General features: G+C 34.0%; 1 protein-coding gene across 1 annotated transcript; it reads right to left on the bottom strand.

Moving 5' to 3' along the window:
* Positions 1–22367: 22367 nt before the first annotated feature.
* Positions 22368–71021, bottom strand: LOC138311118 (heterogeneous nuclear ribonucleoprotein L-like). The gene is made up of 19 exons (XM_069252562.1): positions 70890–71021; positions 59796–59905; positions 59466–59514; positions 58546–58584; positions 58089–58162; positions 56162–56237; positions 52785–52870; positions 52408–52504; positions 51783–51849; positions 46987–47079; positions 44657–44731; positions 37739–37914; positions 37045–37239; positions 35095–35216; positions 34528–34658; positions 33805–33878; positions 33623–33680; positions 27239–27334; positions 22368–23345 (listed from the first exon to the last, which is right to left on the bottom strand). The coding sequence occupies exons 1-19, from the start codon at positions 70959–70961 to the stop codon at positions 23284–23286; spliced, it is 1752 nt and encodes a 583-aa protein (XP_069108663.1). The 5' UTR covers positions 70962–71021; the 3' UTR covers positions 22368–23283.
* Positions 71022–72089: the final 1068 nt, after the last annotated feature.

The following is a 72089-nucleotide window of genomic DNA, read 5'->3' as shown; positions in this document are numbered from 1 at the left end:
CTATGTAAGTAATCAATCAATAAACTATGTAAGTAATCAATCAATAAACCTATGTAAGTAATCAATCAATAAACCTATGTAAGTAATCAATCAATAAACCTTATGTAAGTAATCAATCAATAAACCTATGTAAGTAATCAATCAATAAACCTATGTAAGTAATCAATCAATAAACCTTATGTAAGTAATCAATCAATAAACCTATGTAAGTAATCAATCAATAAACCTTATGTAAGTAATCAATCAATAAACCTATGTAAGTAATCAATCAATAAACCTATGTAAGTAATCAATCAATAAACCTATGTAAGTAATCAATCAATAAACCTATGTACAAGTAATCAATCAATAAACTTATGTACAAGTAATCAATCAATAAATCTATGTACAAGTAATCAATCAATAAACTTATGTAAGTAATCAATCAATAAACCTATGTAAGTAATCAATCAATAAACCTATGTACAAGTAATCAATCAATAAACTTATGTAAAGTAATCAATCAATAAACCTATGTAAGTAATCAATCAATAAACCTATGTAAGTAATCAATCAATAAACTATGTAAGTAATCAATCAATAAACCTATGTAAGTAATCAATCAATAAACCTATGTAAGTAATCAATCAATAAACCTATGTAAGTAATCAATCAATAAACCTATGTAAGTTATCAACCAATAAACCTATGTAAGTAATCAATCAATAAACCTATGTAAGTAATTAATCAATAAACCTATGTAAGTAATCAATCAATAAACCTATGTAAGTAATCAATCAATAAACCTATGTAAGTAATCAATCAATAAACCTATGTAAGTAATCAATCAATAAACTTATGTACAAGTAATCAATCAATAAACCTATGTAAGTAATCAATCAATAAACCTATGTAAGTAATCAATCAATAAACCTATGTAAGTAATCAATCAATAAACCTATGTAAGTAATCAATCAATAAACCTATGTAAGTAATCAATCAATAAACCTATGTAAGTAATCAATCAATAAACTTATGTAAGTAATCAATCAATAAACCTATGTAAGTAATCAATCAATAAACCTATGTAAGTAATCAATCAATAAACCTATGTAAGTAATCAATCAATAAACCTATGTAAGTAATCAATCAATAAACCTTATGTAAGTAATCAATCAATAAACCTATGTAAGTAATCAATCAATAAATGTAAGTAATCAATCAATAAACCTATGTAAGTAATCAATCAATAAACCTATGTAAGTAATCAATCAATAAACCTATGTAAGTAATCAATCAATAAACCTTATGTAAGTAATCAATCAATAAACCTATGTAAGTAATCAATCAATAAACCTATGTAAGTAATCAATCAATAAACTTATGTAAGTAATCAATCAATAAACCTATGTAAGTAATCAATCAATAAACCTATGTAAGTAATCAATCAATAAACCTATGTAAGTAATCAATCAATAAACCTATGTAAGTAATCAATCAATAAACTATGTAAGTAATCAATCAATAAACCTATGTAAGTAATCAATCAATAAACCTATGTAAGTAATCAATCAATAAACCTATGTAAGTAATCAATCAATAAACCTATGTAAGTAATCAATCAATAAACCTATGTAAGTAATCAATCAATAAACCTATGTAAGTAATCAATCAATAAACCTATGTAAGTAATCAATCAATAAACCTATGTAAGTAATCAATCAATAAACCTATGTAAGTAATCAATCAATAAACCTATGTAAGTAATCAATCAATAAACCTATGTAAGTAATCAATCAATAAACCTATGTAAGTAATCAATCAATAAACCTATGTAAGTAATCAATCAATAAACCTATGTAAGTAATCAATCAATAAACCTATGTAAGTAATCAATCAATAAACCTATGTAAGTAATCAATCAATAAACCTATGTAAGTAATCAATCAATAAACCTATGTAAGTAATCAATCAATAAAATAACACATAAACTGTAAGTAATCAATCAATAAACCTATGTAAGTAATCAATCAATAAACCTATGTAAGTAATCAATCAATAAACCTATGTAAGTAATCAATCAATAAACCTATGTAAGTAATCAATCAATAAACTATGTAAGTAATCAATCAATAAACCTATGTAAGTAATCAATCAATAAACCTATGTAAGTAATCAATCAATAAACCTATGTAAGTAATCAATCAATAAACCTATGTAAGTAATCAATCAATAAACTTATGTAAGTAATCAATCAATAAACTTATGTAAGTAATCAATCAATAAACCTATGTAAGTAATCAATCAATAAACCTATGTAAGTAATCAATCAATAAACCTATGTAAGTAATCAATCAATAAACCTATGTAAGTAATCAATCAATAAACCTATGTAAGTAATCAATCAATCAATAAACTAATGTAAGTAATCAATCAATAAACCTATGTAAGTAATCAATCAATAAACCTATGTAAGTAATCAATCAATAAACTATGTAAGTAATCAATCAATAACTATGTAAGTAATCAATCAATAAACTTGTAAGTAATCAATCAAAACCTATGTAAGTAATCAATCAATAAACTTATGTAAGTAATCAATCAATAAACCTATGTAAGTAATCAATCAATAAACCTATGTAAGTAATCAATCAATAAACTATGTAAGTAATCAATCAATAAACTATGTAAGTAATCAATCAATAAACCTATGTAAGTAATCAATCAATAAACCTATGTAAGTAATCAATCAATAAACCTATGTAAGTAATCAATCAATAAACCTATGTAAGTAATCAATCAATAAACCTATGTAAGTAATCAATCAATAAACCTATGTAAGTAATCAATCAATAAACCTATGTAAGTAATCAATCAATAAACCTATGTAAGTAATCAATCAATAAACCTATGTAAGTAATCAATCAATAAACCTATGTAAGTAATCAATCAATAAACCTATGTAAGTAATCAACCAATAAACCTATGTAAGTAATCAATCAATAAACCTATGTAAGTAATCAATCAATAAACCTATGTAAGTAATCAATCAATAAACCTATGTAAGTAATCAATCAATAAACCTATGTAAGTAATCAATCAATCACTCAATAAACCTATGTAAGTAATCAATCAATAAACCTTATGTAAGTAATCAATCAATAAACCTATGTAAGTAATCAATCAATAAACCTATGTAAGTAATCAATCAATAAACCTATGTAAGTAATCAATCAATAAACCTATGTAAGTAATCAATCAATAAACCTATGTAAGTAATCAATCAATAAACTATGTAAGTAATCAATCAATAAACCTATGTAAGTAATCAATCAATAAACCTATGTAAGTAATCAATCAATAAACCTATGTAAGTAATCAATCAATAAACCTATGTAAGTAATCAATCAATAAACTATGTAAGTAATCAATCAATAAACCTATGTAAGTAATCAATCAATAAACCTATGTAAGTAATCAATCAATAAACCTATGTAAGTAATCAATCAATAAACCTATGTAAGTAATCAATCAATAAACTATGTAAGTAATCAATCAATAAACCTATGTAAGTAATCAATCAATAAACCTATGTAAGTAATCAATCAATAAACTTATGTAAGTAATCAATCAATAAACCTATGTAAGTAATCAATCAATAAACCTATGTAAGTAATCAATCAATAAACCTATGTAAGTAATCAATCAATAAACCTATGTAAGTAATCAATCAATAAACATGTAAGTAATCAATCAATAAACCTATGTAAGTAATCAATCAATAAACCTATGTAAGTAATCAATCAATAAACTATGTAAGTAATCAATCAATAAACCTATGTAAGTAATCAATCAATAAACCTATGTAAGTAATCAATCAATAAACCTATGTAAGTAATCAATCAATAAACAATAATCAATCAATAAACTATGTAAGTAATCAATCAATAAACCTATGTAAGTAATCAATCAATAAACCTATGTAAGTAATCAATCAATAAACCTTGTAAGTATCAATCAAAAACCTATGTAAGTAATCAATCAATAAACCTATGTAAGTAATCAATCAATAAACCTATGTAAGTAATCAATCAATAAACCTATGTAAGTAATCAATCAATAAACTTATGTAAGTAATCAATCAATAAACCTTATGTAAGTAATCAATCAATAAACCTATGTAAGTAATCAATCAATAAACCTATGTAAGTAATCAATAAACAATAAACCAATGTAAGTAATCAATCAATAAACCTATGTAAGTAATCAATCAATAAACCTATGTAAGTAATCAATCAATAAACCTATGTAAGTAATCAATCAATAAACTTATGTAAGTAATCAATCAATAAACCTATGTAAGTAATCAATCAATAAACCTATGTAAGTAATCAATCAATAAACTTATGTAAGTAATCAATCAATAAACCTATGTAAGTAATCAATCATCAATAAACCTATGTAAGTAATCAATCAATAAACCTATGTAAGTAATCAATCAATAAACCTATGTAAGTAATCAATCAATAAACCTATGTAAGTAATCAATCAATAAACCTATGTAAGTAATCAATCAATAAACCTATGTAAGTAATCAATCAATAAACCTATGTAAGTAATCAATCAATAAACCTATGTAAGTAATCAATCAATAAACCTTATGTAAGTAATCAATCAATAAACCTATGTAAGTAATCAATCAATAAACCTATGTAAGTAATCAATCAATAAACCTATGTAAGTAATCAATCAATAAACCTATGTAAGTAATCAATCAATAAACCTATGTAAGTAATCAATCAATAAACCTATGTAAGTAATCAATCAATAAACCTATGTAAGTAATCAATCAATAAACTTATGTAAGTAATCAATCAATAAACCTATGTAAGTAATCAATCAATAAACTTATGTACAAGTAATCAATCAATAAACTTATGTAAGTAATCAATCAATAAACTTATGTAAGTAATCAATCAATAAATCTATGTACAAGTAATCAATCAATAAACTTATGTAAGTAATCAATCAATAAACCTATGTAAGTAATCAATCAATAAACCTATGTACAAGTAATCAATCAATAAACCTATGTAAGTAATCAATCAATAAACCTATGTAAGTAATCAATCAATAAACCTATGTAAGTAATCAATCAATAAACTTATGTAAGTAATCAATCAATAAACTATGTAAGTAATCAATCAATAAACCTATGTAAGTAATCAATCAATAAACCTATGTAAGTAATCAATCAATAAACCTATGTAAGTAATCAATCAATAAACCTATGTAAGTAATCAATCAATAAACCTATGTAAGTAATCAATCAATAAACCTATGTAAGTAATCAATCAATAAACCTATGTAAGTAATCAATCAATAAACTTATGTAAGTAATCAATCAATAAACTATGTAAGTAATCAATCAATAAACCTATGTAAGTAATCAATCAATAAACTATGTAAGTAATCAATCAATAAACTATGTAAGTAATCAATCAATAAACCTATGTAAGTAATCAATCAATAAACCTATGTAAGTAATCAATCAATAAACCTGTGTCAAGTAATCAATCAATAAACTTATGTAAGTAATCAATCAATAAACCTATGTAAGTAATCAATCAATAAACCTATGTAAGTAATCAATCAATAAACTTATGTAAGTAATCAATCAATAAACCTATGTAAGTAATCAATCAATAAACTATGTAAGTAATCAATCAATAAACCTATGTAAGTAATCAATCAATAAACCTATGTAAGTAATCAATCAATAAACTTATGTAAGTAATCAATCAATAAACTATGTAAGTAATCAATCAATAAACCTATGTAAGTAATCAATCAATAAACCTATGTAAGTAATCAATCAATAAACCTATGTAAGTAATCAATCAATAAACCTATGTAAGTAATCAATCAATAAACCTATGTAAGTAATCAATCAATAAACCTATGTAAGTAATCAATCAATAAACCTATGTAAGTAATCAATCAATAAACCTATGTAAGTAATCAATCAATAAACCTATGTAAAGTAATCAATCAATAAACCTATGTAAGTAATCAATCAATAAACCTATGTAAGTAATCAATCAATAAACCTATGTAAGTAATCAATCAATAAACCTTTAAGTAAGTAATCAATCAATAAACCTATGTAAGTAATCAATCAATAAACCTATGTAAGTAATCAATCAATAAACCTATGTAAGTAATCAATCAATAAACCTATGTAAGTAATCAATCAATAAACCTATGTAAGTAATCAATCAATAAACCTATGTAAGTAATCAATCAATAAACCTATGTAAGTAATCAATCAATAAACCTTATGTAAGTAATCAATCAATAAACCTATGTAAGTAATCAATCAATAAACCTATGTAAGTAATCAATCAATAAACCTATGTAAGTAATCAATCAATAAACCTATGTAAGTAATCAATCAATAAACCTATGTAAGTAATCAATCAATAAACCTATGTAAGTAATCAATCAATAAACCTATGTAAGTAATCAATCAATAAACCTATGTAAGTAATCAATCAATAAACCTATGTAAGTAATCAATCAATAAACCTATGTAAGTAATCAATCAATAAACCTATGTAAGTAATCAATCAATAAACCTATGTAAGTAATCAATCAATAAACCTATGTAAGTAATCAATCAATAAACCTATGTAAGTAATCAATCAATAAACCTATGTAAGTAATCAATCAATAAACCTATGTAAGTAATCAATCATCAATAAACCTATGTAAGTAATCAATCAATAAACCTATGTAAGTAATCAATCAATAAACCTATGTAAGTAATCAATCAATAAACCTATGTAAGTAATCAATCAATAAACCTATGTAAGTAATCAATCAATAAACTTATGTAAGTAATCAATCAATAAACCTATGTAAGTAATCAATCAATAAACCTATGTAAGTAATCAATCAATAAATAAAAACTATGTAAGTAATCAATCAATAAACCTATGTAAGTAATCAATCAATAAACCTATGTAAGTAATCAATCAATAAACCTATGTAAGTAATCAATCAATAAACCTATGTAAGTAATCAATCAATAAACCTATGTAAGTAATCAATCAATAAACCTATGTAAGTAATCAATCAATAAACCTATGTAAGTAATCAATCAATAAACCTATGTAAGTAATCAATCAATAAACCTATGTAAGTAATCACAATCAATAAACCTATGTAAGTAATCAATCAATAAACTTATGTAAGTAATCAATCAATAAACCTATGTAAGTAATCAATCAATAAACCTATGTAAGTAATCAATCAATAAACCTATGTAAGTAATCAATCAATAAACCTATGTAAGTAATCAATCAATAAACCTATGTAAGTAATCAATCAATAAACCTATGTAAGTAATCAATCAATAAACCTATGTAAGTAATCAATCAATAAACCTATGTAAGTAATCAATCAATAAACCTATGTAAGTAATCAATCAATAAACCTATGTAAGTAATCAATCAATAAACCTATGTAAGTAATCAATCAATAAACCTATGTAAGTAATCAATCAATAAACCTATGTAAGTAATCAATCAATAAACCTATGTAAGTAATCAATCAATAAACCTATGTAAGTAATCAATCAATAAACCTATGTAAGTAATCAATCAATAAACCTATGTAAGTAATCAATCAATAAACTATGTAAGTAATCAATCAATAAACCTATGTAAGTAATCAATCAATAAACCTATGTAAGTAATCAATCAATAAACCTATGTAAGTAATCAATCAATAAACCTATGTAAGTAATCAATCAATAAACCTATGTAAGTAATCAATCAATAAACCTATGTAAGTAATCAATCAATAAACCTATGTAAGTAATCAATCAATAAACTTATGTAAGTAATCAATCAATAAACCTATGTAAGTAATCAATCAATAAACTTATGTAAGTAATCAATCAATAAACCTATGTAAGTAATCAATCAATAAACCTATGTAAGTAATCAATCAATAAACCTATGTAAGTAATCAATCAATAAACCTATGTAAGTAATCAATCAATAAACCTATGTAAGTAATCAATCAATAAACTTATGTAAGTAATCAATCAATAAACCTATGTAAGTAATCAATCAATAAACCTATGTAAGTAATCAATCAATAAACCTATGTAAGTAATCAATCAATAAACCTATGTAAGTAATCAATCAATAAACTTATGTAAGTAATCAATCAATAAACCTATGTAAGTAATCAATCAATAAACCTATGTAAGTAATCAATCAATAAACCTATGTAAGTAATCAATCAATAAACCTATGTAAGTAATCAATCAATAAACCTATGTAAGTAATCAATCAATAAACCTATGTAAGTAATCAATCAATAAACCTATGTAAGTAATCAATCAATAAACCTATGTAAGTAATCAATCAATAAACCTATGTAAGTAATCAATCAATAAACCTATGTAAGTAATCAATCAATAAACCTATGTAAGTAATCAATCAATAAACCTATGTAAGTAATCAATCAATAAACCTATGTAAGTAATCAATCAATAAACCTATGTAAGTAATCAATCAATAAACCTTATGTAAGTAATCAATCAATAAACTTATGTAAGTAATCAATCAATAAACCTATGTAAGTAATCAATCAATCAATAAACCTATGTAAGTAATCAATCAATAAACCTATGTAAGTAATCAATCAATAAACCTATGTAAGTAATCAATCAATAAACCTATGTAAGTAATCAATCAATAAACCTATGTAAGTAATCAATCAATAAACTTATGTAAGTAATCAATCAATAAACCTATGTAAGTAATCAATCAATAAACCTATGTAAGTAATCAATCAATAAACTTATTGTAAGTAATCAATCAATAAACTTATGTAAGTAATCAATCAATAAACCTATGTAAGTAATCAATCAATAAACCTATGTAAGTAATCAATCAATAAACCTATGTAAGTAATCAATCAATAAACCTATGTAAGTAATCAATCAATAAACCTATGTAAGTAATCAATCAATAAACCTATGTAAGTAATCAATCAATAAACCTATGTAAGTAATCAATCAATAAACTTATGTAAGTAATCAATCAATAAACCTATGTAAGTAATCAATCAATAAACCTATGTAAGTAATCAATCAATAAACCTATGTAAGTAATCAATCAATAAACCTATGTAAGTAATCAATCAATAAACTTATGTAAGTAATCAATCAATAAATCTATGTAAGTAATCAATCAATAAACTTATGTAAGTAATCAATCAATAAACCTATGTAAGTAATCAATCAATAAACTATGTAAGTAATCAATCAACCTATGTAAGTAATCAATCAATAAACCTATGTAAGTAATCAATCAATAAACCTATGTAAGTAATCAATCAATAAACCTATGTAAGTAATCAATCAATAAACTTATGTAAGTAATCAATCAATAAATCTATGTAAGTAATCAATCAATAAACCTATGTAAGTAATCAATCAATAAACCTATGTAAGTAATCAATCAATAAACCTATGTAAGTAATCAATCAATAAACCTATGTAAGTAATCAATCAATAAACCTATGTAAGTAATCAATCAATAAACCTATGTAAGTAATCAATCAATAAACCTATGTAAGTAATCAATCAATAAACCTATGTAAGTAATCAATCAATAAACCTATGTAAGTAATCAATCAATAAACCTATGTAAGTAATCAATCAATAAACCTATGTAAGTAATCAATCAATAAACTATGTAAGTAATCAATCAATAAACCTATGTAAGTAATCAATCAATAAACCTATGTAAGTAATCAATCAATAAACCTATGTAAGTAATCAATCAATAAACTTATGTAAGTAATCAATCAATAAACTATGTAAGTAATCAATCAATAAACCTATGTAAGGTAATCAATCAATAAACCTATGTAAGTAATCAATCAATAAACCTATGTAAGTAATCAATCAATAAACCTATGTAAGTAATCAATCAATAAACCTATGTAAGTAATCAATCAATAAACCTATGTAAGTAATCAATCAATAAACTTATGTAAGTAATCAATCAATAAACCTATGTAAGTAATCAATCAATAAACCTATGTAAGTAATCAATCAATAAATCTATGTAAGTAATCAATCAATAAACCTATGTAAGTAATCAATAAACCTTTGTAAGTAATCAATCAATAAACCTATGTAAGTAATCAATTAATAAACCTATGTAAGTAATCAATCAATAAATCTATGTTTGAGGTAAGTGAAATCGAGGCCTTAAATAGGGGATTGACATTTATGGTGTCGGATACGGTATGTTGGTGCTGGTATAAATGGAGATAGAAAAAGTCAAACCTCTATGGTGTTCGTCAAGGTCATACGTCCATCAGGCTTTGGACATTTTTATTCTCATGCAAGCTTCTGTCTCAGCTGTGGTTGAATGGTTGATGTATGTTAAAAACTCACGCAAAGCAATTGCCACATACTAACTGCAGATTGATAGTTTTTCCCTTGGTACTCTGATTTTAAACTCATTCTATGGTGTGTTATAATGGTAGTTGGTAGCTCAGTAAAACATGGCATATAGAAGAGTATGGATTTGAGATTTATTTGGTTAGAATCCTACATGTGTAATGGTAAAAGTCATTTTACTGATTAAACAAACTATTGGTAAACACGCTCCATAGAATCAAATGAACTGATAAAATCTTAAAACATCGGCTCCATTTGATGTCAAAATATACATTTGTATTATTCAAAAAGAAATGTGTTTCTTCTCACATTTGAGATAACAAGAGCGCGGGGGTAATCGTGGTACATCGGTTTTTCAATTCCGTCAGAGTGGTACAATGGTATTTCAATTCCGTCAGAGCAAAATGTTGGCTACAAATTCCGTCATAGGGAAATGTGAGAGATAAGCGACTTTAATTCTATATAGAAAGATGACTATTGTGTAATATGCTTCGATTCTTGAGGTATGTCACAACATCACTATTTCGAACATTTTATTATTTGATTTTTGGCGAGTGGGAATATATAACTCTAGATAAATGCATATTTGTATAGGAAATATGTCAATTAATTTAAATTAAGTTTTGGATACATAAAAGTGTTCAGAAAAATATTTTGTTGACAAAACAATATAAAGATATTATCATTGATCATAATAACAGATCAAAGTCGGCGAAAAAGACAATTTTATGGCAGTTTGCTTTGATCGAAATAAAGTATTTGGAACAATGATACATTTTCCGTTCACTACTGATACAATTTCCGTTATACCTACTGATTGAGACATGGTACAATATCCGTTATACCTATTGATTGAGACATGATACAATATCCGTTATACCTACTGATTGAGACATGATACAATATCCGTTATACCTACTGATTGAGACATGATACAATATCCGTTATACCTACTGATTGAGACATGATACAATATCCGTTATACCTACTGATTGAGACATGATACAATATCCGTTATACCTACTGATTGAGACACGATACAATATCCGTTATACCTACTGATTGAGACATGATACAATATCCGTTATACCTACTGATTGAGACACGATACAATATCCGTTATACCTACTGATTGAGACATGATACAATATCCGTTATACCTACTGATTGAGACATGATACAATATCCGTTATACCTACTGATTGAGACATGATACAATATCCGTTATACCTACTGATTGAGACATGATACAATATCCGTTATACCTACTGATTGAGACATGATACAATATCCGTTATACCTACTGATTGAGACATGATACAATATCCGTTATACCTACTGATTGAGACATGATACAATATCCGTTATACCTACTGATTGAGACATGATACAATATCCGTTATACCTACTGATTGAGACATGATACAATATCCGTTATACCTACTGATTGAGACATGATACAATATCCGTTATACCTACTGATTGAGACATGATACAATATCCGTTATTACCTACTGATTGAGACATGATACAATATCCGTTATACCTACTGATTGAGACATGATACAATATCCGTTATACCTACTGATTGAGACATGATACAATATCCGTTATACCTACTGATTGAGACATGATACAATATCCGTTATACCGATTGAGACATGATACAATACCCGTATACCTGATTGAGACATGATACAATATCCGTTATACCTACTGATTGAGACATGATACAATATCCGTTATACCTACTGATTGAGACATGATACAATATCCGTTATACCTACTGATTGAGACATGATACAATATCCGTTATACCTACTGATTGAGACATGATACAATATCCGTTATACCTACTGATTGAGACATGATACAATATCCGTTATACCTACTGATTGAGACATGATACAATATCCGTTATACCTACTGATTGAGACATGATACAATATCCGTTATACCTACTGATTGAGACATGATACAATATCCGTTATACCTACTGATTGAGACATGATACAATATCCGTTATACCTACTGATTGAGACATGATACAATATCCGTTATACCTACTGATTGAGACATGATACAATATCCGTTATACCTACTGATTGAGACATGATACAATATCCGTTATACCTACTGATTGAGACATGATACAATATCCGTTATACCTACTGATTGAGACATGATACAATATCCGTTATACCTACTGATTGAGACATGATACAATATCCGTTATACCTACTGATTGAGACATGATACAATATCCGTTATACCTACTGATTGAGACACGATACAATATCCGTTATACCTACTGATTGAGACATGATACAATATCCGTTATACCTACTGATTGAGACATGATACAATATCCGTTATACCTACTGATTGAGACATGATACAATATCCGATATACCTACTGATTGAGACATGATACAATATCCGTTATACCTACTGATTGAGACATGATACAATATCCGTTATACCTACTGATTGAGACATGATACAATATCCGTTATACCTACTGATTGAGACATGATACAATATCCGTTATACCTACTGATTGAGACATGATACAATACTACTTGATTGAGACCGTTATACCTACTGATTGAGACATGATACTATCCGTTATACCTACTGATTGAGACTGATACAATATCCGTTATACCTACTGATTGAGACATGATACAATATCCGTTATACCTACTGATTGAGACATGATACAATATCCGTTATACCTACTGATTGAGACATGATACAATATCCGTTATACCTACTGATTGAGACATGATACAATATACCGTTATACCTACTGATTGAGACATGATACAATATCCGTTATACCTACTGATTAGACATATACAATATCCGTTATACCTACTGATTGAGACATGATACAATATCCGTTATACCTACTGATTGAGACATGATACAATATCCGTTATACCTACTGATTGAGACATGATACAATATCCGTTATACCTACTGATTGAGACATGATACAATATCCGTTATACCTACTGATTGAGACATGATACAATATCCGTTATACCTACTGATTGAGACATGATACAATATCCGTTATACCTACTGATTGAGACATGATACAATATCCGTTATACCTACTGATTGAGACATGATACAATATCCGTTATACCTACTGATGATACTACTGATTGAGACATGAACAATATCCGTTATACCTACTGATTGAGACATGATACAATATCCGTTATACCTACTGATTGAGACAATGATACAATATCCGTTATACCTACTGATTGAGACATGATACAATATCCGTTATACCTACTGATTGAGACATGATACAATATCCGTTATACCTACTGATTGAGACATACTATCCGTTATTGATTGAGACATGATACAATATCCGTTATACCTACTGATTGAGACATGATACAATATCCGTTATACCTACTGATTGAGACATGATACAATATCCGTTATACCTACTGATTGAGACATGATACAATATCCGTTATACCTACTGATTGAGACATGATACAATATCCGTTATACCTACTGATTGAGACATGATACAATATCCGTTATACCTACTGATTGAGACATGATACAATATCCGTTATACCTACTGATTGAGACATGATACAATATCCGTTATACCTACTGATTGAGACATGATACAATATCCGTTATACCTACTGATTGAGACATGATACAATATCCGAGACATTACAATATCCGTTATACCTACTGATTGAGACATGATACAATATCCGTTATACCTACTGATTGAGACATGATACAATATCCGTTATACCTACTGATTGAGACATGATACAATATCCGTTATACCTACTGATTGAGACATGATACAATATCCGTTATACCTACTGATTGAGACATGATACAATATCCGTTATACCTACTGATTGAGACATGATACAATATCCGTTATACCTACTGATTGAGACATGATACAATATCCGTTATACCTACTGATTGAGACATGATACAATATCCGTTATACCTACTGATTGAGACATGAGACCTACTGATTGACAATACAATCCGTTATACCTACTGATTGAGACATGATACAATATCCGTTATACCTACTGATTGAGACATGATACAATATTCCGTTATACCTACTGATTGAGACATGATACAATATCCGTTATACCTACTGATTGAGACATGATACAATTTCCGTTATACCTACTGATTGAGACATGATACAATATCCGTTATACCTACTGATTGAGACATGATACAATATCCGTTATACCTACTGATTGAGACATGATACAATATCCGTTATACCTACTGATTGAGACATGATACAATATCCGTTATACCTACTGATTGAGACATGATACAATATCCGTTATACCTACTGATTGAGACATGATACAATATCCGTTATACCTACTGATTGAGACATGATACAATTTCCGTTATACCTACTGATTGAGACATGATACAATATTCCGTTATACCTACTGATTGAGACATGATACAATATCCGTTATACCTACTGATTGAGACATGATACAATTTCCGTTATACCTACTGATTGAGACATGATACAATATCCGTTATACCTACTGATTGAGACATGATACAATATCCGTTATACCTACTGATTGAGACACGATACAATATCCGTTATACCTACTGATTGAGACATGATACAAATTTCCGTTATACCTACTGATTGAGACATGATACAATATCCGTTATACCTACTGATTGAGACATGATACAATATCCGTTATACCTACTGATTGAGACATGATACAATATCCGTTATACCTACTGATTGAGACACGATACAATATCCGTTATACCTACTGATTGAGACATGATACAATATCCGTTATACCTACTGATTGAGACATGGTACAATATCCGTTATACCTACTGATTGAGACATGATACAATATCCGTTATACCTACTGATTGAGACATGATACAATATCCGTTATACCTACTGATTGAGACATGATACAATATCCGTTATACCTACTGATTGAGACATGATACAATATCCGTTATACCTACTGATTGAGATACACTGATTGAGACAATACAATATCCGTTATACCTACTGATTGAGACATGATACAATATCCGTTATACCTACTGATTGAGACATGATACAATATCCGTTATACCTACTGATTGAGACATGATACAATATCCGTTATACCTACTGATTGAGACATGATACAATATCCGTTATACCTACTGATTGAGACATGATACAATATCCGTTATACCTACTGATTGAGACATGATACAATATCCGTTATACCTACTGATTGAGACATGATACAATATCCGTTATACCTACTGATTGAGACATGATACAATATCCGTTATACCTACTGATTGAGACATGATACAATATCCGTTATACCTACTGATTGAGACATGATACAATATCCGTTATACCTACTGATTGAGACATGATACAATATCCGTTATACCTACTGATTGAGACATATACATATCCGTTATACCTACTGATTGAGACATGATACAATATCCGTTATACCTACTGATTGAGACATGATACAATATCCGTTATACCTACTGATTGAGACATGATACAATATCCGTTATACCTACTGATTGAGACATGATACAATATCCGTTATACCTACTGATTGAGACATGATACAATATCCGTTATACCTACTGATTGAGACATGATACAATATCCGTTATACCTACTGATTGAGACATGATACAATATCCGTTATACCTACTGATTGAGACATGATACAATATCCGTTATACCTACTGATTGAGACATGATACAATATCCGTTATACCTACTGATTGAGACATGATACAATATCCGTTATACCTACTGATTGAGACATGATACAATATCCGTTATACCTACTGATTGAGACATGATACAATATCCGTTATACCTACTGATTGAGACATGATACAATATCCGTTATACCTACTGATTGAGACATGATACAATATCCGTTATACCTACTGATTGAGACATGATACAATATCCGTTATACCTACTGATTGAGACATGATACAATATCCGTTATACCTACTGATTGAGACATGATACAATATCCGTTATACCTACTGATTGAGACATGATACAATATCCTACTGATTGAGACGATACAATATCCGTTATACCTACTGATTGAGACATGATACAATATCCGTTATACCTACTGATTGAGACATGATACAATATCCGTTATACCTACTGATTGAGACATGATACAATATCCGTTATACCTACTGATTGAGACATGATACAATATCCGTTATACCTACTGATTGAGACATGATACAATATCCGTTATACCTACTGATTGAGACATGATACAATATCCGTTATACCTACTGATTGAGACATGATACAATATCCGTTATACCTACTGATTGAGACATGATACAATATCCGTTATACCTACTGATTGAGACATGATACAATATCCGTTATACCTACTGATTGAGACATGATACAATATCCGTTATACCTACTGATTGAGACATGATACAATATCCGTTATACCTACTGATTGAGACATGATACAATATCCGTTATACCTACTGATTGAGACATGATACAATATCCGTTATACCTACTGATTGAGACATGATACAATATCCGTTATACCTACTGATTGAGACATGATACAATATCCGTTATACCTACTGATTGAGACATGATACAATATCCGTTATACCTACTGATTGAGACATGATACAATATCCGTTTACTTACTGATTGAGACAGTTTAAAGTTCAAGAAAAGCGTTTTATTACTGTTGTAATCGGAAAAAAATGTATATAAACTACGATTGCGAAGCACAACAAGTGAAAAACAAACATCTAAGTTTCCACCTCACTAGATGAAATATTACTGGAATTCATCAAGAAACAATGAATATTCTATTTATTGCATTTTTTTCTCGCTCTCATCTACAGAAGACCATCACTAATAGTTCCGTCAAAGGTTATTCCGTCATTGTATTTTAAAAATTATTTGACTTTTCGATTATTAAAGTTATATGTGCTGTATTTTTCATACTCACGAATCAAGATTAGCCTTTAATATTTTATTAATCATCAAAAGTTGCTAACATTTTGAAAATTACAGTTCTTTGAATGCAATGGTTTTAATTTTACTAATACAAATCATAGCAGAAAATGATTTCTAGCAGTACTGCCAAAAATCATTATATGTACATCTATAGTGAAGTGAAATGAGTACCCGCGGTCAAGCAATGAAGCCAAAATGTGGTCTACAATTTCATTTCACATTTTTCCAGTGTTGTTAGTAATGGTAAGTGAATTCTACAGGAAAGTTTCCATCTGAACATGCATAAGGCATAGAAAACAACGTTACAGTACATAATTTCTGTGTTGTAACTAACGTTTATAAGGCATCTGAAGCCATGTAAATGATTTTCACGGCTTAATTCATCAAACCTTATGGTTTTCAATACATTAATGAAGAGAAATGAACGTGCCAAAATTTTCGTTCAGTTACGGCACAAACTATAAACTATTGACGTAGCAATCAAAATGACATTTTCACTGTCAATGCTGCATTCTTATTGGTCAAAGTCGAGTGAAAACATAAAAATTGATATTTTCACTGGAGTGAAGTATATCGTTTTTATGTTCACCTTATATTTTACTACGAAAAATGCACTAAAATCGTCTAATACCTTTTCAATTAAAAGTTACTGAAAAGTATAAATATATGCTGACCAATGAGTATAATGGACATCGCTGTGCAGGAAGGAGGAGTACCAGATAGGTCAAGAAAAGAGGATCTGACTGTTTGGTTCATGCTGTAGAAGTACCATGTGCCGGGGAAGATAAGTCATGTACGAAAGGATTACTTTGACAGACTTCAGATGAAGTTTACAGTGCAGGATTACACAACCACCTGGCAGCGTCTAGAAGTTGGAATAGTTACCGGATGTACTGTATCAGTGATCTTATTCTCTGCGACTATGAATCTGCTGGTTAAATATGTGGAAAAAATGGTAGAGGGCCATGGATGAAAACAGGTATTCGACAGCCTTCAGTCAGAGCTTTCATGGACGAGTTGACATTAAATGCAAAGACGGTAGTCGAAGCTAGGTGGAATCTAAGGGAGATTGAGAACATAATCAGCTGTTCTCGAATGAAGATCAAACCCACGAAGTCCAGGAGCTCGGTATCGAAGAAAGGGAAGGTTACCAACATACATTTGAGATTAGGATAAGACAAGATTCCAACCTTGTCCAAGAAACCAGTGAAATGCCTTGGTAAATAAATACTAAAACGACTCATTGAGTGACACCAGAACGTGAGTGAAATGCACCAACGACTGGAGAAGTTGATGGACATCCATAGACAGAAGCGGTCTACCTGGGAAATACAAGGCATAGGTTTATCAACACGGTGTGCTACCTCGAATCATTTGGCTTCTACTAGTGTATGAATGCCAATGGCGAAAGTCGATGGCTGAGAAAATGGCTGACAGTTCAGAGGAAAAGTTACAACTTCCCCTGATATCACTAACAGAGGAGTACAAGGTCACCCAAAGTTAGTGACCATAGCTGTTAATAGGACGTTGATAAATCAAACAAACAAACAAACCCAAAGTTAGACAGCTACTGATGTTAAGGGACAGCAAATATGCTAAGTTGAGAGGAGCGAAGGTGGACATCACAACTGGATGAAAATAGTTTGCAAAGAGGACAGTGAATGAAGTAGGGTCATGTTTGAGGCATGGTGACATCGCGTGAAGTATGGCAGTGGACAGGCAAGGACTCGGTGTAACAACTAGAGCAAGGTGAGGAACAGCAACGGATGAGAAGAGACAGTTTGTGCATAAGGAAGTCTGCCAGATGGAGGAACATACAAGAGCGGTTCGGGCAACAAGCATGAAGAAGCAGGGCAGTTGGTTAAATTGGGAAAGTACTCGTCCAAAGAAGTTGACATGGAGCGTTATCTGGTCTATGGACGCACAGAAACTGCATTTCCAGCTGAAGTCAGTATACTAACTATCACTAGCACTAGTATCACTAACAAACTTCGTAACATGGGATATCAGAGGAACCCAATTGCAAGCCCTGTGGCAAACCAGCAAATGTAGAGCACATCATGTCTTCATGCTCAGTTGCGTTGGCGGATCTACATGGCATCACAATAAGGTACCTGTCCTTGCAGTTGAATTAGAGAAGAACAGGAAAAAGCCAAGTAAGGACAAAAGGGTATGAAATTTGTCACATTTGTCCGAACAGGGGAGCAGATTACGAAAGGTGGTATGCAAAAAAGTTGGCTACTTGGTACGGTTGCGGATTGGCAGTTGCGAGCAAATCTGGAATGCCGAATGCAGTTTCCACCAGAGATAACAACTACAAATCCAAGACAAAGTATTGTTATATGGTCCTTGTCTACCAAACAGGTAGTGGAGTTGACCGTACCGTGGGAAAACCGCGTATGAAAGGAAGCGGGCAAAAATAGCAGGATCTAGTAGCAGACTGTCAGCAGGGACAATGGAAGGTATGATGCCTTCCAGTGGAGGTGGGATACCGGGATTTTGAAGGACAGTCTACAAAGGCCCTGCGAATTATTGGTGCCACCTGAACAGAAATGAAAAAGTTGACAGGATGTGTGTGCGAGGAGATGGAAATGGCTTCATTGTGGCTGTGGAGGAAACGAGAGGAGCTGTGGAAAATGCTACACATTTAAGACATTTTTGTAAGATCATTCATCGGGAACATGCCGACTGATTGCAACCATTCTAGATTGGCGGATAGCTGAGTGTTCCCGGGCTGAGACTTGATCATCCCAGTCGCCGTACCTCTGAAGATTGTAGTGGACAGTGCTGAAACAATCGCGGAAGGAGGATCCACCTGATGACAGGATTATGTACTTAGGTAATATTGTTAATGTATTTTATTATGGGAAAAATAAGGAATATTCCAATAAAGTATGAACCATATTTGTATTCTAGTTTTAATTACAGCACAATGTTACCGGTCATTGTGAATTTCATACATTCTAATATACAGGGTTATTCCGTGTCTCTTGGTGAATGATAGTATGATTCATCCTGTAAGGTGGAATTGGAAAAAACGTATTTTATTCAATTTACTATCAATAACATTTTGCTTGCTTCCTTTCACCAGTTCCGTTAATAAAAACTCTCAATCTACCGGAGTTACTTACGATCCCTAAATGAGTTATCATTCCAGGCGGGTAGGTAGCGGTTAGTACGTCTTATGTTTGTGATATTTCGAGACAGAAAAATAACTGATAGTGATTGGGAAGTAACATAACTTTCGCACACAAACAATCAATGCCTGTCTTCTATGGTATAATTCATCGATATACAAATTCTGAATATTTTCACAGTAAATACTGCATTCTGATAAGTCAAAGGCTATTTACAATATCAACGCTATGTCGCGGTGTTTTAGAGGAGTATACGTGTATTAATGAAAAAGACTAATTACAATCAAGACAACCACAACACTACTGTAATGCAATGGTTAATTATCGTGGTTGTTTTGAATTTCGTCTTTATTCCCTTCCAAATAAGAAACCTGAACCTGAAATGGTCGTCTAATGAACTATACAAATGTATTAAGTTTTGTTACAACAAAATAAAACGATTAGAATAAGAAATACGGATATATACGCTACAAATGTCTTCATTGATGTAAATGGGATATCTAAAGACCTGAACGGAATTTGTATCATACTTCAACGGAATTTGTATCATCCTACATTGAATTTTATGTGTACAAATGTCTTAAAAATATACAAACCATGATTTTGCTTACCAAGAAGTCACTTATTACACAAATATAATAATTATCTTGATAATTACTCCAGTTATGATCTATTGAAAATACCAATTACATTTAAAGACACATAGAAAGCAATTTTTACCATCTTTCAAGGAAATCGTGATATAATTCAATATAAACTATTAATAGATATGTATTACCTTAGCTAGACGTTAAATATGTATATATATCCATATTACGCAAGTAAAAAGATGCTTTCAATCACATATACTTTCTTTTTTCTGCTTCAAAGTGTCAATGTGTAACTTTTTTTCCTATGACGGAATTTGTAGCCAACATTTTGCTCTGACGGAATTGAAATCAAAGTGTCAATGTGTAACTTTTTTTCCTATGACGGAATTTGTAGCCAACATTTTGCTCTGACGGAATTGAAATACCGTTGTACAACTCTGACGGAATTGAAAAACCGATGTATTACGATTATCCCCGTGCAGAGGCCCATGGGCTGTAACGGTCATCTGAAAATCATCTCAAACTATAAGGGGGAGGGAGGGGGTGGGGTTGTCAGAGCCATCATTTATACAACATCTGTTCACATCCCTCCCGCAAGATGTTTCTGAACAAATTTTCGTCTACTTCCCCTCTAGGGCCCTGCCCCTGGAGGGTCAGAGTTACCATTTATACAAAATCTGTTCCCCTTCACCTAAGGATATTTCTTGCCAAATTCCAATAAGAACTTAATGACTAGTATCGTTTTGAAGGAATTTTCCTCTATTTCCCTTTTTGGGTCCGCCACTCAGGCCCCAGGGGGGGGGGGGGGGGGGGGGGGGGGGGGGGGGGGGGGGGGGGGTGGGGGTCAGTCACTATTTACACAAAATCTGTTTCCCTTCCCCTAAGGATGTTTCTGGCCAAATTTGGTTAAAATCAATTAAGAACTTTTTGACTAGTAGCGATTTAAAGGAAAAGTTTACACACGGCGGACGACGCACAGCGGATGGGGCACGACGACGGACTGTGCACGATGACAATAGGTCATCTTGACCCAAGATGACCCTTCGGGTCAGATGACCTAAAAATATGAAAACAATAAGACACAATAAATGTTGATAAATTTTATTTCTAATTGTGAATAAAAGTTTTGTTGTCACATTTTAAAATCCCGATTAGTTTATCTGTAATGTCTGCCTGCTTGGTGTGAAAGTTGTGCTGTGCGAGTTGTACACATAAAAACAAAACATAGTTATACAAATACATTGGACTCTGTTTTATAAGCTGCTCAAATACATATTAAATTTTGTCAATGAACAAATTTATCATAAATTTTCAGATTAACTGAATTTCCAATAGACATATATTGTACCTAAACTGAACTATGAACAATCTTATTTGACAATAAATCAACACATTAAACTCATGTAGCACGTATCTACTGGTCAAACGATATTTTGATTATAGCTTTTTTATTTACAAACTAATTTCAACGTGTTTTAGATGCAAAAATTACTACAAACTTGATTCACTAAACATTTATATGTAAATATTGCTGATTTTACTGCATGCTAAAACTTATTCTTCTATTCAATTATAAGAAGTAACAAAAACAGTATTATTTCATGATTCTCAAATACATATTAAATTTCATAAAAAAATCTTCATAAAAACATTGTAAACAGTACAACATTTTTCCAAACTGAAATGAACAATTAACACACAATGTATATCCAATACATGTCACTGACTTCCCAGCTTTTAGATAGGTGATTATGCATTTTACCCTCCTAAACATTGTCCACCGTGTCGGTCCAATAGTCATATAACAACATGATTAAAACAAGTTCACACATTTAATGAAGACGAAAGTTTTTGATCCATATGACACTTTTCTATCTACAACAAGCGTTACAAATTACAACATGTAACATCTGTCTGAACCTGGCTGAATGTTTGTAACATCTGTCCAACACTGGCTGACCAATGTTGTTGACAGTGTCCTGTCCAGTGTTTCCTTTACAGCTACGAGAACTGGATAGGCGTAGCTGAGAAGCACAACTTGAAAATGTATGGATTCTTGCCAGCTGTAAAATAAAACAAATATAATTCAAATTACCAATTTGATAACCAGAAGCTGATCTTATATCAATATTATTAGGAATATTCAGTAAACGTCACCTCCTTGTAGTTATATCACATGATTTTGTAATGTCTATATTATATACCAGTTGTCACACACCATGATTTTGTCACACCTTGTAATGTCTATATTATATACCAGTTGTCACATCATGATTTTGTAATGTCTATATTATATACCAGTTGTCACACCTTGTTATGTCTATTATACCAGTTTGTCCATTTGTCACACCATATGTCTATATTATATACCAGTTGTCACATCATGATTTTGTAATGTCCATATTATATACCAGTTGTCACACACTTGTAATGTCTATATTATATACCAGTTGTCACATCCATGATTTGTGTAATGTCTATATTATATACCAGTTGTCACACCTTGTAATGTCTATATTATATACCAGTTGTCACACCATGATTTTGTAATGTCTATATTATATACCAGTTGTCACATCATGATTTTGTAATGTCTATATTATATACCAGTTGTCACATCATGATTTTGTAATGTCTATATTATATACCAGTTGTCACACCTTGTAATGATTTTGTAATGTCTATATTATATACCAGTTGTCACATCATGATTTTGTAATGTCTATATTATATTACCAGTTGTCACACCTTGTACACACTGTAATGTCTATATTATATACCAGTTGTCACACCTTGTAATGTCTATATTATAATACCAGTTGTCACACCTTGTAATGTCTATATTATATACCAGTTGTCACACCTTGTAATGTCTATATTATATACCAGTTGTCACACCATGATTTTGTAATGTCTATATTATATACCAGTTGTCACATCATGATTTTGTAATGTCTATATTATATACCAGTTGTCACATCATGATTTTTGTAATGTCTATATTATATACCAGTTGTCACACCATGATTTTGTAATGTCTATATTATATACCAGTTGTCACACCTTGTAATGTCTATATTATATACCAGTTGTCACACCTTGTAATGTCTATATCATATACCAGTTGTCACACCTTGTAATGTCTATATTATATACCAGTTGTCACACCTTGTAATGTCTATATTATATACCAGTTGTCACACCTGATTTTGTAATGTCTATATTATATACCAGTTGTCACACCTTGTAATGTCTATATTATATACCAGTTGTCACACCTTGTAATGTCTATATTATATACCAGTTGTCACACCTTGTAATGTCTATATTATATACCAGTTGTCACACCATGATTTTGTAATGTCTATATCATATACCAGTTGTCACACCATGATTTTGTAATGTCTATATTATATACCAGTTGTCACACCATGATTTTGTAATGTCTATATTATATACCAGTTGTCACACCTTTTAATGTCTATATTATATACCAGTTGTCACATGATTTTGTAATGTCTATATCATATACCAGTTGTCACACCATGATTTTGTAATGTCTATATTATATACCAGTTGTCACACCTTGTAATGTCTATATTATATACCAGTTGTCACACCTGATTTTGTAATGTCTATATTATATACCAGTTGTCACACCTTGTAATGTCTATATTATATACCAGTTGTCACACCATGATTTTGTAATGTCTATATTATATACCAGTTGTCACACCATGATTTTGTAATGTCTATATCATATACCAGTTGTCACACCATGATTTTGTAATGTCTATATTATATACCAGTTGTCACACCTTGTAATGTCTATATTATATACCAGTTGTCACATGATTTTGTAATGTCTATATCATATACCAGTTGTCACACCATGATTTTGTAATGTCTATATTATATACCAGTTGTCACACCTTGTAATGTCTATATCATATACCAGTTGTCACACCTTGTTATGTCTATATTATATACCAGTTGTCACACCTTGTAATGTCTATATCATATACCAGTTGTCACACCATGATTTTGTAATGTCTATATTATATACCAGTTGTCACACCATGATTTTGTAATGTCTATATTATATACCAGTTGTCACATCATGATTTTGTAATGTCTATATTATATACCAGTTGTCACACCATTTTTTTGTAATGTCCTATATTATATACCAGTTGTCACACCATGATTTTGTAATGTCTATATTATATACCAGTTGTCACATCATGATTTTGTAATGTCTATATATAATATACCAGTTGTCACATCATGATTTTGTAATGTCTATATTATATACCAGTTGTCACACCATGATTTTGTAATGTCTATATTATATACCAGTTGTCACACCTTGTAATGTCTATATTATATAACAGTTGTCACACCTTGTTATGTCTATAGTATATACCAGTGGTCACATGATTTTGTAATGTCTATATTATATACCAGTTGTCACACTTCATGATTTTGTAATGTCTACCTTAGTATTCATATACCAGTTGTCACATCATGATTTTGTAATGTCTATATTATATACCAGTTGTCACACCATGATTTTGTAATGTCTATATCATATACCAGTTGTCACACCATGATTTTGTAATGTCTATATTATATACCAGTTGTCACACCTGATTTTGTAATGTCTATATTATATACCAGTTGTCACACCATGATTTTGTAATGTCTATATCATATACCAGTTGTCACACCATGATTTTGTAATGTCTATATTATATACCAGTTGTCACACCTTGTAATGTCTATATTATATACCAGTTGTCACACCATGATTTTGTATGTCTATATTATATACCCAGTTGTCACACACTTGATGATTTTTATATACCAGTAATGTTGCTAATGTCTATATTATATACTCAGTTGTCACACCTGATTTGTAATGTCTATATTATATACCAGTTTTGTCAACATCATGATGATTTTGTAATGTCTATATTATATACCAGTTGTCACACCTTGTATATGTCTATTACCAGTTTCACATTTTGTAATGTCTATACCAGTTGTCACACCATGTATTTTTGTAATGTCTATATTATATACCAGTTGTCACATCATGATTTTGTAATGTCATATATTATATACCAGTTGTCACACCTTGTAAATGTCTATATTATATACCAGTTGTCCCACACCATTAATGTAATGTCTATATTTTATATACCAGTTGTCACACCTTGTAATGTCTATATTATCTATACCAGTTGTCACACCATGATTTTGTAATTGTCTATTTTATATACCAGTTGTGGGTGTCACATTCATGATTTTGTAATGTATGTCTATTTTGTAATATATATCATAGTTACCCAGTTGTCACATCATGATTTTGTAATGTCTATATTATATACCAGTTGTCACATGATTTTGTAATGTCTATATCATATACCAGTTGTCACACCATGATTTTGTAATGTCTATATTATATACCAGTTGTCACACCATGATTTTGTAATGTCTATATTATATACCAGTTGTCACATGATTTTGTAATGTCTGTATCATATACCAGTTGTCACACCAAAGAGTATTTGTATTACTCCTAACATCACACTGTAAAACAACAATTATTTCTGACAATATTTTTACTTATTTCTTTCATTATTATCTCTAAAATTTTATCTACACCCAAATCTATTAGCAAATAATCTATGAGCAAATGGCATTTCTCAATAATTTGCACAATTACAGTTTTTGAACTGATGCATTTATATATAACCTTTGACTTTATCACTAACTGTGATAGCTCTAACGTGGTATCCCCCCCCCCCAAACGTTGCAGGATGTATATGTACATGGGTTGGGTACACTTGTATGCCCCCATCCCCCGCCCCCCAAAGGTTGCAGGATACGTACATGGGTTGGGTACACTTGTATGCCCCCCCCCCCCTAAGGTTTCAGGATATATACGTACATGGGTTGGGTACACTTGTATGATTGGTCAGTACCAAAGCCTCTGTCGCCTCCGCCTTGGACTCAAACTCCACTAAACCAGTCGAACTTCTTTCAGCTACAATCAACACATGACCAAATGTTAGGTAAACAAGACATTCATCCACAAAGGATATCAAACATCACTGTTATCAGATGTATACAATGAACATCAATGACTATTTTATTAGTTAGAAAGAGTTTTGACTGTTGACTGAAAAAGCATGAAACAACTGTTTTGTTACCTGAACTGCAATCTTAAACTTATCACTGAGCTTCTGGTGAGAGAGACTTTCGCCGAAAGAATACTGGTATTTGGGTCGATCCGGTGTTGACGTCAACAATTAATTGTGACGTCAACAATAAACGCATACAAACGTTCCATCCCAGTCAATAGGCAAAATTACTTCATTTACATTGATATAGAGAGTCAGGTAACAACAGTGACTATTTTATTTCATTAAGCCCTCCATGGCTCAGCTTTTCAAACATTGCTTAACGAAAGACTGTAAAGACAATAGACTCTAAATTAAGGATATTTTCTAACTTCTGTAACGTAAGGATATTTCCTAACTTCTGTAACGTGTTTCCATGAAGAATCGTAAGACAAGGAATTCCCCTAAGTAGGTTAATGTTGATACATCTGACATAAGGTACTTACACTATGTAGATCTGACATAAGGTACTTACACTTGGTAGATCTGACATAAGTTACTTACACTTGGTAGATCTGACATAAGGTACTTACGACTAGGTACATCTGACAAATAAGGTACTTACACTTATGGTAGATCTGGTAAATCAGGTACATACACTTGCTTAGAACTTGGTAGATCTGGAATGAAGGAACTTACACTAGTAGATCTGACACATAAGTTACTTACACTTGGTACATCTGACATAGGGTACTTACAACTTGGGACGGTGGACTCTGACGGATAAGTACTTTACACTTTGTACATCTGACATAAGTTACTTACACTTACACGACTACATAAGGTACTTACACTGGGTACAGAGAGGGTACTTACAATTGGAGAACTGACATAAGTTACTTACATCTTGGTACACTTGACATAAGGTCACTTACCACCGTAGGTACATCTTGGTACATAAGGTACTTACACTTGGTACATCTGACAGAAGGGTACTTACACTTGGTTAGATCTGACATAAGTTACTTACACTTGGTACATCTTACATAAGTTACTCACACTTGGGAATCTGACATAAGTACTTTACACTTGGTAGAATCTGACATAAGGTACTTACACTTGGTAGATCTGACATAAGGTACTTACACTTGGTAGATCTGACATAAATGCGGTTACTTACACATGGTAGATCTGACATAATGGTACTTACACTTGGTAAGTATCTGAACATAAGGTACTTACACTTGGTAGATCTGAACATAAGTTACTTACACTGGTACATCTGAAGGTACTTACACTTGGTAAGAGATCTGACATAAGGTACTTACACTTGGTAGATCTGACATAAGTTTACTTACACTTGGTAGATCTGACATAAGGTACTTAACACTCGTAAGACATAAGTCTGACACTAATTATCTGACATTACTTACACTTGGTAGATCTGACATAAGGTACTTACACTTGGTACATCTGACATAAAGTACTTACACTAGGTAGATCTGACATAAGTTACTTACACTTGGTAGATCTGACATAAAGGAAAGTTACTTACTGACATTACTTACACTTGGTAGATCTGACATAAGGTACTTACACTTGGTAGATCTGACATAAGGTACTTACACTTGGTACATCTGACATAAGGTACTTACACTTGGTCTGACATAAGTACTTACACTGGTACATTCTGACATAAGGTACTTACAACTTGGTAGATCTGACATAAGGTACATTAAGTTACACTTGGTAGAATCTGACATAAAGGTACTTACACTTGGTAGATCTGTACATAAGGTACACTTGGTAGATCTAAGGTACTTACACTTGTAGATACATAAGGTACTGTACACTTGGTAGATCTGACATAAGTTACTTACACTTGGTAGGACATAAAGTTACTGGTAGATCTAGGTACATAAACATGGTACTTACACTTGGTAGATCTGACACATAAGTTACTTACACTTGGTAGATCTGACATAAGGTTACTTACACTTACACTAGGTACATCTGACATAAGGTACTTACACTTGGTAGATCTGACATAAGGTACTTACACTTGGTAGATCTGACATAAGGTACTTACACTTGGTACATCTGACATAAGGTACTTACACTTGGTAGATCTGACATAAGGTACTTACACTTGGTAGATCTGACATAAGGTACTTACACTTGGTAGATCTGACATCTGACATACGTTACTTACACTTGGTAGATCTGACATAAGGTACTTACACACTTGGTAGTATCTGCTTACATAAGGCTACTTACACTTGGTACATCTGACATAAGGTACTTACACTTGGTAGATCTGACATAAGTACTTACACTTGGTACATCTGACATAAGGTACTACACTTGGTACACTTGGTAGATCTGACATAAGTTACTTACACTTGGTAGATCTGACATAAAGGTTACTTACACTTGGTAGATGTGACATAAGTTACTTACACTAGGTACGATCTGACATGGTACTGACATAAGGTACTTACACTTGGTAGATCTGACATAAGTTACTTACACGCAGTACATCTGACATAAGGTACTTACACTTGGTACATCTGACATAAGGTACTTACACTTGGTAGATCTGACATAAGTTACTTACACTTGGTAGATCTGACATAAGGTACTTACACTTGGTAGATCTGACATAAGGTACTTACACTTGGTAGATCTGACATAAGGTACTTACACTTGGTAGATCTGACATAAGGTACTTACACTTGGTAGATCTGACATAAGTTACTTACACTTGGTAGATCTGACATAAGTTACTTACACTTGGTAGATCTGACATAAGTTACTTACTTACACTTGGTAGATCTGACATAAGGTACTTACACTTGGTAGATCTGACATAAGGTACTTACACTTGGTAGATCTGACATAAGGTACTTACACTTGGTAGATCTGACATAAGTTACTTACACTTGGTAGATCTGACATAAGTTACTTACACTTGGTAGATCTGACATAAGGTACTTACACTTGGTAGATCTGACATAAGTTACTTACACTTGGTAGATCTGACATAAGGTACTTACACTTGGTAGATCTGACATAAGTTACTTACACTTGGTAGATCTGACATAAGTTACTTACACTTGGTAGATCTGACATAAGTTACTTACACTTGGTAGATCTGACATAAGTTACTTACACTTGGTAGATCTGACATAAGGTACTTACACTTGGTAGATCTGACATAAGGTACTTACACTTGGTAGATCTGACATAAGTTACTTACACTTGGTAGATCTGACATAAGTTACTTACACTTAGGTAGAATCTGACATAAGGGTACTTAACACTTGGTAGATGTGACATAAGGTACTTACACTTGGTAGATCTGACATAAGTTACTTACACTTGGTAGATCTATGACATAACTTACACTTGGTAGATCTGACATAAGGGTACTTACACTTGGTAGATCTGTGACATAAGGTACTTACACTTGGTAGATCTGACATAAGGTACTTACACTTGGTAGATCTGACATAAGGTACTTACACTTGGTAGATCTGACATAAGGTACTTACACTTGGTAGATCTGACATAAGGTACTTACACTTGGTAGATCTGACATAAGGTACTTACACTTGGTAGATCTGACATAAGGTACTTACACTTGGTAGATCTGACATAAGTTACTTACACTTGGTAGATCTGACATAAGGTTACTTACACTTGGTAGATCTGACAATAAGGTACTTAACACTTGGTATTACTTATGACATATAGGGTACTTACAACTAGGGTAATATCTGACATAAGGTACTTACACTTGGTAGATCTGACATAAGGTACTTACACTTGGTAGATCTGACATAAGGTACTTACACTTGGTAGATCTGACATAAGTTACTTACACTTGGTACATCTGACATAAGGTACTTACACTAGGTACATCTGACATAAGTTACTTACACTAGGTACATCTGACATAAGTTACTTACACTAGGTACATCTGACATAAGTTACTTACACTAGGTACATCTGACATAAGGTATTACTTACACTAGGTACATCTGACATAAGTTACTTACACTAGGTACATCTGACATAAGTTACTTACACTTGGTAGATCTGACATAAGGTACTTACACTAGGTACATTCTGACATAAAGTTACTTACACTAGGTACATTGACATAAAGGACACACTTGGTACATCTCAGTTACTTACACTTGGTACATCTGACATAAGGTACTTACACTTGGTAGATCTGACATAAGTTACTTACACTTGGTAGATCTGACATAAGGTACTTACACTTGGTAGATCTGACATAAGGTACTTACACTTGGTAGATCTGACATAAGGTACTTACACTTGGTACATCTGACATAAGTTACTTACACTAGGTACATCTGACATAAGGTACTTACACTTGGTACATCTGACATAAGTTACTTACACTTGGTACATCTGACATAAGGTACTTACACTTGGTACATCTGACATAAGTTACTTACACTAGGTACATCTGACATAAGGTACTTACACTAGGTACATCTGACATAAGTTACTTACACTTGGTAGATCTGACATAAGTTACTTACACTTGGTAGATCTGACATAAGGTACTTACACTTGGTAGATCTGACATAAGGTACTTACACTTGGTAGATCTCAGTTACTTACACTTGGTACATCTGACATAAGTTACTTACACTTGGTAGATCTGACATAAGGTACTTACACTTGGTAGATCTGACATAAGGTACTTACACTTGGTAGATCTGACATAAGGGTACTTACACTTGGTAGATCTGACATAAGTTACATACACTTGGTACATTCTGACATAAGGAACTTACACTTGGTAGATCTGACATAAAGTACTTACACTTGGTAGATCTGACATAAGTTTACTTAACTTGGTAGATCTGACATAAGTGACTTACACTTGGTAGATCTGACATAAGTTACTTACTTACACTTGGTATTACACTTGGTATCATCTGACATAAGTTACTTACATAGGTACATCTGACATAGGTACATCTGACATAAGTTACTTACACTTGGTAGATCTGGACATAAGTTACTTACTGACTAGGTACTTATCTGACATAAGTTACTTACACCTTGGTAGAATCTGACATAAGTACTTACACTTGGTAGGTATCTGACATAAGTTACTTACACTAGGTAGATCTGACATAAGTTACTTACTACTAGGTAGATTTGACATAAGTTACTTACACTTGGTAGATCTGACATAAGGTACTTACACTTGGTAGATCTGACATAAGGTACTTACACTTGGTACATCTGACATAAGTTACTTACACTTGGTAGATCTGACATAAGTTACTTACACTTGGTAGATCTGACATAAGTTACTTACACTTGGTAGATCTGACATAAGTTACTTACACTTGGTACATCTGACATAAGTTACTTACACTTGGTAGATCTGACATAAGTTACTTACACTTGGTACATCTGACATAAGGTACTTACACTTGGTAGATCTGACATAAGGTACTTTCACTTGGTAGATCTGACATAAGGTACTTACACTTGGTACACAATAAGTTACTGACTGACATAAGTTACTTACACTTGGTAGATCTGACATAAGTTACTTACACTAGGTAAATCTGACATAAGGTACTTACACTTGGTACATCTGACATAAGGGTACTTACACTTGGTAGATCTGACATAAGTTACTTACACTCTTGGTAGATCTGACATAAGGTACTTACACTAGGTACATCATGACATAAGTTACTTACACTTGGTAGATCTGACATAAGTTACTTTCACACACTAGGTACATCTGACATAAGGTACTTACACTTGGTAGATCTGGACATAAGGTACTTACACTTGGTACATCTGACATAAGTTACTTACACTTGGTACATCTGACATAAGGTACTTACACTAGGTACATCTGACATAAGTTACTTACACTAGGTACATCTGACATAAGGTACTTACACTTGGTACATCTGACATAAGGTACTTACACTTGGTACATCTGACATAAGGTACTTACACTTGGTACATCTGACATTTAAGTTAATTTACAATAGGTACATCTGACATAAGGTACTTACCATTTGGTAGATCTGCATAATGTTACTTACCATTCCATTGGTAGATCATGACATAAGTTACTTACACTAGGTACATCTGACATAAGGTACTTACACTTTGTACATCTGACATAAGGTACTTACACTTGGTAGGGAACTGTTTGATCTTTGGAGGTTTGGGGGCACCAACATTTTCAAATATCTGTAAGTACAAATGGCCTATAGTAACACGAGTTTAAACTGAATACATGAGCCTCAATGAATGACCGTAAGCCTCAATGGAGTGAAGGAATCAAAAAAGGAGAAAAGTAAAATAATAAATGTACCTGTTCAATGTCCTCATTTGTGATGTTTGGAGGAGCGTTGAAATAATGAAGAATCTTAGACGCTGTCTGAATACGTGTAGTATTAAGGAACAAATCAATTATATGGCACAAACAGTTACTTAGCTCTTCATACAGTAAATGTGCAATTATCAATACAAGACCTCCACAAAAAAGGAGGTGTCTCCTAAACAGCAGTTAAAAACGTCACAAAGAAGTATGGTTTAAAGTTATGACAATGGCAACGCAATTTCATTTTTCAGTTAAAGGAAGTTAATTTGAATAGGAAACTTTCTATTTTTAGTATCAGTGACCTTGACCTTAGATCTGTGGACTTTTGAGCAGAGTTATCGCGTGGAAACCTAGTTACAGATGAAGCCCACATAACGTGATGTAGGCCATACAAACATAGCCAACACATTAACAAAGTCTCTCTGATCACTACAGTACAGACCGATCTGTTGCTCTACAACCATAATTATACTGAACCTATGTTGTGCTATAGTTCAGAGTTCTAACATCTATCAATGGTAAGTAAAGGCTCTGTGTTTGATATACACGAGAGTGAAGAGTGTTTTGGTGACTGAAGTGTAAGGTATACTGGTCTCCTTGTGCTAGCATAAAAGTATTGCTGACTTTATAGTGCCATGTTACTGAAAACTACCACAAACAATGCTGACACCAGCAACATCACACATAACTAGTATATCACTTATACAAGGATATGATTTTTGCTGGCAGACTCTGGGTTTGTAAATCTGTTGTTCCTGTTGCCCATGTAATCTTTGAAGGAGCAGGTCCCGTCCACAAGGTCGTGAGGGTTAGGTACATCCTGGAGAAAGGCTTGTTTGGACGGTCTGTAGTGGAAAATACAGCTTAAGTACACAATACATACAGCTTCAATGGGTTTGTCTCGGTGTGGTGGATTATTTTTGAGGGAGAAATAAGTTTTTAACGAAAAGGATGGAATGTTCTCTAAAACATTTGGAGAATTTCTAATCATATTTTTAGTAAACAAAGGTTAGAACTCCATAAATCCTGCCTAAAAGTTCTTTGTAGACAGCATTTCTAACTTACTTGTAGACAGCATTTCTAACTTACTTGTAGACAGCATTTCTAACTTACTTGTAGACAGCATTTCTAACTTACTTGTAGACAGCATTTCTAACTTACTTGTAGACAGCATTTCTAACTTACTTGTAGACAGCATTTCTAACTTACTTGTAGACAGCATTTCTAACTTACTTGTAGACAGCATTTCTAACTTACTTGTAGACAGCATTTCTAACTTACCCGAGCTGCATCTTGTTACCGAAGAAGAAAGTGTTGTTGAGATTCTGAAGAGCGCGGTCGACAGCCATGCCGTCACCTAGCTGTATCATGGCAGCCCCCTCTTTACTCTTCAGGAACTTGATCTGTTATAAGGACAATGTCACATACAGTTTAATAGGATCGTGAGGCTAATATATTATAACATTAACAAATACAGATTCATTTTTTTATCAGAAAAGTTTTCAATGACTGATTTACATTATTTTGGATGACTGATTTACATATTTCTGGATGACTGATTTACATAATTCTAGATAACTTATTTACATATTTCTGGATGACTGATTTACATAATTCTGGATGACTGATTTACATAATTTTGTATGACTGATTTAACATATTTATGGGATGACTGATATACATAATTTATGTATGGTACTGATTTACATAATCTGGATAACTGATTTACATATTTCTGGATGACTGATTCACATATTCCTGGATGACCGATATCTAACTGGTAGGTCATAAGAGAATGCAGTGTATAAATACACTTACCCTAAAAATGTTTCAATAGAGACAGATGAGAACTTACCCTGACCACATTGCCATAGAGACAAAAAGGGACCCCACCTTGACCACGTTGCCATAGACAGATGAGAACTTACCCTGACCACGTTGCCATAGAGACAAAAAAGGGACCCCACCTTGACCACCACGGTTGCCATAGACAGATGAGAACTTATCCTGACCACGTTGCCATGGAGACAAAAAGGGACCCCACCTTGACCACATGTTGCCATAGACAGATTGAGAGAATCTTAACCTGACCTACGTTGCCATAGAGACAAAAAGGGACCCCACCTTGGGACCATGTTGCCATAGACAGATGATAACATACCCTGACCACGTTGCCATAGAGACAGAAGGGATCCTACCCTGACCGCACTAGAGACAGATGATAACATACCCTGACCACGTTGTCATAGAGACAGAAGGGATCCTACCCTGACCGCACTAGAGACAGATGATAACATACCCTGACCACGTTGCCATAGAGACAGAAGGGATCCTACCCTGACCGCACTAGAGACAGATGATAACATACCCTGACCACGTTGCCATAGAGACAAAAGGGATCCCATCTGACCAGCACTAGAGACAGATGATAACTTACCCTGGCACCACGTTGCCATAGAGACAAAAAGGGATCCTACCCTTGACCGCCCTAGAGACAGATGAGATAACATACCCTGACCACGTTTTCATAGAGACAGAAAGGACCCTACTTGACTTAGAACCCATAGATCTGATGAGAACTTACCTGACACGTTTGGTCATAGAGAAAAAAAAGGGACCCCACCTTGACTACGTTGCCATAGACAGATGAAGAACTTACCCTGACCACGTTGCCATAGAGACAAAAAGGGACCCCACCTTGACCCGTTGCCATTAGACAGATGCAGGAAATTACCAAGCCGACCACGTTGCCATAGAGACAAAAAGGGACCTATCCTGAGACCACGTGCCTTAGAACAGATGAGAAACTTGACCTGACCACGTTGCACATAGAGACAAAAGGGACCCCACCTTGACCCCACAGATGAGAACTGTGACATCGTCATTGAGACAGATAGGGATCCTACCCCTGACCGCCACTTGAGACAGATGATAACTATACCCTGACCACGTTGTCCATAGGAGACAGAAGGGATCCTAATCCCTGACCGCACTAGAGACAGATGATAACTTTCCCTGACCACGTTGCCATAGAGACAGAAGGGATCCTATCACTGAACCCGCTCTACTAGAGGACAGAATGATAACTTACCCTGGATCCACGTTGCCATAGAGACAGAAGGGATCCTATCCTGACCGCACTAGAGACAGATGATAACTTACCCTGACCACGTTGCCATAGAGACAGAAGGGATCCTATCCTGACCGCACTAGAGACAGATGATAACTTACCCTGACCACGTTGCCATAGAGACAGAAGAGGTTGAAGAGTTTGTCACAGTTGACCTTCTCCATGTTGAGTCCATACACCATGAGGACAGCGCCTTGGCTAGTCCCTCCTTGTCCGGGGCCGGCATTCATCATACCTTGGTCCTGGTAGCCACCCTGTGGGGGGCCCCGCCCATACCCTCGGGGCTCCTGTGGGGGCTATCAAACAATACAGAATGAATAAGTTAGAGTAAATTACATGTATGTGTTATACAAGTAAATTTGACTTGAGTTTTTTTTTAAGACATGCTTAATATCATATTAAATGTATGGCAAATATTACTGGAGTGTGTGCCTTTTAACATTGAGGCGTATTCGTATCGTGTCTGATTTTAAAAGTGCAACTCTTCCATGTTATAATGAAGCATACTGACAGAGACCTTGAACAGCACACCTCACCCAGTTACATTAAAACGGGAGAAACCAGCTTTCTCACAGGGGCTAACTCTTAGCGAGTAAATAAGAAGTTTATTACACACAAAACTTTGACAAATTCTGTTGATGTTTTAATTTGTGACGGCAAATTTTTAATGGGTTTAACTGATTTTTATCAGATATTGACTGTAAGTTGCTCATTTTACTCCAAGAACTTTGAATTCATTTACTGTCAAAACCTAGCTTGACAATAACTTTTTACTAAGCAAGTCTTTTTACTCACTGGTTTTGGTGCGAATCTATCCTGCTGCATGTCGTGCCCGTAGTGCTGCCGTGACGGTCCTCCGTGACCTCCATGACCCCCGTATCCACCGTAATTTTCTCCATGATCGTACATTCCGTACCCACTACTGGATCCCATTGCCTGGTGTCCGCCATGTCCATGACCGTGTCCATGGTCTGGAAAGACAACCCGACATACAGATATCGTGTTTACACATCAGAAATATATCTCTGGGAAATATCTACTTGGTGTAAACTAACTCTCTATCGTGTTTACACAATAGGAAGTGAAAGTTTAGTAGAAGTTTAGTAGGGGTGGAAGTTCTGGAGTGGAGTAGTAAGTTCTGGGATGGGGTAGAAGTTCTGGGGTGGGGTAGAAGTTCTGGGGTGGGGTAGAAGTTCTGGGATGGGGGAAAAGTAGAAGTTCTGGGATGGGTGGAGAAGAAGTTCTGGGATGGGGTGGGGTAGATGTTCTGGGGTGGAGTAGATGTTCTGGGATGGGAGAATTTCTGTAGAAGTTCTGGGATGGGGTAGAAGTTCTGGGGAGTTGGGTGTTATGGGTAGATGTTCTGGGGTGGAGTAGAAGTTCTGGGATGTAAGGTCTCTGGGGTGGGTTAGAAGTTCTGGGGTGGGGTAGAAGTTCTGGGGTGGGGTAGAAGTTCTGGGGTGGGGTAGAAGGTTCGTGGGGGTGGTAGAAAGTTCTGGGGTGGGGAAGAAGTTCTGGGATGGGGTAGAAGTTCTGGGGTGGAGTAGAAGTTCTGGGTTGGAGTAGATGTTCTGGGGTGGGGTAGATGTTCTGGGTTGGAGTAGATGTTCTGGGGTGGAGTAGATGTTCTGGGGTGGAGTAGATGTTCTGGGGTGGAGTAGATGTTCTGGGGTGGGGTAGATGTTCTGGGGTGAGGTAGCTGTTCTGGGGTGGAGTAGATGTTCTGGGGTGAGGTAGAAGTTCTGGGATGGGGTAGATGTTCTGGGATGGAGTAGATGTTCTGGGGTGAGGTAGATGTTCTGGGGTGAGGTAGAAGTTCTGGGGTGGAGTAGAAGTTCTGGGGTGGGGTAGAAGTTCTGGGGTAGGGTAGAAGTTCTGGGGTGGAAAAGATGTTCTGGGGTGGATGGGGTAGAAGTTCTGGGATGGGGTAGATGTTCTGGGGGAGTGAGGTAGATGTTCTGGGGTGAGGTAGATGTTCTGGGATGGGGGTAGAAGTTCTGGGATGGAGTAGAAGTTCTGGGGTGGGGTAGATGTTCTGGGGTGGAGTAGAAAGCTCTGGGGTAGGGTAGAAGTTCTGGGGTGGAAAAGATGTTCTGGGGTGTGGTAGAAGTTCTGGGGTGGGGTTGATGTTCTGGGGTGGAGTAGAAGTTCTGGGATGGGGTAGAAGTTCTGGGGTAGAGTAGAAGTTCTGGGTTGGGGTAGAAGTTTTGGGGTGGGGTAGATGTTCTGGGGTGGAGTAGAAGTTCTGCGGGTGGGGTAGAAGTTCTGGGGTGGAGTAGATGTACAGGGATGTGGTAGAAGTTCTGATAGATGTGGGGTAGATGTTTTGGGATGGAGTAGAAGTTCTGGGGTGGGTTAGAAGTTTCTGGAGTGGAGTAGAAGTTCTGGGGTGGAGTAGAAGTTCTGGGGTGGGGTAGAAGTTCTGGGGTGGGGTAGATGTTCTGGGGTGGAGTAGATGTTCTGGGGTGGGGTAGATGTTCTGGGGTGGAGTAGATGTTCTGGGGTGGAGTAGATGTTCTGGGGTGGAGTAGATGTTCTGGGGTGGGGTAGATGTTCTGGGGTGGAGTAGATGTTCTGGGGTGGAGTAGAAGTTCTGGGGTGGAGTAGAAGTTCTGGGGTGGGGTAGATGTTCTGGGGTGGAGTAGATGTTCTGGGGTGGAGTAGAATGTTCTGGGGTGGAGTAGATGTTCTGGGGTGGAGTAGATGTTCTGGGGTGGAGTAGAAGTTCTGGGGTGGAGTAGATGTTCTGGGGTGGAGTAGATGTTCTGGGGTGGAGAAGTTCTGGGGTGGAGTAGATGTTCTGGGGTGGGAAGTTTAGTAGATGTTCTGGGGTGGAGTAGAAAGTTCTGGGATGGGGTAGAAGTTCATTGGAGAATTCTGGGGTGGGGTAGATGTTCTGGGGTGGAGTAGAAGTTCTGGGGTGGGTAGAAGTTCTGGGGTGGTAGAAGTTCTGGGGTGGGGTAGATTCTGGGTGGGTGGAGTAGATGTTCTGGGGTGGGTAGAAGTTCTGGGTGGGGTAGTTCTGGGGTGGAGTAGAAGTGGGTAGGGTAGATGTTCTGGGGTGGGGTAGAAGTTCTGGGATGGGTAGAAGTTCTGGGGTGGGTAGATGTGGGTGTAGAAGTTCTGGGGTGGGGTAGAAGTTCTGGGGTGTGGTAGAAGTTCTGGGGTGGAGTAGAAGTTCTGGGATGGTGGTAGAAGTTCTGGGGTGGGGTAGAAGTTAGAAGTTTTGGGTGGGGTAGAAGTTCTGGGGTGGGGTAGAAGTTCTGAGGTGGGGTTGATGTTCTGGGGTGGGGTAGAAGTTCTGGGGTGGGGTAGAAGCTCTGAGGTGGGGTAGATATTCTGGGGTGGAGTAGATGTTCTGGGGTGGAGTAGATGCTCTGGGGTGTGGTAGAAGTTCTGGGGTGGGGTAGATATTCTGGTATGGTGTAGGAATTTGAGGGCATGATAGATCATAAACATTTTTATCAAGTAGGTACTGGTATGTATTGAGGTAAGCTCATGAATCAGTATGGTAGAGAATTTCCTACCATTAATTATATACAAACTACTCATTTCATGTACTTATGACAATAAAAGCAAACCTGTCTTTTTTTTTAGAATTATAGCTGTGTACCTGGTAAAATTAAATGTTCCATTACTTTAAAGGGGCAATACAGTCAGAGAAAGCATTAAAAGTTTATATCTCTGTTTTAAAAGTGTTGGAGAACAGTAGTTGAATGTAATATTTCACTGGATATGTCCCTTGAATTCACTGGATATGTCCCTTGAATATACTTGTAGGTAAAATAAAGCACAAGCATGATTTCTTGTTTTTTGTTATTTTCTATATTGTATCCTGTTTATGATGGTAGCTTGTCATGAACAATGAACCTTCCATTTTGTCAGGGAAATTATCTCATTATGTTGACATGTTTGTTGTGTTGCTGTACAGAGAGTTTATTTCCAATTAGCTAAGTCTAACTTTAAAGTGATCCAATAAAATTTGGATTACTGAAAATGTCACTGGTTAAATATAAATAAATTGACATTGTGGAGAGAAGTGGTGCAAACAAAATGTTACAAATCAAGTGAAATGAAGCTTCGTGGAACAATGAAACTCAAACCATGTTAATAAACTCAACAAACAGATTAGTGAAAGACCAACAAGAACTACACATATTTATCTGTCGCGTCTTTAGATTTCTGATTTGCGTCATGCTAATTCCACTAAATGATGACAAATGCTTTTCCCTAACATTGACCCCATATATGTTATATAGTAGGAAGAACTTCACTAAGTCTCAATAAGATCAAATTTAGATATAACTCTTTTGTCAAAAATTAGACAATCATCCAAATTCTCAAAATCCACCATCTGAGTTAGGTTGGCTCCTCATTCTTTGTCTTTTGTGTTCTAATGGATACAAAGTGTATCTTCAGTTTAATCAAAATTATGTTACACTTATTCTCAAAATCACTTGAGTTTTTAGTCCCCAAATTACCAGAACGCCTTTTAACAATTTTCTTAATCTTGGTCCATGTATTCTGACAGATACAAAATTCAATTCACTTGGATGTGATTAACTTTGTTAGAAGTGGAATTAAATACAAATTCTCAAAATTCTTGGTTTTTAACCCCAAAATTCCAGAATCAGTTTAGATATTTTCCTAGGCATTCTGGCTGATGTACAGAAAGATAGACCAAGCTTTTTTTTAATTTGATGTGATTTACTTTGTCAAAAGTGGACTTAAATGTAGATGCTGTTGTCGCCCTCTGTCACCGAAAGAAAACAAACGCTTAGTTTCGAGTTTGCCTACCTCGACTATCATGAAAGGCAAGATAAAAACCTGAAAAGAGGAATGGCTTTCAATTTCATTATAGTCATGGATCTGAAAAAATCCAAATTATTGCCCTAAATCTGGACAGATTTGATATAGCCCTGACTCTGGACAGTTATAATATAACCCTAAATCTGTATAGTTCTATTATAGCCCTGAACCTGGACAGATGTGATATAGCCCTGAATCTGTATAGTTCTATTATAGCCCTAGAACCTGGACAGATGTGATATAGCCCTGAATCTGTATAGTTCTATTATAGCCCTAGAACCTGGACAGATGTGATATAGCCCTGAATCTGTATAGTTCTATTATAGCCCTGAACCTGGACAGATGTGATATAGCCCTGAATCTGTATAGTTCTATTATAGCCCTGAACCTGGACAGATGTGATATAGCCCTGAATCTGTATAGTTCTATTATAGCCCTGAACCTGGACAGATGTGATATAGCCCTGAATCTGTATAGTTCTATTATAGCCCTAGAACCTGGACAGATGTGATATAGCCCTGAATCTGTATAGTTCTATTATAGCCCTAGAACCTGGACAGATGTGATATAGCCCTGAATCTGTATAGTTCTATTATAGCCCTAGAACCTGGACAGATGTGATATAGCCCTGAATCTGTATAGTTCTATTATAGCCCTAGAACCTGGACAGATGTGATATAGCCCTGAATCTGTATAGTTCTATTATAGCCCTGAACCTGGACAGATGTGATATAGTCCTGAATCTGTATAGTTCTATTATAGCCCTAGAACCTGGACAGATGTGATATAGCCCTGAATCTGTATAGTTCTATTATAGCCCTAGAACCTGGACAGATGTGATATAGCCCTGAATCTGTATAGTTCTATTATAGCCCTAGAACCTGGACAGATGTGATATAGCCCTGAATCTGTATAGTTCTATTATAGCCCTAGAACCTGGACAGATGTGATATAGCCCTGAATCTGTATAGTTCTATTATAGCCCTAGAACCTGGACAGATGTGATATAGCCCTGAATCTGTATAGTTCTATTATAGCCCTGAACCTGGACAGATGTGATATAGCCCTGAATCTGTATAGTTCTATTATAGCCCTGAACCTGGACAGATGTGATATAGCCCTGAATCTGTATAGTTCTATTATAGCCCTAGAACCTGGACAGATGTGATATAGCCCTGAATCTGTATAGTTCTATTATAGCCCTGAACCTGGACAGATGTGATATAGCCCTGAATCTGTATAGTTCTATTATAGCCCTAGAACCTGGACAGATGTGATATAGCCCTGAATCTGTATAGTTCTATTATAGCCCTAGAACCTGGACAGATGTGATATAGCCCTGAATCTGTATAGTTCTATTATAGCCCTAGAACCTGGACAGATGTGATATAGCCCTGAATCTGTACATATTTGTAGCCCTAGAACCTGGACAGATGTGATATAGCCCTGAATCTGTATAGTTCTATTATAGCCCTAGAACCTGGACAGATGTGATATAGCCCTGAATCTGTATAGTTCTATTATAGCCCTAGAACCTGGACAGATGTGATATAGCCCTGAATCTGTATAGTTCTATTATAGCCCTAGAACCTGGACAGATGTGATATAGCCCTGAATCTGTATAGTTCTATTATAGCCCTAGAACCTGGACAGATGTGATATAGCCCTGAATCTGTATAGTTCTATTATAGCCCTAGAACCTGGACAGATGTGATATAGCCCTGAATCTGTATAGTTCTATTATAGCCCTAGAACCTGGACAGATGTGATATAGCCCTGAATCTGTATAGTTCTATTATAGCCCTGAACCTGGACAGATGTGATATAGCCCTGAATCTGTATAGTTCTATTATAGCCCTGAACCTGGACAGATGTGATATAGCCCTGAATCTGTATAGTTCTATTATAGCCCTGAACCTGGACAGATGTGATATAGCCCTGAATCTGTATAGTTCTATTATAGCCCTAGAACCTGGACAGATGTGATATAGCCCTGAATCTGTATAGTTCTATTATAGCCCTAGAACCTGGACAGATGTGATATAGCCCTGAATCTGTAAGATATTATAGCCCTGAACCTGGACAGATGTGATATAGCCCTGAATCTGTATAGTTCTATTATAGCCCTAAGCCCTGAACCTGGACAGATGTGATATAGCCCTGAATCTGTATAGTTCTATTATATAGCCCTAGAACCTGGACAGATGTGATATAGCCCTGAATCTGTATAGTTCTATTATAGCCCTAGAACCTGGACAGATGTGATATAGCCCTGAATCTGTATAGTTCTATTATAGCCCTAGAACCTGGACAGATGTGATATAGCCCTGAATCTGTATAGTTCTATTATAGCCCTAGAACCTGGACAGATGTGATATAGCCCTGAATCTGTATAGTTCTATTATAGCCCTAGAACCTGGACAGATGTGATATAGCCCTGAATCTGTATAGTTCTATTTATAGCCCTAGAACCTGGACAGATGTGATATAGCCCTGAATCTGTATAGTATTATTATTATAGCCCTAGAACCTGGACAGATGTGATATAGCCCTGAATCTGTATAGTTCTATTATAGCCATGAACCTGGACAGATGTGATATAGCCCTGAATCTGTATAGTTCTATTATAGCCCTAGAACCTGGACATATGTGATATAGCCCTGAATCTGTATAGTTCTATTATATAGCCCTAGAACCTGGATAGATATGATATTAGCCCTAAATATATACATATTTGTGACCTTGAAAATGGATAGCATGTGTTCATGTGTTTTGAGCCCAAATCTGAGCAGACTGAGGGCACAAGTGGATTTAGTACAGAACTGTACTGGTCTAACTATAACAAAAGGTAACAAATGATAAGTGTGTGAGTAAAAACAATGTGTAGAGAAGATAGATACGGACCAGGTCGGAACTTCTCCTCGTAGCTGTCAAATCCCCCATACATATCGTAGCCGTCGCTCGGGGGACCTTGATGGTCTGCAGAACAACACAAACAGCATGTTATACTCGAATGACTGCAGGCTATATGGTGTGGTGTAGAGGTTTTAGTGAGGTTTCTGTCAATGCTGTGGTCTGTGTAGTGTGTTATTGCTTATCACTCTTCATGTACGTTTTGAAATGTATTCTCATTTTTATGAATATGTGAAAACTTGATGTTTACTAAATATGATTGTTTTGGGAGAACACCATGGGTAATGTGTGTAATTGTGAATTCATTATTTGTCACACATGTCCTGTCACACAAAGGATTAGTTGTTAATAATCTGTTCCTTATATACTAATTATAGGTGTAAATAATATGTTCCTTATATACTAATTATAGGTGTAAATAATCTGTTCCTTATATACTAATTATAGGTGTAAATAATCTGTTCCTTATATACTAATTATAAGGTGTAAATAATCTGTTCCTTATATACTAATTATAGGTGTAAATAATCTGTTCCTTATATACTAATTATAGGTGTAAATAATCTGTTCCTTATATACTAATTATAAGGTGTAAATAATCTGTTCCTTATATACTAATTATAAGGTGTAAATAATCTGTTCCTTATATACTAATTATAAGGTGTAAATAATCTGTTCCTACCATACTAATTATAAGGTGTAAATAATCTGTTCCTACCATACTAATTATAAGGTGTAAATAATCTGTTCCTACCATACTAATTATAAGGTGTAAATAATCTGTTCCTACCATACTAATTATAAGGTGTGTAAATAATCTGTTCCTACCATACTAATTATAAGGTGTAAATAATCTGTTCCTACCATACTAATTATAAGGTGTAAATAATCTGTTCCTTCCATACTAATTATAAGGTGTAAATAATCTGTTCCTTATATACTAATTATAGGTGTAAATAATCTGTTCCTTATATACTAATTATAAGATGTAAATAATCTGTTCCTTCTATACAAATTATAAGGTGTAAATAATCTGTTCCTACCATACTAATTATAAGGTGTAAATAATCTGTTCCTCCTACCATACTAATTATAAGGTGTAAATAATCTGTTCCTACCATACTAATTATAAGGTGTAAATAATCTGTTCCTACCATACTAATTATAAGGTGTAAATAATCTGTTCCTACCATACTAATTATAAGGTGTAAATAATCTGTTCCTACCATACTAATTACAAGGTGTAAATAATCTGTTCCTTCCATACTAATTATAAGGTGTAAATAATCTGTTCCTACCATACTAATTATAAGGTGTAAATAATCTGTTCCTACCATACTAATTATAGGTGTAAATAATCTGTTCCTTATATACTAATTATAAGATGTAAATAATCTGTTCCTTCTATACAAATTATAAGGTGTAAATAGCCATATATCAGTCGCTCAATTTTCATTAAATTGACAATTTTAATAAATGCTTCTGGAAAGTAAAATTACCTATTTATACTGGATATCTCAATATTTATTTCTCAACACTTTACTGTATGACAAATACAAATGTACTTTACTTAAATACAATTTCAGTACAAGCACAATTTGTGCTGAATAGGACTTGTGCATCACTGACCGTTGGGGTAGCCAACCCACCATATCACCCCTCAGACTGGACATTTCTGTGTCATACCCTATTACTTAGGCATTTTACACAAACAGGAAACATTCAAAAGCTATTTCTGTAGTGCTCAGTGCACATTGGGCGAGAAATATATTAGCATAGCTTTATGTGCAGAGAATTAGGTGCAATAACTAAGATTATTAACAAAAAGATTTCTGTGACAACCTCTGATAATTATGTAATTAGCATCTGATTTGACAACCAGTGATTTCCCTGTCATACTTTAGAGGTTAATACATATGATGTCTACAGATACAAGTGTGGTATATAGACCCCCCCCCCCCCCCCCCCCGACAACAAGCTGTGGTATATAGATGCCCCCCCCCCCACCAACAACAAGCTGTGGTATGTATACAATCTTAGACGAGTGGCTAGTCAATATATCAAATTATTGAAATAGTTCTACAAAATGATATGACTCAAGTTTAAGTCTTTAGGAGAGATGTATACAAAATTATTAGGCAAATCAAAGCCACAAAGTAAGATTGTATTAATCACATATCAAGTAGTACCAAGTCAAAGATTTCCACTTTGTTTCTCTATAATGATAAGACAGGCCAAATACGTGAGGTTTGTCTACGTAGACGCAGCATTATGATTGAATCCTAATAAACTATGACATCATCACACAAGTGTTAGCGTACCTGAGCCAGCGTTGAAGGGAGTCGGCCCACTACTGTAGCGCGGGTTCTGTAGTAAAGGTGCATTTCTCTGTGGCGGGATGTTCATCTCCTTTCCTGTAACACAAACTTCTAAAATTAGAATCGGCTATTATAACATTCTCCATTGTGAACAGACCAAGGTTCACCTTCACATAACTACATTCATACTCAAGCACAGTTTTACTGGTCTCAATTGAGCTAAATACTGTATGGTTTCAGTTGAAATTTTTTGAATGATTTGAAGTATTTCTGTACATGCTATGGTTTATCTTTGAATTAAATTTTTAAAAAAATTCTTCCGTCAAACTTTTCATTTCCAGAATGATTTAAAAGTACGTATGGCCATAGAATACAGGTTTGAGTATGCGAGTAGTTTAGTGAATAGGGACCTGAGTAATCAAAGAAACCCAACTGGATTGTTAAACGGTTACAGCTCTCAACCAACAGACCAAATATTTACCACAAACACAGAAAACTTTACATACAGATTTCAAATTAAGGCTTACCATTTAGTAAACTTACAGTTCTAGACTGAGAACGAGATAAAAAAACCAACCCAGCAACAACAGGAAAATGTGCTGTCACTTGAAATGAGATCAAGGGCAAATACGTATACGGGGATTGGAATAATCATCTAAAATGGTATTTGAGCACAATGAAGATTAGTTATAACTTTTCAGTTTTTTAAATCTTGATAAAAAAGTAGACAAGCAAAAAAATGAATTCATACCAGGATAAATACACAAAAAGCATTTGTTTAAACAACATTCATATAAATAATCTGTAAAACATTAAAGTTTTATCATCTATAATGTTAGAACATCACCATTACGAAGAATTCCAACTACAAGCGCTTGGTTCCTCAAAACTCGATTTTTTTCACATGGCCTCACGATGGTCATGTTGACAATTTGAGTAGTTGCGAAGTCACTCATGCATACAATTCTGATCCGAGTATGACCCACCAACGCTCCAACAATCCTCTCGTTGACTCTGTCAAGGGACAACCAATCAGATAAAATAAATGTGTTTGTAGCTTGGTATCCTGTGTACTGTCTGCCAGGTGTCATGTCCACCGCGTGTTCTGACTTGTATGTCCGAGAGTTCTGAGAATGTTGTTTGGGTTTGAGCCTTAATGATGCTGTTTCTGTGTGTACTAAGACACGGCTACACTTGCTACTGTTAACTGTGTAGTGGTACTTCTGCTCCAGTGCTTCTTTAAATACGGTACCTTGTAATTTTCATGCTTGAAAGTTCTGAGAATGTTGTTTGGGTTTGGCTGTATATGTACAGCTGCTAGGAATACTAGCAGTGATGCTCCGCAGACTGATCATGTGTCCTGATGCTGAGAGGAAAATGTGCTTTCTGTATGAAGTCAAACTTTGTTATTGTCAACATATGTGGAGGCAACATACACATAATATATCATAATGCTTTGAGGAGGAAACTTCTTGTAGTTAATGTAAAATAGAAGTTGTATGACAGCGACAATCATGCAATGTAAGACGCACAGGAATTTTTTGGGCTTTTTTAAATTTTAATTTTGGTTTTGATAGAAATCTTTATAAGTCTCTTTGCATATCTTGTTCATCAAAAATCTAAAGTGATTTGCCTTTGATATTGATTATAGTGTAGGGAATCAGTTGATCACAATCAGTAACCTACAATACATCAATTAAATAATCGACTGAGGACAGAGTACAATGATTTACTAATGATTGTTTCTAGTTTCTATGGTAACTTTAGAAAGATGAATTAGCGGGCTGGTCCATGGTAAATATGACATGTCATGAATGTTTGTACTTTTGATCATCATGATTTCAGTATATTTTACATGACATATATATACTGTTGAGGACAAAAGTGATCTCCCCTTTATTGGTGTTCTTTTACAATTATAGATAGACTATGATATGATACCAGGGGACATTATTCAACTAATCGACTGGTTATCAATACGAAATTTACGAAGGTCCAACACGAATAATTTAGCATATGAGAGTTCATGAGTGTAACATACTTGAATTCACAACAAAAATTAAAACCTTTTTATACGGGCATATAACTCTGCAATGCAAAAAGAAACAATGACGCTATAGTGATGTGATAGTATGCAGTGAATTTTATGAAAAAAAGTATGATATCAATATTGTCAAATGCTTGCTAAATATGTCGTGTTTAATTTCTAACACCAAATTTTATAATGATATATTTTTTGTTAATATTGTTTGTTAGTGATGAAACAATGAAAATCATTGAACTATGACAAAAGTTTAGGTTTTATACACAATAAGAAATCTATAAAACGACAATATAATGTTGAGTTGGAATAAAGAACAATACACCACATGTAACTGTTGGCTATAATATATATTAATGTCTCGGTAAAAATGCCTGTATCATAGATATGACATATAAATGTTCTTAATTATGATGGAATTAGACAATGAATTTTACCTTACAATTGTATTTAAAATATCACTATAACTGTACAAATGTAATAAAACCATTCTATCTCGAACCTGCTTTCCTCAAATGACTTGTATTCATCAAATAGATCACTTGGGCTCATCATTGTCCTATATCTTGGGTAATGCGAGGTTGCACTCTTTATGAATTATAATGAAATAGGCAACAGTGATTATAGCTTTGGAATGTCAATCATCTTAATTGGTGCCTGAATACCTCGACCTAGTGAAACAATCTAACTGTTCGAGCTAGCAGGGTTTTACTGTATTAACAAGTATCGTATGATAAATGTAGAGAATGTAATATTATTTTGTAGCATTGAATGTTTGATATGACAAGCTTTTTTTTTTCTTTTTTACAGTTCTAATGTACAGGTGATATATGTAAAACGTATATTATACAAATAGTATCAACAATCAATCAATGTTATACAGTGTTACATGTAAACACACAGTTAACAAACACCAAATGTTGCTTGGCCTCGTATGTTTTTTCCCCTGTTGACCCTCTGGGTTTTCTTGTTTAAATGTACAAGACAGTACTAAACATTTAGACTGTCATTAATCATGTTGTGTAAACTTCAAAGTACAAACATGTACACTAAACAAATACTGACAAAAAATGTATGTATGAACAGGTATATATGGAAGTATCAACATCACTGAATATATAGAACATCGAAATATAAATGTTATTTATACATGTTTATATACAACACCCTCTAGAGCAGATCGATACGGAGAAGACGTACTGTTTTGTTATACTTGTCAAGTTGAGATCAGGAGTCCATAAAACCCATGTCTCTTTGCATTGTAAGTCACTATACCATATAATGCTGTTTTTTGAAGGTGCTTTACAAATGTTAACTGTTTTTCATGGGTTGTCAATAGGAAACATTCTTGTTTTTCATGGAACATCTTTCTTTGTTTGTTTGAATGGTTCTTGGCAACATTTTTAGTGGCAAAGAAACTTTGTTTTAACTTTTTATTTTGTTGAAATTTGTTCATGTTCAAATTAAAATGATATGTAATTAAATGTAAAACAGAAAATAGAGAAAGTTTCCATACTTTTATTTAAAAAAATAATAATAAAATTTTTCATTTGTAATCAATGATTTTAAATCAACACACATAATGTTTATTTTAAGTATATATTTATATTTTATTTCAATTAGTAATAATCAGCAATTATAAATTATTGAAAAAATATAAATGAATTGGAAGCAGCTATGAATGCTATTCATTGATGGAGAATTTTCTAAAAAATTCACAAACAATACATAGTTGTATACCTGTATACAAATTGTCTGTTTGCCAATTAACATAAATACCCAATAAATGGTCCATGCACATCTATCTAGTCCTCCAATTAATTACCTCAAATATCACACATCTTAACAAATCATTACCTCAAATACCACACATTAAATAATTACCTCAAATACCAAACATTTTAACATACTTCCAGCTAGGATACACCGACTCCAATTCTGCTAAATGAGACAGAAGGACAGATAGGATATACAATTTCCTCTGCTCAACAAGACAGAAATCAAATGATCAACAAACATACAGTTTATTATAAGATGACTACAAAAAATACATGAAGACTGATCAAACCTCAACAATATTAAGATTTTATTCAAATAAAACAAAATTGACATTTTTCACACATTTTTCCTGCTGAAATTTAAATCCAAGTTCTGCATAAATTCTGATAAAACAATCCCTGATTAAATAGTATTGGCATGCAAATAACTTTGGTCCCAATGGTTTCAGATGATCTGAAGCAGACATTGTTTACAACAAATTCTGTTTATCAAAACCACATACCATATCCCACAACCAATCCATGACAAGAATAAAAACATCCATGATATCAGAGAAAGTAAATAAACAGAGAAATTAAATAAACAAACAATGACCTAGAAACAGGTCAAGCAACTGAAAATCAAGTCGCCCACCAATGTGCTAATATACTGATGAATGAGGTTTCAGAAATGCAGCAGATCTCATGTACAAGATGTACACTTTCACAACACTTTACAAACCTTCAAGGAAGAAATTGTAGAAACTCTGTCAACATGCAATGTTTTAAAGTTAAAATGAGAGAAAAAATAATATCTAAAACAAGAAAATTCTGTACAAACCATACCACAGATTGTAACAACTCCGTTTCCCGAGATCCCAGACTACAGTTGGACTATACCGCCCTAACGAGGACTAGGACTAACGGAGGACTAGATCTGTGATGGACAGTTTACAGGGTAACTAGAGAAGGAAGGAGACAGTCAGGTAGATCTACGTTACCTAGGTTAGGGTTGGTGTAGTCCCAGCTATACTCAGGGTCGTTCCGCACCACATTCAGTTTGGTCGGCTGTAATAAATCAAGTTAGTCATGCTCATAATTAACTTGTGTAGCACAAGTCAGGATCAGAATTCACTCATTGATTAGATTTTATAACACAAGTCAAGATAATTAACTTTTGATTTAGATTTTGTTTGGCCCGTATTATTCTCAACATCAATGTTACTTGTGCTTTGTTCAGTTGACATTTGTGTAAATTTGAGAGATTAAGCTTTTTCATCCTTGGTTGAGCCAATCAGTTCATGTATTAAAACTTCATTTAAATGAGACTTTTTACTTCAGCAAATTCAACACTTACCTTGGCAAAATCAACACTTACCTTGGCAATTCAACACTTACCTTGGCTAAATTCAACACTTGCACCAACACTTACCTTGTCAAATTCAACACTTACCTTGGCAAATTCAACACTTACCTTGGCAAATTTCAACACTTACCTTGGCAAATTCAACACTTCTTGGCAATTCAACACTTACCTTGGCAAATTCAACACTACCTTGCAAACACTTACCTTGGCAAATCAACACTTACTTCAATCACACTTACCTTGGCAAAATCAACACTTACCTTGGCAAATTCAATCTTGAGTGTACAACAGCCGGAGTAGACATCTGCCCCATTCAAAGCTTCCTTCGCCCTCTTGGCACAAGGAGTGTTTTCAAATGTAGGATTGTTAAGGAATAGTAACAAAGTAAAATCAACATCTTCTTATAATTATTTCTATCTAAATATAAATGAAGAACAAATGTAGAAAACAGCTAATTATCTTACACTTCATGTTACTTGATTATTTTGTAATTTATAAAGATCTCATCGCTTCCAAGGTAAAACACACAGCATCTGTTTGTGGAGAACAGAGATTGGAAACAAATATGCTGGAACCTATCTTAAAAGAAAGTTCTTATTACAGAAACAAGAACTAACAGCGGGTTGACCAAGGATATTCCACCATAGCCTGTACTCCGTGTTTCTTGAAGATGACGATCCTCTGGACTTCCCCGTATGGACTACAGATGGTGTGCATCACATCCTAAAAACACATCATCAATGAAATATCTTTCTAAGGGTGCAAGAGAATTATTTTCACATAGTCCAATGGTTTTGCCATGAAATATTTAGGTGGAGGGCTATTGGTAGAATGTCGGGACAACTTAACCACTAAGCCGCCATGACTCAGAGGTGGAAGGCTAGTGGTAACATATAGGGATTCAAATGAACCCCTTGCATAAATGTGTGAAAAAGAAGAAACAAATTATCTTCATTCCAACAGCAGCTAATCAGGGACCAATCTAGGTTTTGGGGGAAACTACCCTTTTTCCAAAAAGGGGAAAAGTTTGGGGAAATATAAGGGAATTTGAATCTTCTTATTTTGGTCCAAATTTATATTCATTTTGAAGAAAAAGTACTGTAAAGCAACTTATTTTATTTTTAAATTTAGTAAAGCAAGATTTTAAGCTCAATAATGAAATTTTTTAGTTTATGATAAAATTTGCAGTAGCTGTATGATAAATATGAAGAAATTTGCAAACTAAAGTCTAAAAAATTAATGAAAAATAAGTCACAGAGGAAATTGTGTTACCAAAAACGGTAATTTTTTAGTTTCAAATGGGGAATTTTTAAATCTTCAGGGGAATTTTAGGCCAGGGGGGAATTCATTCCTTGAGGGGAAATTTACCCATAAACGGTAATAAATCAGAGCTAGATTGATCCCTGCTAATATTTAATAATTATTACCCTGAGAATGGGAGACAACTCAACCCCTCAGCCATTCAAGTCCATTTACTGAACACATTTCCTGTACTTGACCAGATGGAAAATGAAGTAGTTATTTTGACCTGGTCCTGTTGTCTGTTGCACTGTTGTTTTGACCTGGTCCTGTCCTCTGTTACAGTGTTATTTTGATCTGGTCCTGTCGTCTGTTACCTGTAATTTTGACCTGGTCCTGTCGTCTGTTACACTGTTATTTTGACCTGGTCCTGTCGTCTGTTACATTATATTTTGACCTGGTCCTGTTGTCTGTTACACTGTTATTTTGACCTGGTCCTGTCCTCTGTTACATTGTTATTTTGACCTGGTCCTGTTGTCTGTTACATTGTTATTTTGACCTGGTCCTGTTGTCTGTTACATTGTTATTTTGACCTGGTCCTGTCGTCTGTTACATTGTTATTTTGACCTGGTCCTGTCCTCTGTTACATTGTTATTTTGACCTGGTCCTGTTGTCTGTTACAGTGTTATTTTGACCTGGTGCTGTCGTCTGTTACATTGTTATTTTGACCTGGTCCTGTATCTGTTACATTGTTATTTTGACCTGGTCCTGTCGTCTGTTACATTGTTATTTTGACCTGGTCCTGTCGTCTGTTACACTGTTATTTTGACCTGGTCCTGTTGTCTGTTACATTGTTATTTTGACCTGGTCCTGTCCTCTGTTACATTATTATTTTGACCTGGTCCTGTCCTCTGTTACACTGTTATTTTGACCTGGTCCTGTCATCTGTTACATTGTTATTTTGACCTGGTCCTGTCCTCTGTTACATTGTTATTTTGACCTGGTCCTGTTGTCTGTTACAGTGTTATTTTGACCTGGTCCTGTCCTCTGTTACATTATTATTTTGACCTGGTCCTGTCCTCTGTTACATTATTATTTTGACCTGGTCCTGTCGTCTGTTACAGTGTTATTTTGACCTGGTCCTGTCCTCTGTTACATTGTTATTTTGACCTGGTCCTGTCCTCTGTTACATTATTATTTTGACCTGGTCCTGTCCTCTGTTACACTGTTATTTTGACCTGGTCCTGTTGTCTGTTACTCTGTTATTTTGACCTGGTCCTGTCGTCTGTTACATTGTTATTTTGACCTGGTCCTGTTGTCTGTTACACTGTTATTTTGACCTGGTCCTGTCCTCTGTTACATTGTTATTTTGACCTGGTCCTGTTGTCTGTTACATTGTTATTTTGACCTGGTCCTGTTGTCTGTTACATTGTTATTTTGACCTGGTCCTGTTGTCTGTTACATTGTTATTTTGACTTTTGACTTATTTTGACCTGGTCCTGTTGTCTGTTACATTGTTATTTTGACCTGGTCCTGTGTCTGTTACATGTTATTTTGACCTGGTCCTGTTCTGTTACATTGTTATTTTGACCTGGTCCTTCGTCTGTTACACTGTTATTTTGACCTGGTCCTGTCGTCTGTTACATTGTTATTTTGACCTGGTCCTGTCGTCTGTTACATGTTATTTTGACCTGGTCCTGTCGTCTGTTACACTGTTATTGTTATTTTGACCTGGTCCTGTTGTCTGTTACACTGTTATTTTGACCTGGTCCTGTCGTCTGTTACATTGTTATTTTGACCTGGTCCTGTCGTCTGTTACACTGTTATTTTGACCTGGTCCTGTCATCTGTTACACTGTTATTTTGACCTGGTCCTGTCGTCTGTTACACTGTTATTTTGACCTGGTCCTGTCGTCTGTTACACTGTTATTTTGACCTGGTCCTGTCGTCTGTTACATTGTTATTTTGACCTGGTCCTGTTGTCTGTTACATTGTTATTTTGACCTGGTCCTGTCCTCTGTTACATTGTTATTTTGACCTGGTCCTGTCCTCTGTTACATTGTTATTTTGACCTGGTCCTGTCCTCTGTTACAGTGTTATTTTGACCTGGTCCTGTCATCTGTTACACTGTTATTTTGACCTGGTCCTGTCGTCTGTTACACTGTTATTTTGACCTGGTCCTGTCATCTGTTACATTGTTATTTTGACCTGGTCCTGTCGTCTGTTACACTGTTATTTTGACCTGGTCCTGTCCTCTGTTACATTGTTATTTTGACCTGGTCCTGTCATCTGTTACACTGTTATTTTGACCTGGTCCTGTCCTCTGTTACATTGTTATTTTGACCTGGTCCTGTCGTCTGTTACAGTGTTATTTTGACCTGGTCCTGTCGTCTGTTACATTGTTATTTTGACCTGGTCCTGTCATCTGTTACACTGTTATTTTGACCTGGTCCTGTCCTCTGTTACAGTGTTATTTTGACCTGGTCCTGTCGTCTGTTACACTGTTATTTTGACCTGGTCCTGTTGTCTGTTACACTGTTATTTTGACCTGGTCCTGTCGTCTGTTACAGTGTTATTTTGACCTGGTCCTGTCGTCTGTTACACTGTTATTTTGACCTGGTCCTGTCATCTGTTACACTGTTATTTTGACCTGGTCCTGTCATCTGTTACACTGTTATTTTGACCTGGTCCTGTCGTCTGTTACACTGTTATTTTGACCTGGTCCTGTCATCTGTTACACTGTTATTTTGACCTGGTCCTGTCGTCTGATACTTACCACGGTGATGGGATATTCTGGTCGGATGATGGTAAACAATAGGATGTGGTTTCCAATTCTGTTATCATCTGGCCCACTGAAAAATTCAAATTCATTTTAGAATTTAGACTGAAAACATTTTTACTGTATTCATTGAATTACCATTTTTTCCCAAACTGGACGAAGCTTTTAAAGCAATTAATGTCATACCTAAAAGAAGCTAGCAAGACTATATATAAAAATATATCTTTCCTTTTTTCAACAAATGATAACTCTATAATTGAAATTCACTGCACAGGTTTTCATGGTCTTCACGAGTTATGTTTTATTTTATTATATTAGGTGTAAATTTTGTGTGGTAAGAGAGGTTCTTCTTGACATATTTGTTGATGTACATGTTTATATATTACCAATAATATCCAAATCAGTTTAATACAGTATGTCAAAAAGCCTTTTGTTTTTTTCATTGATTTTATTTTCAAATCTAGAAGCATGACCTTCACCAACAATAACTTTACTTTTCCCTCAAATTTTTCAAAAGCAGCAACAGAAGTACAAAATTTTTGATACTGTGTACAAGCATAGGCAAGCATTCAGTCGAAAACTGTGGTAGAATTGACTTCAGTTCTAAAATGGTTCAAGCCCACCTACATATGATCTTACAAACCAGCAATAATAAAATAGATGAACTATGACCTCAAAGGAAGAGAATTCAGCCGTAAGCCACCAATCAACTAACAGAGCTATAAGCTAGGATTGACGTTTCATCTTTGCAACTGTCCTTTATTCTCTCTTTGCATTTTACAGAGTTACCTCCCTTTGCAGGTAGGTATCCATTGCAACATCATTTTTTGCGAAATTTGCATTGTTTTCTCTGGAAAATTTTAACGCAACACATGCAAACACATGAGGCCACAATCAATACCTACTCTTAAGGGCAGATAACTCTGTAATATCCACAATCAATATCTACCCATAAGGGCAGATAACTCTGTAATATCCACAATCAATATCTACCCATAAGGGCAGATAACTCTGTAATATCCACAATCAATACCTACCCATAAGGGCAGATAACTCTGTAATATGTAAATACAGAGTCGCTGGGAATGAGACAGGTAATTTTTTGAAGAGTTGGTTTATATAGCTATCCTAAATATCATTTACATGCTGTCTGACTTGTCAAGATGTGTAAACCAAAACTGATTATACTAAATGTCGGACGTTTTTGATTTAGTAAACAATCAGACCTCACTACAACTAGTACCAAATTGAATGGAAAATTAATAAAGGATCCAAAGAGGTAGACACTTGCAGATATTTTCCAAAATATCAAAATAAATAGGATGAAATTTCTTTTAGAAAATTATCTCCTTCCACCAAAAAACATATTGTTTTGCACAGAGTTATCTACCTTGAGGAAAGGCATCAATATTGTGACATCATTACTAAAATGTGAGCTGAAAAGTATGATGCAACACTTGCAAACAAATGACATCACAATCAATATCTATCCGCAAGGGCAGATAACTCTTGAGTGTACAAATACAGAATAGATAGTAGGTACCCAATAGCGGTTGTACAATGCCTGTTACAGAAGTCTTACCCATTAGTTGTCTCTTCTCCCTCTATAGGTCTGGGCAGTCGTGTGGAGAAGCAATCATTTTTATAACGGTATAGTCCATTATCTTAGTATACCTCGCGGAAAGTTTTATACAAGTGGACCATGAACACAATGTTTTTACAATGACTAAATTTTAATTTCAAAATTTACTGACGAGTCTAACATTTAACTGGACGTTTATTGAGATGAATTACACTGAGTTTGAGCTATTAAAATGAGGAATTGATTTGAAGCTAAATTATCAAACTGAACCTGTGGAAACTAGACTTAGTTAGACAGTGATATAATTATGAATATTGAGATGAGTTATTCCTGAATACTTACCCTGGTCTCTGGATTCTTTGACTTGTGGAGAAATTAAACAGAGCAACTTGGGATCTCACAAAAATCTTGTTGGTCTACAAAACAAAAATTATCACAGTCAGACCTCGTGGATCAAACTTTTTATATGGTAACTCATCTGAGATTGATTACGTTTAAACAATAAGACTGTTTTAGACTTGAGGTCTAATAAACTATAAGACTGATTTAGATAAAAAGATCTTTGGTCTTTGAGCAGTAAAGATTTATCACTGAAGATTTTTTTAGCGATAAAGATTTAATAAAATTTAATTTTGGCATGTTAAGATATATACTGTCAGCTGAGTTTTGAACAATAAACTTTGTTAAATAGTGAATTTGATACATGTGACAAAAAAACCGATAATGCATCTACAGCTACTTATAAAGGAAATCCTAAAGTATGTTTATGTATGTCATTCCGTACTGAAGTCCTACTTACAGCCGCATACTGCACACAGCTTGATGCACTGTCAATGTCCTGTAAATATATTATTTTAATATTAAAGATGCTCCACCGCCGACAAAGAATAATGATGTTTAATTGTATACATACAAGTCTTATACAAGGCTTTCAAGATCTCTAAACGACATGAGTAGTACCGTTGATTAGTCCCAACATCCCCTGAATATGACATTATCACTTGCAGTGATTTTATGATGTCATAAACACAGGAAGGTGGGACTAATTGACTGTAAATTGTGCTCTACCCACGTCATTTTGTGATCTCGAAACCCTTTTCAGATAGACACATATATATACCAGGTATATGATAGTGGCTTCAGTTTGTTTTCAATGTTAACATTGTCATCTTGAAAACCACATCAATCAACATTGAAACATGTCATTACACTCACATATTTGTAGTCAGTGCAATGTTTGAAATGTATAGGAATTCTAACAAGAGGCCCAATGGGCCTTAGCGGTCATCTGACTATTAATTAGACAATACCTCATATAGTAACTGAAGTATACAGTTAGTTATTTAAAGATGTTCAATGATGACAATGGGTCAGATGACCTAATAACTAACTGCAGGGAAGACAAAATATTTTTCTAATGTTCTGTACATATACTGTCATTTTAACAGATTATCACTTGTTAACCATATATCATGAACCAGTAATCAATTCCAAGTATCGTATTTAACCAAATAAGCGCTCAAGTCCCTGTATGCGCCCCTCCAAATTTTGAGGCGTCAATTTCAATTGCTGGGCATAAATGAAGAAAAAAACTGTATAGGGTTGCAATAATTTTGTCTAGTAAAGCAACTTTTTTTTCTTTTTTTTTCCAATTTTTTTTTAATGCCCTGTGCGCTTAATCCGCTTATTGGGTCAAATACGGTACTATAAAATACTCACTTCAAACTCAATCAGAGCTTGGCGCTTCTTCGGCATCATGATCACATAGCTGTAAATGTAGTTAAAATACTGTAAATATTTTAATTAGTAAGGTTCCTTTCATCCGTCAAATGTTATCAACGGTGATAAATTTATGTGTTCTATTACAACATATATACTTTAAGTACGTGATCTCAAATTAATAATGTACATATTGTCAAGGATAATCGTGAATTAATAGCATTAAAATATGCAGCACACAGTAATCATTTTACTTAAAACTGAATAAAACAATGGATCAAACAATATCTTGATAACAAATTTATTTCTTTCCTATCAAAATGGTTTTACCTGACCGTGCCGAAGTGTTGGACAGCGTGGACGAGGTCAGTCTCGACTGTAGCCTCGTTTAGGTTCCTGACATGTACCACGGGTGATGGACTTGGTTTATGGGGATCCTCCTGTCACAACATCACAATAAATCTGTCTGTTAATCTAATCGTTAATGAAACATTATACATGTATATAGTACTATATACGTACTTGTCTAACACTTTCCCTACAAAATGTACATATACCAGCTGTAATTGTAATTATTAATGTAATTGCAGGTCCATATACACTGTATCTGACTGCACATCAATGATGTTACCACAGACTAGGTCAGAACAATGAGGCTATGAACAGATTAGAACGAATATACGTACCCGGCCTTCTATACCTTTCAGCCGGGTACGAACTGGTCCCTATGTGTCGTAGTGGAGCACTGCCTCCGAAAATCACTCGGGCACAGTTTTCTATATTTTTTTTGTAGGTTTCCAATTATTTGATGCGTATAAATGCATTTACATATTAGTTTTGTAAAAAACAAACATAACTACCATTCTTAATATCTACCTTACCGCTCACAAGACGTCAAATTCACAATTTGTGAACTTGCCGTCTAAATTCCCTTCAGAAAGACCTTCATATGTGTTATGAAAAAAAATAATGCCTCGATGAGAATTTAATATTTTATGTAGTTCAATTGAATTGCCTAGTAGGTAAGCGATATCAAACAAGTACGATAGAATGCAAAGAGACGTTTTATAATGGTTTGCATAATCATTACTTTGCTCCATTAGCAGTAATAGGCACCAATTGTAGCTCTAAAGACGACACCATTTTCTGTCAAAAAGTCTTTTGAGCTACAATATTGCAGCTATGAACAGATATCTAACTAGTTCTCATTCAATATTGACTCCAAGTTTATTTCAATTTCAATGATAGTTATCAAGGAAACTTATCAGTAAAATTACATCATATTTATTCATATCACATACCAACACAGATTTATTGGCAAAACCTTCAGTAGCTACATAGGCTGCAATATTATGCAGACTGATTGAATTGCAAATATGTTTATAACAAATGATTGATATAACATGACAGAAAATTATCAGGCATTTGGTGCTAAGAAAATTACATTTAGAAAAAAAAATCTAAAATATTTATAATTTACTTCCTTCATCAGTCCGACATGTGGTTACGGTAATACCATATTTTATCCAATATAAAGCGCCTCGTCGCTATAGGAGCCCACATCCACAAGCCTGTATTAAACTTTTTGAAGCCTCATTTGCACCGATCACGACCTCAAATTAAATGCCAGGGCTCTCACTCACTTTTGTGTGAATGGGGCTGGGGCCTTCAGAATTGTAAAAATAATAGTGCTCATGATCAGTATTGACTAAACTTGTGAAAACTAGAATTTGTGAAATAAAACAAAAACAACTGAAAACTTTATTTCAAGCAATTCATTTCAGTTTTACTTTTGGACTACTATATTATATTTTAGTAGTTTCAGTTTTACTTTTGGACTACTATATTATATTTTAGTAGTTTCAGTTTTACTTTTGGACTACTATATTATATTTTAGTAGTTTCAGTTTTACTTTTGGACTACTATATTATATTTTAGTAGTTTCAGTTTTACTTTTGGACTACTATATTATATTTTAGTAGTTTCAGTTTTACTTTTGGACTACTATATTATATTTTAGTAGTTTCAGTTTTACTTTTGGACTACTATATTATATTTTAGTAGTTTCAGTTTTACTTTTGGACTACTATATTATATTTTAGTAGTTTCAGTTTTACTTTTGGACTACTATATTATATTTTAGTAGTTTCAGTTTTACTTTTGGACTACTATATTATATTTTAGTAGTTTCAGTTTTACTTTTGGACTACTATATTATATTTTAGTAGTTTCAGTTTTACTTTTGGACTACTATATTATATTTTAGTAGTTTCAGTTTTACTTTTGGACTACTATATTATATTTTAGTAGTTTCAGTTTTACTTTTGGACTACTATATTATATGTTAGTAGTTTGACCATCTTGTAAAATATTTTAGTTTCCTTTCCTTTTGGACACAGAGACAATTGTGAAAACCAGCTTGAGGAATTGTGAAAACCATGAGTATTTTATATTTTAGATTGGGAATGTGACCGAAGATCAGCCCCAAAAACAGCTGCAGCTTTCTTATGCAAATTGATTTCTGTCTTTTTTGAAATGCTATAATCCAAATTTGGTTCCATTATAAGCGCCCCATTATTTTTTTTGCAATTTTTAAGTGTCCTGGTCGCTTATTGTATCGAAAATTGTATATATAAATCTCAGTTCCAAAAGCAGCAATAATTCATTTAACACTAAAAATACAAATACAGTAACAAGACACTAAGTTGATTATACATATGTATACCATATTTGATGTAAAAAGGATGGGTTTTTTTCCAATGTTTTATGTTAAACAGACTTTAATGTCAAGTTGTCTATGGAGTACACGTAAGATGTCGATAAATGAAGTTTTACAACAAAGTAAAGCTTAGAATATTGATATTTTGTCTAAAATGAACTGAAAGTCATTTTTTAATTATCTAGCTAATGAGCTGAAGTTCTTACGGTGACAGACGTAAATTATGATAATTTTATTCTGATTTATGGGTCAAAGAATGCTTATCTGTCACTTAAAACAGAGGAGGATTTATTTGGTGAACTCTTCACATAATGTGTGCTAATGTGCTAATTGGTGATGTCTTTACGTAGGAAGGACATCTTTAATTTATGTAGGAAGGACAGCTAGTGAGGGATAAGTGATACTGAGTAAATTCCTCGCCTTAATACCACACAACAGCTTGTGGAAATAAATCGTAGTAATTGACCGTAAAACCGATGATAAAATGGACTGAATTGTCCCTATTTAACTGGTCAATATTATATAATCTATTTCCCTGTGTGCCCAGTCCATCTGTTGCACTGATTAAGGATGATATTGACACGCCTTATTGATTTCACACAGCTGGTCAGGGATAATACAACAGCAACACTATAAGGCTAGGACATTCAACGATTACAAATCATACTCTATTTGTGGATAAGTGGGCTTTTAAATTCACCATGCTGTGAAAAATTATTCATAAAATCTAAAGTATTGAAATTTTATTGGGTGGAAGTGTGAGCAAATTTAATAACTGGCCATGGCCCAGGCAGCTTACTACAAAATGTAAAAAAGATTGAAATCTATAGAGCAGGGCTAGAAATTAACACTGGCCAAGTCAGAAATGTGCTTGCTGTTTGAAAGTAAAATTAAAAGCGACCAAATTCATTGACATGATCTGTGATATTTATTTATTGTAGGTAACAATAAATGTTGATTACTTTTAGTGTCACGCGATTTATAGGATTTACCTCTATTTCCCCTATTGGGCCCCACCCGTCCTGCCCCTGGGGGGCCATAGTGTTAAGCAACATTTTATTTTCAGAATTGTTTGTGGTTGATTTTGGTTACATTCCATGCCAAACTCTAGGACAAGTAGCGATTTAAAGGATTTACCTCTATTTCCCCCTATTGGGCCCCCGCACCTCCTGCCCCCTGGGGATCAGAGCCAAAATTTATACGATCAGAGCCAAAATTTATACAAGTTCTGTTCCCCTTCCCCCAAGGATGTTTGTGGCCAAATTTGGTTCCAATCCCATGCAGAACTCTATGACAAGTAGCGATTTTAAAGGATTTACCTCTATTTCCCCTATTGGACCCCGCCCCTCCTGGCCCGGGGGGTCAGAGCCAAAATTTATACAAGTTCTGTTCCCCTTCCCCCAAGGATGGCTAGTGGCCAACATTGGTTACAATACATGCAAGAACTCTAGGATAAGTAGCGATTTATAGGATTTACCCTCTATTTCCCCTATTGGGTCCCGCCCCTCCTGCCCCCGGGGGGTCAGAGCCAAAATTTATACAAGTTCTGTTCCCCTTCCCCCAAGGATGTTTGTGGCCAAATTTGGTCCAATCCATGCAGAACTCTATGACTAGTAGCGATTTAAAGGATTTAACCTCTATTTCCCTATTGGACCCCGCCCCTCCTGCCCCCGGGGGGGTCAGAGCCAAAATTTTATACAAGTTTTGTTCCCCTTCCCCCAAGGATGTTTGTGGCCAAATTGGTTACATTTTCATTCAGAACTCTATGACTAGTACGATTTAAAGGATTTACCTCTATTTCCCCATTGGGCCCCGCCCTCTCCTGCCCCCGGGGGGCCAGAGCAAAAAATACAAGTTCTGTTCCCCTTCCCCAAGGATGTTTGTGGCCAAATTTGGTTCCAATCCAATGCAGAACTCTTATGACTAGTAGCGATTTAAAGGATTTACCTTTATTTCCCCTATTGGCCTCGCCCCTCCTGCCCCCGGGGGTCAGAGCCAAAAATTGAAATCTATAGAGCAGGGCTAGAAATTAACACTGGCCAAGTCAGAAATGTGCTTGCTGTTTTGAAAGTAAAATTAAAAGCGACCAAATTCATTGACATGATCTGTGATATTTATTTATTGTAGGTAACAATAAATGTTGATTACTTTTAGTGTCACGATAGTGTTAAGCAACATTTTATTTTCAGAATTGAAAACTAGTTACACATGATAAAAGAATCACTTGATTTTTGTCTAAGCTCTCATATTAACAGCAGAACTGATAGTCTTATAAGTAGAAAAATGTCTCCAGGGCTGTATGGTACAGTGTTTCGACGTCTGTTTGAACCATTCTCTGGCTTCCTATATATTCTAATTGAGAATGATAATTGGGACTAATGCACCCGCTTGCAGCAATGCCAAAATTGTGTTCTACAATGTACAATATTTTTCAACTCACCCTTTAAAATAATCAACTCATTTTTGGCCACCAGGGTTCGAAATTAACACTCGCAACATTTTTTGGCGAGCAGGTGCATCATTCGTCTTTTCAAATACATATCTAGTTACTAGATTTTTCAATCAATACACCTGTCATGAATTTTGTGCCAAACTATAGCCTAAATGAATCGTGAATCAAAAGCACAACGTTCCAAATGCATTGTCTTGTTGACACTTTGAATTTATACTGTATGCTTTCAAGCGTTGCAAAAACAGTGACACTAATTTGGTATCAAAAAGTTGAGAGGTATTCCGTAAAAAAAAATCTTTCTTTCGAATGTTTAATGTAGTTTGCTAAAATGGCTGACGTAACCAGGCATGGGCACAATTACTTCAAAATGTAATTAATTAATAATCGATTACTTGGGAGAAAATGCAGTAATCGATTATTAATCGATTACAGGTACAATTGACCTGTAATCGATTACAATTGATTACTTTACCAAAAGTAATTGAAATTACTTTCAATTACATTCGATTACATATTAAAATGATTTATTAGTTTTTATCTTCTATCACAATAATTTTTTTTTGTCATTTCTTCGATTTGATAGCATTTCAAGACCAGTAAAATAGTTTCATTAAATTTGTCAAATTGTTTTGTAAAATGTTTCAAGTTTATACACCTGTCCCACATGCACATCGTGCTTTTTAAACTGGTGTGTCATTGAAATTACCATGTGCATTCTTCATAATTGTTAATTGACAACCTGCATTTGCAGATAACAGTATAACACAACAAGTAGATATCTTAAACCTGAAATATAATTCTTGATTCTTCTAATGAGAAAGCATAAATCTGTAGCAGTGTAATTTTTCTTATATTTATAATTTTCAATGCAATTCATGTTAAATACATAAAAAGTTGATTAAGTATATAATTTAAAAAAGATTTTTCAAAGAAAAAATGTGACTTATGCTTCTAAGCTAAACAAGTAAATTTTGATTGATTGTACTAAAGGTGAAAAGGATCGACAGCTACTGATTATATAACACAGCATTAATTGACTTCTCATTGTTTCCTAAAAACAACAGGTACATTGGAAATCTGAGGAGATACTCCCTAAAACAACTAAATTGAACTTAGTTAATACCTGTTGACTTTTATGAAAACAGTGCTTTCTATTGTTTAATACAATATGTTCTTATGCACATGGGCACACTGGTGAAACTTAAAATTAGCTATAAAGTGTACCTGTATAGACAATTCATTTGTATTCTTTATTTCTTTTAGCCTTACAGTTCAGAAAACTAAATACAAAAGATAATGCATATACCAATATTAGACAATGTTACATTTATCTTTAGTTTTAGTTGAACTACACCAGATAAGTTGAACTTTTAACTTTCTAAACCTAGCTAGTAATCATATACAGGGTGCCAAATTCAAACTTGCATAATTGCAGTGCCTCAAAGTAGCACTTGGGAATGACTAGCCAATTGGCGATATACAAGACCTCTAAACTTTACTCGCCAAATGTTGTCAAGAGAAATTTATAAAGATTCATATATTGATTTGATGTGTTAAGAGAGCTTTATTGAGACACCTTACACTATTGAGCAAGCAGATACACATGTACAAGTATTAAAAACATGAAAAACATAATTTTGTGTTGGTCAAAACTCTTTTTATTCAACAACTGCAACTGTCCCACTAAACCGCCTCTGTACTTCAGCTTCCTTTTTGTTTTAAACAATTTTTCAATCTGTTTAAATTATTATATACGGTATATAAAGTAATTTATATATAAATGTTATAGTTAATTATCAATATTATCTGCAAATTTATTCAGTTTACAAAATTCATATCGCGCCGATTAGGGTTATTATATTTTATTTAAAATTGAATAAATTGGGCCTACATATCTCAGGCAGTTTAATGTACAAGCTTCCAAGAGAGTCCGTTTTTCGATGCATATGTCTACCAGCGGCTTGGAATTTTAGTTGTGGGCTTGGCGATTCTATACATGTGATGCATTGAACGAACTTTATGTGCATATCTTGCAATGTTTTTGCAACACATTGTTTGCGTTGTTATGAAAGATTGTGTCCGACTGTACTATTCGTTTGAACTTTGAAGCGATAACAATATTCATGAGTGTCATTACTGTCTTTCTGTTGTCACACAAGCGTCCTGTCTCTTTCTCGTAACAATCAGTGTAGTTGGACACAAAGTCTGTTTTGCCGGCCATTGATCAATTAATATCCTGTTTACACATCTTTCAGAACATCGTACCTTCGTCCATGTCTTTGCCACAAACATTCGTTCAGACCATGTCGAAGCGTTTGCTTCCTGTTGATGTATTGAGGCTTCAGTCCCCATTTTTTCACATATGAATCCAAGAGTCAAAAATACTGCCATTGGTTCTCTGTTTTGTTTTGACTTTTTAAAGCCAAAACAAGTCAGGGGGGATTTGCCCCGGCCTTTTTGTGCCGCCATATTGCTACTTGTATACATGAGGTGAGGGAATCATGTAAGAGTGTAGTTTCAACAAGACGCTTTACAGCAGGCAGTGATTATGCTTTAAGCGCTTTTCTTACACAGATTAGATATGTGTAACTATTAAAAGAACCGAACACATAAAATAAATTCGGAAATATTAAGAATTTTTTACTCGCCGTTTGGCATTGTTAATTTTAACTCGCCTTTGGGATATAATATGCGAGTAATTTCTCTCAACTTTGAAAATATAATGTAATTGAAAAGTAATTGAAATAATTACGATTACACAGTAAATTTTCACTGTAATCGATTACGATTACAAGTAATCGAAATAGCCTTAGATTACTGATTACTGTCGATTACTTAAAGATGCTCCACCGCCGACAGAGCATAAATGATATTCCTCAGTTGAACAGTAATTGGTGTTTAATCGTGTATATATATGTCTAATTAACACAAAAATAATATAAAAATAATTTATTTCGCCTTTGGTGCATGCGCATCAGTACTTCGTTCCATATAGGATATAGTGACACGGAATTTTTTCGGGATGCAATTAATTATTTGTCATATTTTTAACTTGAAGTAAAATTAGAAGCTCAAACTTTTCAATGGTGGTAATGGTGTGAAGTGAGTAACTTTTGTAACTGAAGAAAAATACTAAATCGTCTGCTCCTGTTTTTGATAGTGAAAAAATACCATTTGTCAGCGGTGGAGCATCTTTAAGAAAATGTAATTAATTACAATCAATTACGATTACACGATTACGATTACCCCATGCCTGGACGTAACAAAATTCTTTCAGCTGGCAACATTACAAAAGCATGCACAAGATGAAAAGGACAACTAGTCCTGCTGTTATTTGCAGTGAAGTTTAGACAAAAACACTTTAATCATATATATGTAAGGTTTTTATATATATTTTTTTTTATTTGCACAAAATGCCACATAATTGTCATTGTGAAAATAAAAAGTTGTCAAACTACACTTGTATAGTGACACTAAAACATGAAACATTTATTGTTATTTATAATAAATAAATATGATAGTTATCAATGAATTGGTCGGTTGGTTTTAATACAAATTTCAAAGTGGCAAGTTTCTGATTTGGCAAGTTGAAATTTTACTAACATGCCAAAAATGGATAGTGGCTTACAAAGTTAAATTCTACCCCTGTGATCATTTTAATTATTTTCATTTTTGAATTACTGATATCAAAGAAAGATTAACAAAACCTGTACACATATGTTATATATATACAAGAAGCCATTAATGTTTTAATTTCTTAATAATAACACACCTACCAGGCTAACAGCTTGATGTTTGTATGGATTATTTAGATAATTAGGAAAGTATATTTAATTCCAAAATATACCTATCAATATCATATATATATAGTGTCATAAATATTAAAGTGCATAGTCGGGCAATGAAAACAAGTATAATTGCGTTCATTTGCCTTCCAAAAGTCATTACATATCAAAATGACGATCAAATTGTGCTTACTTTGTCCAGTTTAGACCATTGAAATTATGGAAAGCCCCATATAAATTTAACACTGTTCTAAAAATAAATTCTGAATGCGAGGCTGCATGGGAATGTCAACACGGATATAGGCAGCCGGGAGGACGTTTTAGGATTCCTTTACTATAAATTAATTTCTTCGCGTGCAGAGCGATTTTTGACAGGATATTTATTTTTCTATTTCATAAGAAATTATACTGGATATATTAACACCATTTAAACCGACTTAAGCCTTCCTTTGCCCGACTATTCACTTTAAGTGTAATATCAAAACAATTTTTTCATTTTGTTCTTTAAATCATTAAATCAATTGATCAAAATCTATCAAGATCCCAATAATCCAGTATATTTCTATATTGTGTCTTATTTCAATTGAACTATATTTGAAAACTAAAATTATTTAAAAATGAAAATAATCTTCAATACTTATTTTTTTTGATTTAATCTTTTTTTGAAAAATGAAGGGGCTTTTGTCCTCTTTTCCATTAGTATGGAGGGGCTTTTGTCCTAGGGGCTCATGTCCTAATATAAGGGGCTTTTGTCCGTACCCCAAATATTACACAGGGTTTACATTGAAGCCACTTGTCCCCATAACCTTTATATGCATAGAAAATTTAAAAATTTAAATATGATGTGTAGCGCTTTGTGCAAGCGTCTATGTGGGATTTGTAAAAATGATTTAATGAATTCATATACAATGAAGTAAACATTAATGAACTAGTTTACAACTCAGACAAATCGGTTTTTCCTAGAAACAACAGACCGATCATTTGGCAGTTTGCACGTAGGCAACAGTATTAGTCTATAATGTCACATTAGTCTATAATGTCACATCTGTCTCTTTTTTTATTACCTTATTATTGGCTATTTATTTGAAATAGTAAGTAAATAAAACGATGATGACTTTGAGTCATGTAAATAATGATATTACTACAAGCTTTTGCAAATTTCCCCCACCAATTTGTACTGAGTAATTATATATAAATACAGGGTAATATGAACAGTTCGTCGGTCATCAGCATTCACAGTGAAACTGAAGTCCGAATATTGAATAATATCATAAGACGATTATCTCAGATATGGATAAATAACTTTTACAGTCATGATACTATTGTGTCTAAAACGATTACCACAGTTAGCAAATCAGTATTTCATTCAATAATGCATGTTTTTAAAAGGTGAAAGCAATATTTTCCTGAATAGGAAAGCTGCTTACACCAGAAAAATAGAATACTTAAATGGCAATTTGTGATAGTTTACAATAAAAAAAAATTCCATTTCTGATGTTTTGACGGAAGTTATATTGAGACAAAAGCTCAACTTAATATTCATGATATTATTTCTCCAAAACTTCTAAGCTATGATTAATATTGAAAATGTATTGTCTAAAAGCTTGACACACTAACATTATATTAATGAATATAATTATATAGAATTAAATCTATAATGTTATAGAAAAGTGTTAGATTTCAGTTAAATGAGAAAATGTGGTGAGGCCAAAAAATACCCTGAAAATACGAAATTCCCAATCCAGCTGCCAGAGGTGCTGTTTGAAAAATGGTAGAGTCACTGGAATCGGCCTTGAAATATCATGATCTATATTATATAAATGATATTTATTCATTAACACATTAATTTGATAAAAAGTACCTTTTTGTAAAATAGCTTACATTTAAAAATTTGCAATTAAATAACTTAATTCAAGCAAGGCCCAATATGTTCAAATATTAATATTGTCACATGGCAGCCATCTTGAATTTCCTTTTCCATCACGGGCATGGTAAGTAATGAAATGTGATGGCATTATATAACGTCTCGACAATTCTACAGACTTGTTGTAACTACTGAAATGTTTTACAAGTCATCATTAACTATGCTATTCATATTGCATACTTAGTAGGCCTACCTACCGCTACAATCTCGTACATTGTGAGCGTCACGCGGACCAAGTTGAAGGAATGTGGATCAATGTATTATGCGGAGGAGGGAAGCACAACACTAAATATAATGAACCAAGAAAAACAGACACATTGAAGATAACGATTCATCTTTTACATGTAAAAAGGATTTCCTGAAATGCATGATACGGCTGCATGTGGCGAACTGGAAAAACCAGTTTCAGTGTTTGAATCGAGCACGCTGCAGGAAGCCGGTCATGTATAACTATTTTATATAAATCAGGACCATCGACCGGCTTCTCGCATGTAACATAACATTCAAAATACACATTTGCATTGTTAAAATCAAAATACAAACCCTTTCTCCACGTCCATCTTCAGTTCTCTGTCGTTTTGAGATGTGCCCGTCGTAGCCTGATGCCATGTCCATTTTGTCAGAGTGAGGCTTAAGCTTCTGAGTGACGCTGATCACTCGTTCTTTGATTTAACGTCTATTTTTAGCTAAGCCTAGCTAGCTACCTAGATCAACAGCTAACGTTAGGCCTACCGTAAATAATCTAGAGCGGGTGTTCATATTTCGCCGTTTTTTTACTTGATTTTCGCGGAGCATATTAGTATTATATGTAGGCTTATAGGAGATACTTATTAACAGTAACAGTATGATATATATGAAAACCTCCTCATATTCTTAAAAACCAAATTGCTTACAAAAAGTATGGATAGGTTCTAGTCTAACGTAACACTATTTTTTTTCTTCATATTATTGGGGTAACAATACCCAAGGATTTATAAGCGAGTTATAAATCCTTGCAATAGGCCTACCTCACGATTTTAGGTATCAATTTCCCGTAGAGTGTCCATTTTTTTCAGAATTTTGGTAAATAATGACAGTTTAGATGTAAATATTGAAATAGTAAGTAAATGTCAACGCACTGTAGTTTGGTCAATGACTATATAAGCTACTCATTTAAGCTTTGATGTTACTATTTTTTAACTTCGTAGAGGTATGAAAGAATTTTTTTTTTTGCAAACTGTGTGAATCCGCGTAACCCCAGAGATTTAAATAGTATATATATTTAAATCTCTGATAACCCCACGAAGTTAAAAAAAATAGTTACATCAATGCTGACCGAGTGGGGTGTGTTGCTTAGTGTCTTCGGCGGCATGCTTCAGTGATATAGCACTATAAAAAGGGCAAAAGTTCCACTATACAAGAAGACACAATACGATCATACCTCAGTCTCCCAATACACGCACCTCGCACAACATACACGCAATACACCGCATACATGGGAGGCCGTCATTACATGACCATAGCTGTTAATAGGACGTTAATCAATCAAATAAACAAACAAACAAAATATTATATAATTAATTTTTCAGACTACTTGATAGCAATAAATTTGTTTAATGTACGATTCTATTGATTTTCCAATGAATTATTTTTTTCTAAATCAATACGCAACGTCGACGTCTCTATTGTGACGTCATGATTACGTCGGATTTTCGCGACATTCTCGGATTTTTCTTCATAGTAGGGGGCCTATATAGACTGGTT

Source organism: Argopecten irradians, chromosome 16, assembly GCF_041381155.1.
Source record: "Argopecten irradians isolate NY chromosome 16, Ai_NY, whole genome shotgun sequence".
NCBI classification, from domain to species: domain Eukaryota; kingdom Metazoa; phylum Mollusca; class Bivalvia; order Pectinida; family Pectinidae; genus Argopecten; species Argopecten irradians.
The sequence above is the reverse complement of the archived record's forward strand: the minus strand, read 5'-3'. Positions and strand labels throughout refer to the sequence as shown.

Excerpts from the sequence above, each read along its gene's own strand:
- LOC138311118 (XM_069252562.1), bottom strand. The coding sequence starts at position 70,961 with ATGGACATGGCATCAGGCTACGACGGGCACATCTCAAAACGACAGAGA. Across the intron at positions 58,163-58,545 it reads GCTGTGTGCAGTATGCGGCT|ACCAACAAGATTTTTGTGAG; the intron begins GTAAGTAGGACT and ends TTTGTTTTGTAG. Across the intron at positions 34,659-35,094 it reads GGTAACAAGATGCAGCTCGG|ACCGTCCAAACAAGCCTTTC; the intron begins GTAAGTTAGAAA and ends TTTCCACTACAG.